This window comes from Rhinoderma darwinii, chromosome 1 (genome assembly GCF_050947455.1).
Source record: "Rhinoderma darwinii isolate aRhiDar2 chromosome 1, aRhiDar2.hap1, whole genome shotgun sequence".
In the NCBI taxonomy this organism is placed as follows: Eukaryota; Metazoa; Chordata; class Amphibia; order Anura; family Rhinodermatidae; genus Rhinoderma; species Rhinoderma darwinii.
In genome coordinates, this window is record NC_134687.1 from 181,675,438 (window position 1) to 181,746,298 (window position 70,861).

The 70,861-nt window shown below is 42.5% G+C and overlaps 1 protein-coding gene across 2 annotated transcripts; it reads right to left on the bottom strand.

Moving 5' to 3' along the window:
* Positions 1 to 34,487: 34,487 nt before the first annotated feature.
* On the bottom strand, positions 34,488 to 59,174 carry TRMT10A (tRNA methyltransferase 10A). 2 transcript variants are annotated; one of them, XM_075860636.1, is made up of 8 exons: positions 59,075 to 59,174; positions 58,016 to 58,299; positions 56,592 to 56,754; positions 56,442 to 56,513; positions 54,236 to 54,310; positions 46,278 to 46,427; positions 45,677 to 45,782; positions 34,488 to 35,773 (listed from the first exon to the last, which is right to left on the bottom strand). In XM_075860636.1, exons 2-8 carry the CDS (start codon positions 58,252 to 58,254, stop codon positions 35,547 to 35,549), a joined length of 1,032 nt encoding a protein of 343 aa, XP_075716751.1. In that variant the 5' UTR covers positions 58,255 to 58,299; positions 59,075 to 59,174; the 3' UTR covers positions 34,488 to 35,546. The 2 variants fall into 2 exon arrangements, with proteins under 2 accessions (XP_075716751.1, XP_075716752.1); XM_075860637.1 differs by lacking the exon at positions 59,075 to 59,174 and having other exon boundaries at positions 56,592 to 56,771; positions 58,016 to 58,126.
* Positions 59,175 to 70,861: the final 11,687 nt, after the last annotated feature.

A 70,861-nucleotide genomic window follows, 5' to 3' on the forward strand; every position in this document is an offset into this window, starting at 1 on the left:
TCGCACTGATAAACGGTTTTCTTTCTTATCCCCCTTTTGTAACGCTCTGCACCTTTTGGGGACTTTTTCTCCTTCCTAGTTTGGGAAATATTGCTGGGAAAGTTTTGCGCTGGTATAATACGGGCGCCCTCGCTTCCAGCGGATGTGCGATGTCCCTTCCCTTTCCTAGTTCCTAAATACTAGGGCCCTGAAACTGCAGGAATGTTCCCCTCCGGCCTGCGCATTGAGATGTTTTTCATCACCGCATTACTAGTGCCGTAACTTTTTTGTTTTTCAGTTGATTGAGCGGTGTGTGGGCTTGTTTTTTGCGAGACGGGCTGTAGATTTTATTGGTACCATTTTGGAACACATACGACTTTTTGATCACTTTTTATTTAATTTTTTGGTAAAGGAAATTACCAAAAACAAGCAATTCTGGAATCGTTTTTTATTGTTTTTTTTATCGGCATCCACAGTGCGCCCTAAATTACATGTTAGCTTTATTCTGCGGGTCGATACGATTACGGCGATACCAAATTTATATAGTTTTTTTATGTATTGCGGCTTTTGCACAACAAAATCACTTTTTTTATAAAATCATTTGTTTTCTGTGTCGCCATATTCTAAGACACATAACGTTATTATTTTTGCGTGCACAAAGCGGTGTCAGGGATTATTTTTTGCGGGACGGATTGCCGTTTTTATTGGTACTATTTGAGTAAATGTGACTTTTTGATCACTTTTTATAGCATTTTTTGGAAGGAGATGTGACCTAAAAACAAAGATTCTGGCGTTGTTTTTCATGTGTTTTTTTTACGGCGTTCACCGTGCGGGATAAATTACATAATTGTTTTGTAGTTTGGGTCGTTACGGACGCGGCGATACCAGTTATGTATAGTTTTTTTAATTTTTACGGTTTTTCCCATAATAAAAGACTTACTATGGGAAAAAAGTCAGTTTAGCTTTATTTTTATTTGAAATGTGTGTGTTTTTATTGTTTTACCACATTTTTATTAACTTTTTTTTACTTTTCTGACTTGTCCCACTAGGGGACATGAGGGCCTGATGCCCCGATCGCTACTCTAAGGGCGGGTTCACACATGGCGGAATTCCACTTAAATTCCGCTGCGGACACTCCGCAGCGTTAATCCGCAGCGGAGCCGTTTCTCCATTGACTTTCACTTTAATTTAGCAGTGTTCGTTTACACGATGCGTACAATTCCGCTGCGGAGCATAGGCTGCGGAGCGGAATTTGGTGTCCGCAGCATGCTCTGTCTGTTGCGGAGCAGTGGCGGACTCATGGCGGAATTTCTCCATTGACTTCAATGGAGATTCTAAGTTCCGCAATGAAGTCCGCAGCTGTCATGCACATGTCATGTGTGCTGCGGATGCGTCTTGCTTTTTTAACTTGACATTTCTTCATTCTGGCTGGACCTAGGTATTTCTAGGTCTACAGCCAGACTGAGGAAGTCAATGGGGCTCCCGTAATGACGGGAGCGTTGCTAGGAGACGTCTGTAAATAGTCACTGTCCAGGGTGCTGAAAGAGTTAAGCGATCGGCAGTAACTGTTTCTGCACCCGGGACAGTGACTACCGATCCCAATATACATGTATCTGTAAAAAAACATATAAGTTCATACTTACCGAGAACTCCCTTCGTCTGTCTCCAGTCCGGCCTCCCAGGATGACGTTTCAGTGTAAGTGACGGCTGCAGCCAATCACAGGCCAAGCACAGGCTGCAGCGGTCACATGGACTGGCGCGTCATCCAGGGAGGTCGGGCTGGATGCCGAAAGAGGGACGCGTCACCAAGACAACGGCCGGTAAGTATGAAAATCGTTTACTTTCACTAGGGAAAGTGCTGTCCCTTCTCTCTATCCTGCACTGATAGGGAGAAGGGAAGCACTTTTCCCGCAGTCTGCAGCAGCTAGTCCGCATCAATGTACTGCACATTTTGTGCAGATCCGCTGCAGAATCTGCAACGCAGATTCTGTGCGGCATCGATGCGGACAGTTGCGGAGGAATTCCGCCATGTGTGGTCATGCCCTAATACACTGCACTACATACGAAGTGCAGTGTATTAGCGCTGTCAGTTATTCACTGACAGCAAGCCTATGAGGACACGCCGAAGGCAGACTCGTACAAGGCAGACTCGGACGCCATTTTCTGGCGTCCGATTGCCACAGCAACCCAGCGATTGCATCACTGGGTTGCCGATCGGGTGAAAACCTATCAGATGCTGCGCTCTATTGAGCGCAGCATCTGAGGGGTTAATCTGCCGGATCGGAGAATAGCTCCGGTCCTGGCAGTTACAGGAGGGTGCCAGCTGTATAATACAGCTGTCACCCCGCGGTGCCGGCTCTGCTTCTGAGCCCGCACAATCACTGCGCCGTACATGTACGGCGCTTTGCGGGAAGCTCCTCCCGACAGCGCCGTACATGTACGGCGCATGTCGGGAAGGGGTTAATGACGGTGATTTTTTCTGTTTGTCGATTGTTGCATTTCAAAAGCCAAAACTTTTTTTTTTTTTCTGTAAACATAGACATGTGAAGGCTTGTTTTTGCGGGACAAGTTGTATATTTTATTGGTACCATTTTGGGGTAATTTCTTGATTAACTTTTATTAACTTTTTTGGGAGGTGATGAAAAAACAAAAGAAATTCCACCATTCGTTTTTGCGTCTTAAATTTACACCATTTACTGTTTAAGGTACATACAATTTTTTGATTGCATTTTTTGGATGGCAGATGAAATTGATTTTTATTTTCATTTTTATGGCGTTCACCATGCAGGACATAAAACGTAATAGCTTTATCGTTCGGGTCGTCCCGGACGTGGCAATACAAATTATGCTTAGCTGTTTTTAATTTTTTCTCAAATAGCATTTTGCAAAGGAAAATAGTGTTTTTTTAAATTATTTTTACTATTATTTTTTATTTATTTATTAGTAACTTTATCATACTATCTTTAACTTTTTGTTTTAGTCCCACAATTGGACTTTACTATGCTATCATTTGATTGCTTTTATAATACACTGCAATACTTCAGTGTCTAAGGGCTGATTCAGACGAACGTGTTTTGCGTCCGTGCCGGCCACATGGTTTTCACGCGGCTCGCGCGGACCTAGAGAAGTCTATGGGGCAGTGCAGACAGTCCGTGAGTTTTGCGCAGCGTTAGTCTGCTGCCCCACTTCCGTGGGACAAGCGTTATTCGCGCAATAACAGTAAAAGAATGAATGTAAACAGAAAAGCACCACGTGCTTTTCTGTTTACAAACATCCAAACGGAGTGTCATAAAGATGGCGGCTGCGCGAAAAGTACGCAGCCGCGCATCCATATGAACAGGGCACATGGAGCTGTCAAGTGCCATTTACGCACGCAAAACGCAGCGGTTTTTGCGTGCGCAAAAACGGCACGTTCGTCTGAATCAGCCCTAACAGGCATACACTGAAGGCAGACATGTGGACCTTTGTTAGGACCCCAACTGCCATGGAAATCCTCTGCACCCTGTGATCGCGTCTAAGTGTATAAAAGGCCGAGATCGGAGGTAACTCCCATCCCAGCCGTTAAAGAAAGAGCACGGTTGTGTTCAGACAGTCTGATGCGTACTCTAGCCAGCACCGAACACCCTTGCCGGGCTTATGACACGGCAACGTGCCATAAGTATCCTTAATGACTGCTGTAAAAAGGCATATGGGTGGTCATTATATACCTATACTTATTGTTTAAATAATGATAGTAATCACTTTTATGCATACATCAATCAGCCATAACTTAGGTTGGGTTAACACGTTTTGCTGTGAATCGCAGTTCTGCAGCTAGCACAAGTGAAGCTTACTAAAACCTGCGCCTCAACAGCACCTAAGCTGCAACGTCTGTACACATCATAAGGGGGGATTCACACGAGCGTGATTTGGCAGCGTGTAGGGCGCGTGGTTTTCGCGCGGCACGCAATGCCCTATAGAAGTCTATGGGGCAGTACACACAGTCCGTGTATTTTGCGCAGCGTTTGTTCGCTGCGCAAAATACGCGACAGGTTCAATAACTATGCGTATTTCACGCATCACGCACCCATTGAAGTCAATGGGTGCGTGAAAACCACGCATGTCGCACGGAAGCACTTCCGTGCGAACTGCGTGTTTGCGCAACAGCTGTCAAAAGGATGAATGGAAACAGAAAAGCACCACGTGCTTTTCTGTTTCCAAGCATCCAAACGGAGTGTCTTTGCGAGGAGCGAACCCCGACAACCGAAGCTAACTTCACCGGGTTCGGCCAAACTCGTTTTGGCCGAACCCGGCCAAAAAATTTCCGGTCCGCGACGTCGGGAGACATTCACTGTGCATGGTGCTGAAAGAGTTAAACTGTTTCAGCACCATGGACAGTGACTTGTGATCCCAAAATACATGAACCTGTAAAAAAAAACGAAGTTCTAACTTACCTACTCCTGTCTCCTTCCTGCAGTCCGACCTCCCGGGATGACACTTCAGTTCAAGTGACAGCTCCAGCCAATCACAGGCCAAGCACAGGCTGCAGCCAATCACAGGCTGCAGCGGTCACTTGGACTGCCGCGTCATCCAGGGAGGTGGGGCCCGATGTCAAGAGAGGCGCGTCACCATGGACGCGTCACCAAGGACGCGTCACCAAGGCAACGGCCGGGAAGTTCTCGGTAAGTAGGAACTTTATCTTTTTTTTTACATGTTTTTCGCTGTTGTGTTCGGCATTCACTGTCGAGGGTGCTGAAAGATTTAGCTCTTTCAGCACCTTGGACAGTGACGGGCATCGACAAGCCTCATCTCTATGATGCCGGCTGCGCGAAAATCACGCAGCCGCGCATCAGACACGCATGACACACGCAGCTGTCAAATGGTTTTTGCGCTCGCAAAACGCCGCGTTGTTTGCGTGCGCAAAAACGCAACGTTCGTGTGAATCTGCCCTAAGGCTAGGATCATACATGCAGATTTGATTCATTGATGCAGTTTAAGGGCATGTTCACACAGGGCGGATACGCTGCTTAATAGCACTGGGCGTATCTGCCCTGGACGCCACAGGGAATTCCGGATGAAAAACCTAACCAAATTGTGGTGCCGTTTTTTGTCTGGAATGGAAAACTGCACGTAAAAAAAAAAGGGTCATACTTACCCGTAGCCATGGTGACGCATCCCTCTGACGTACTGCAGCCCGTCCTCCTAGGATGACCTTTCTGCTGCTGCAAAAAAACAACATTTGCGATTTGTTGTGGTTTTTCCTTTCCCATTGATTTCAATGGGGAAAACCCACAAGAGAAAAGCACCAATTCCGCAACACAAATTGACATGCTGCAAATTAAAAAAACGCATCACAGATCAAGTTTTTAACTTTTTTTGGCTGATTTTTTATGCAGCGTGTGGATGAGATTTGTTCAAATGTCATCCACTCTGCTGCTACTGTATTATGTTGCGGATATTCCACAATGAAATACGTTGAAGAAAATCTGAAATATTTACGCTGCGTGTGAACCCGGCCTTGTGGTACAGTTTTTTTTAGTCAAACACAGAAATGGACATAAAAGCAAGTAGATGCATCAGTCTTTTCTTCATACCCTTTTTACCTTCATTTTGGATACACTTCTGGCTTTGGAGTAGAAAAACTGCACCAAAAAACGGCATCAAAGCTCTGTGTGTGATCCTGGCCTAGGGCTGGGTTCACATGATTCGGTTGGTTTGTGACTTTTTTTTGCTTTTTTTGTGGTTTGGAAGGGCAGAAAAAAAAATGTTTGAAAAACCGCACTCATTTCACCGGGGAGCGAAGGCTAGTGTGCCTTGTACAAACCCACAAAAGTGAATGCTGGCTGTGACAGAAAGGTGTCAAGTGGCTAACTAAGCGCAGAGCCGTAGCTAGTGTTTTCTTTACCCAGGATAAAGATCCAGTGTGGCGCTCTCTTCCCCCTTACATAAACACCTAGAACTTAATTCAGTTTACCCCTCCCATAACTTAACTTTTTATTTTAAGAAATACATTTTAGTACATAAATACATTAAAATAAACTGGTAAGTTTTATGTGGCAGGAATGCAATTACAATTGGCATAGTAATACTGCTGTACCATACACAAAAATAGTGCTGCTATACTGAACACATACATAAAGCTGCAGCCTGGTAGTACGGCTATACTGTACATATATGCACACATACACTATATGGACAAAAGTATTGGAACACACCTCTTGAACATTGAATTCAAGTGTTTCATTCAGTCCCATTTATAAAATCAATCACCTAGCCCTGCAGTCTGCCTTTACAGAATGGGTCGTTCTACTGAGCTCACTGAATTGAGCGTGATACTGTAATAGGATGCCACCGTTGTAACAAGTCAGTTTGTGAAATTTCTTCCCTCCTAGATATTCCACGATCAACTGTCAGTGCTATTATTGCAAAGTCAAAGCGTTTGGGAACCACAGCCACTTAGCCACGAAGTGGTAGACCACATAAAGTTACAGAGCGTTGTCACCGAGTTCTGAGGCGCATAGTGCATAAAAGTTGCCAACGCTCTGCTGACTCGTAACTGCAGAGTTCAAAACCTCCTCTCGCATTAACATCTGCACAAAAACTGTGAACCAGGAGCTTCATGACATGGGTTTCCATGGTGGAGCAGCTGCATGCAAGCCTTACATCACCAAGCGCAATACCATGCATCGGATAGAGTAGTGTAAAGCATGCCGCCACTGGACTCTGCAGAAGTAGAAACGTGTTCCATGGAGCGACAAACCATGTTTCTCAATCTGGCAGTCTGATTGACGACTATGGGTTTGGAGAATGCCAGGAGAACGTTACCTGTCTGACGGCATTGTGCCAACTGTAAAGTTTGGTAGAGGAGGGATAATGCTGTTATTTTTCAGGGGTTGGCTTAGGCCCCTTAGTTCCAGTGAGGAGAAATCTTAATGCTTCAGCATGCCAAGACACTTTGGAGAATTGTAGCTTCCAACTTTGTGGGAACAGTTCTGGGAAGGCCCTTTTCTGTTCCAGCATGACTGTGCCCCAGTGCACAAAGCAAGGTCCAGAAAGGTATGGTTGGGTGAGTTTGGTGTGGAAGAACTTGACTTGGCCCTGACTCTGACCTCAGCTCCATCAAACACCTTTGGGATGAATTAGAACAGAGATTGTGAGCCAGGCCCTCTCATCCAACATCAGTGTCTGACCTCACAAATGTTATTCTGGATGAGTGGGCAAACATTCCTACATACGCACTCCAAGATCTTGTAAAAAGCCTTCTCATAAGAGTAGAAGCTGTTTTAGCTGCAAAGGAGAGACCTACTCGATATTAATGCCTGTGGATTTAGATTGGGATGTCATAAAAGTACTGTAGGTGTAATGTGTAAGTGTCCCAATACTTTTGTCCATATAGTTGTATATGTGTATATATATATATATCAGGAACAGAGAACAAGTAATAGCACCAGGACTTCAAAATTGGGGAGATGTTGGTTTATTCACCAGAAAGTGAAAAGAATGAGCAACGTTTCGGTTCATACCTGAACCTTTCTCAAGCTTGAGAAAGGCTCAGGTGTGAACCAAAACATTGCTCATTCTTTTCACTTTGTGGTGAATAAACCAACATCTCCCCAATTTTGAAGTCCTGGTGCTCTTACTTGTTCTCTGTTCCTGCTATTTCTTCTATACCAAGGAGTTGATTCATCCTTTCACTGGTAACGTGCACATGGCCTGATGTTCAGCTTGCTTTGAGTGAAGGTTCTCTCTATTTGTTTTGAACTATATATATATATATATATATATATATATATATATATATATATATATAACCGAGAGAACATAACACAAATTTCTTAACATGAAAAGATACACTATCCATCCAAGTTTTACCTATACACTACATGTGGTAGTAGAAAAAACTGGCAATATTGCTAAGGCTCTGTTCACACAGCAGAAATTTAGCGGTGCAAAATTCTGACTCCCATTAATTTCAATGATTTTTTTCAGCTAGCGGGAAAAAGAAGGGTCCTGCTCGATCTTCGGGCGGATTCTGCCCGAACCTCCCGTTGTGGTCAATGGGAAGAGGAATCTTCCTACCGATGGCAGGAAAAATTCTGCGGCGGGTTCTACGGCGGGACCCGCCACGCAAAATCCAATGCCATGTGAACAGGGCCTATAAGGGACATTGGATCTCAAAATCTGCACATTACTTCAAACCACTGTAATTTTTTTGTACTAATTTTTGTTGTATATTGTTTTATTGCCCTTGTTTCATTTTAGGGTTTTGTTTTTTCTCTGTGACTATCCACATAAAAAAAATCTTGAAATATTACAGTTTTCACACTGGCCACTAGAGCAGTAGCTCTAGTAACTCACTTGTCAGCTTTGATGTATACACAGGTACAGAATGAGGAGAATCATCTCATCATTATTAGAGAGTGGGCAAGTTAATGACAGCTCTTTTGTATTACTGGAAGCCTAGATAAGGTAGGATAGCAACACTATACACTATACACACACAGATAAGGCTCTTTATGCATCTCCCCAGGTCTCTTGACTCCTATTAATTTCAGATGCCATAAAGCGCTCACACCCTGCTGTAGTGACTACACAGGAAGTAAAGGAAGGAAGTGTGTGTCTCCAATATGGCATTCCCAGATAGTGTTTTACATATAAAAAATAAATAAGAAAAAAATAAATAAATAAAAAAAGACCAAAAACATTATTTATCATCGTTAAACCTACATCTAATTAATTTAACTAAAAATAAATACGTGACACATTCCTGATAAAAATGTTTTTGTCCTTCCTCGGGAACTCCTGGGGATTGCAAGTATAAAATGTTGAACCTAATGGATTTAGTTATTTTTTCCACACACTAATTATATAATGATGTAACCATATTTTTTTACTAATTTTTATTAAATGATTTATTTTACGTACTCATTTTATAATAATTACATGTACAGATCTACTTTGGAAACAAAGAAAATACTAGAATGAGCCTGAGACGAAACCTTCAGTCTACTGTTCTCTTACCAAAATTTAGCCAGAAAGTAAATAAATCTTTAATAACAGACTTGCCACCTGTTTCATCCAAAGAATATCATCATGAGTCTCGAAATATTCCACATACTAAAAGAGTTATTCATATAAAAGGTAAGATATATTGTCTCTTATGGTATGTACAAGTGGTTTAATTTATGAGTCAGTGCTCTGCAGTTATTGGTTGAATCTGCACCACCTAGACTTCCTGCTCTGCACACAATACTGTTAACGCTTAGAGCTCTCTGTTCCATTTAAAGAGGCTCTGTCAACAGATTATAAGTGCTCTAACTCCTACATAATCTGATCGGCGCTGGAATGTAGATAACAGCAGTGGTTTTTATTTTGAAAAACGATCATTTTTGAGCAAGTTATGAGCAATTTTAGATTTAGTTTCTTAATGCCCAACTGGGCGTGTTTTTACTTTTGACCAAGTGGGTGTTGTAAAGAAGTGTATGAGGCTGACCAATCAGTGACCAATCAGTGTCCTACACTTCTCATTGTTCCAGCCCAGCTTATTTCACTGCAAAAATCTCACTGTGCTGTGGATCATGCTGGGCAGGAACAATGAGAAGTGTAGGACACTGATTAGTCACTGATTGGTCAGCCTCATACACTTCTTTACAACACCCACTTGGTCAAAAGTAAAAACGCGCCCAGTTGGGCATTAAGAAACTCAATCTAAAATTGCTCATAACTTGCTCAAAAATGATCGTTTTTCAAAATAAAACCAACTGCTGTTATCTACATTCCAGCGCCGATCAGATTATGTAGGAGATAGTCAAGTTATAATCTGGTGACAGAGCCTCTTTAAGCTAATTCTGCTTGCCCAATCATTTGTTCTGCTGAGAGATGAGCTACTGTCAGAAGTGTCCTGCAAAGGCATATCTCCCTCTCCCTATTAAATAAACATGCACACTTGACCGAGTAATGCATGTTTATGAAGAGGTTGGAGAAGATATCTAGCAGTCGACAGCTTTGTAATGTGTGTACCTTTTTTTTTTGTATATGTATGGGGTTTCTTTTGTGTACAGTCCCCAAAATTTTTTATTCAAAAATATTTTTCAAAAACGTACAGAGAATAGTGTGTAGAGTGAAAATGGAGGCGGAAATTCTGAAAAGGGGGTCAGGGGCCTTGGGAAAATCTTTAAGGCTTAAACAGGGAAATCAGTAGTAAGTCAGTCAATCAGGGAAGTTTAGCAGTTGCAGGGAGCTCTAGAATAAAAGGCTAACACCATTGAGTCCACAACATGTAGCAGCGGCAGTTTTTGCTCTCAAGGTTTCTCTTGTTCCAAGTCACAGTTCCCTGAATCTCAAGGGTTCCGCTCTCTGCTTCAATTCCCTGAATCTCAAGGGTTCAAATTACTCAGATTCAATAGGCATTCTCACTACAGGACATCCAGACAACTACCCAGGTCTACTCCTATGCCCTCAGTCACCACGGGAAAAAGGCAGCCTTCTGTCAAGATCTGGAAGCAGCCTTCTTTCAAGAACTGGAAGCAGATTCGGAGGGATAATAGCAATAGTAGTCAAGCAACTGTCCAAGTTCAGTACACAGATAAGTGGCAATAGTTAACAGGGTAAGGCAGAGATGTGGTCAGGAAACAACCCAAGTTCAGTACACAGATCAGAAGCAACAGTTCGTAGCGTTAAGCAGAGATGTGGTCAGGAAACATTCCAAGTTTAACACACAGAGAAGCGGCAACAGTTTGTATAATAAGGCAGAGATGTGGTCAAAATACAATCCAATCTTGGTACACAGATGTGGGGCAACAGTTTGTAAAGAGAGGCAGAGATGTTGTCAGGAAACAATCAAAAGTTGATACCAAAATAAGCAGCAATCTTTTGTAGAGGAAGGCAGCAATGAACTAGACTAATGGCAGAAAGCTCAATAGTCTGGCGTGGAAGAAGTGAAAGGGCCAGGCTTATATAGGAAACTATAAGGGTGAGACTAATCTCGTTATCAAGGCAAGGAATCTCAAGAGGCAATTTAAGAGAACCTGTCCAGTTTCATCAGTAGGTTAATGAGAAGAGCTACTGCCTGGGACACAAGAGTTTCTGGGTTTGAATCCTGCACCTTCTGACGCAAAGCATCTCCCTTTTATCTGTTCCTGACTGTTCCTCCTTCCAGCGTGGCAGGGCAGCACTTCGGAATCATCATGCACTGTCCTATCCAGCACAAAGCTCTTTCTGGCCCTAGCCAGTCTATTATTCATGTTGTCAAGCTACAGTTTCTACCACCTAGCGGCACCGCAGAGAATAGCCACCACCCAGGGCTAGACAGGAACTTTAAATCAGCCCTGGGATTTTTTTAGCACACAGGTCAACTACAGGCCATATGTAGCCACCAGTGTGGGGCTGGGGTACATAAGGCCCACCTTTCAGCTATACAAAAATATTGGGGGAGATTTAACAAAACTAGTGTAAATGAAAAGTGGAGTAGTTGTTGATAACAAACAATCAGGCCACTGCTTTCATTTTTCAAAGGGAAACTGAAAAATACATAGAGGAATCTGATTGCTTGCTATGGGCAAGTGCTCCGCTTTTCCTTTGCACTAGTTTTAATCTCCCACAATGTACATTGTTTCTGATGCTCCCTGAAGTGTTGCCTTCCTTATATGCTGCTGAGATATTTAAAAAAATCAGTAAATCCCAAACAATTGCTAAGTGACAGCAGCATGTGATAGGCTGAATGTATATACTGGTCAATTCTCTTATACACAGCGTCTGATTATCCACTATAAAATGTTTGTGCAGCGCACAAAAGTAAGAATGCTTTCAAATATAGGTAAAAGCCAAACTCTACTACAAAGGTGAGGTTGTGGAAGACAGCCTCATGTCACAGATCCACCATGGCAAGACTGAGCACAGCAACAAGACGCAAGGTATTTAATACTGTATCAGAAAGATCTCTCCCAGGCAAAGATTTCGAAGCAGACTGTGGTTTCAAGATGTGCTGTTCAAGCTCTTTTGAAGTACAAAAACACGAGCAATGTTAAGAACCGTAGATGCAGTGGTCAGCCAAGGAAACAGTGCAGCAGATCAAAGACACATCATGCTTACTTCCCTTTGAACTCAGAAGATGTTCAGCAATGCCATCATCTCAGAACTAGCAGAAACTAGTGGGACCGGGGCACACTTATCTACTGTTCAGAGAAGTCTGGCCAGAAGTGGTCTTTAACCCCTTCCCTCCTCAGCCCTTTTTTGGATTTTCACTTTTGTTTTTTCCTCCCCACATTCCAAAAGCTATAATTTTTTTTATCTTTCTGTCTATATAGCCATACGAGGGCTTGTTTTTTGCAGGACAAGTTGTAGTTTTTCGTGGCACCATTTATTCTACCGCATAATGTAGTAGGAATCTGTAAAAAAATTATTTGTGCGGTGAAATAGGCAAAAAACAGCGATTTTTTGGGGGGGTTTTGTTTTTACGGCATCCATCAGGCGGTAAAAACTATATTCACCTTATTCTACAGATTGATACGATTACGGTGATACCAAATTTATATGTTTTGTTTTATGTTTTACCACTTTTTAAAAAATGATTTGCTAAATTAAAAAAATCTTTTGTATCGCCATATTCTGAGAGCCATAACTTTTTTATTTTTCCATCAATTTAGCGATGTGAGGGCTTAAATTTTGCAGGGCGAGCTGTAGTTTTCACTGATACTATTTTGGGTTATATGAGACTTTTTAATCACTTTTTATTTCTTTTTTTTGGAGCGCTAAGGTGACCAAAAACCAGCAATTTGCGGGTTATATATATATATTTTTTTTACGCCATTCACCGAGCGGGTTAAACAACGCCATATTGTGATAGTTCAGACTTTTACGGATGCGGCCGAAGGCAGAGCTTCAAAGGAGTACAAAGATGGCAGACCTGGGGGCCTTTGCAGGACAACGATCCCAAACATACAGCCAATGTCATTAAGAAGAACACGGAGCTCTGGAAGTGATGAAATGGCCCCCACAGAGCCCTGATCTCAACATCATCGAATCTGTCTGGGATTACATGAAGAGACAGAAGGATTTGAGGAAGCGACATCCACAGATCTGTGGTTAGTTCTCCAAGATGTTTGGAACAACCTCCCTGTCGAGTTCCTTCAAAAACTGTGTGTAAGTGTACCTAGAAGAATTTATGCTATTTTGAAGGCAAAGGGTAGTCACACAAAATATTGATTTGATTTAGATTTCTCTTCTGTTCATTCACTTTGCATCTTGTTAATTGATAAAAAAAACTATTAACACTTCTATTATTGCATTTTTGCACAACCGCCTAAAACTTTTGCACAGTACTGTATATGTGCAATAAATACAATTTATCATACAGCATCAGGATGTGTGTCTAAGTTACTTGTGAATTTTGGGAAGTAAGGGTAAATGAGAGTAGTTTAATTCTTAGGTGGATGAAATAATTATTTTAGTAAACCTTACTGCCCAAATTCATCATGTTCCGCTATATACAGTACAGTCTGATAATGTCCTCATATACACAGTATACAAGAATAAAGCTGCTATATACTATACAGAATAACAATGCTGTTATATATACTATCCACAGATAATGCAACCATATTGTATATACTGTCCACATGTATAATGCTACCATATATACTTTACACATAAATAATACCGCTATACACTGTACACACGAATAATGCCATCATATACTATTCACCTAAACAATACCATCATGTATACTGTACACAGATAATGCCACCATTTTATATATTTTGTATACATGAATAATACTGCCAAATATAGTGAACACATGAATAATAGTGCGAAATAGACAACACACTAACTATGCAGTCATATATATTGTACATATAAATAATATCACAATATAATGTAAACATAACAAAATACCTCTTTATACTGCACATATGAATAATCTTACCATAAACTGTATACATACATAATACCTCTACATACTGTACATATAAATATCTCCATATACTCTACATATAAATGCCACCATATACTGTACATAAAAATACTAACTCCATATATACAAGAAATGCCATTATTTAGTAAAACCCACATATACAGTGAAGGAAATAAGTATTTGATCCCTTGCTGATTTTGTAAGTTTGCCCACTGTCAAAGACATGAACAGTCTAGAATTTTTAGACTAGGTTAATTTTACCAGTGAGAGATAGATTATATTTAAAAAAAAACAGAAAATCACATAGTCAAAATTATATATATTTATTTGCATTGTGCACAGAGAAATAAGTATTTTATCCCTTTGGCAAACAAGACTTAATACTTGGTGGCAAAACCCTTGTTGGCAAGCACAGCAGTCAGACGTTTTTTGTAGTTGATGATGAGGTTTGCACACATGTCAGATGGAATTTTGGCCCACTCCTCTTTGCAGATCATCTGTAAATCATTAAGATTTCCAGGCTGTCGCTTGGCAAGTCGGATCTTCAGCTCCCTCCATAAGTTTTCGATGGGATTAAGGTCTGGAGACTGGCTAGGCCACTCCATGACCTTAATGTACTTCTTTTTGAGCCACTCCTTTGTTGCCTTGGCTGTATGTTTCGGGTCATTGTCGTGCTGGAAGACCCAGCCACGAGCCATTTTTAATGTCCTGGTGGAGGGAAGGAGGTTGTCACTCAGGGTTTGACGGTAAATGGCTCCATCCATTCTCCCATTGATGCGGTAAAGTAGTCCTGTACCCTTAGCAGAGAAACACCCACAAAACATAATGTTTCCACCTCCATGCTTGACAGTGGGGACGGTGTTCTTTGGGTCATAGGCAGCATTTCTCTTCCTCCAAACACGGCGAGTTGAGTTAATGCCAAAGAGCTCAATTTTAGTCTCATCTGACCACAGCACCTTCTCCCAATCACTCTCAGAATCATCCAGATGTTCATTTGCAAACTTCAGACGGGCCTGTACATGTGCCTTCTTGAGCAGGGGGACCTTGCGGGCACTGCAGAATTTTAATCCATTACGGCGTAATGTGTTACCAATGGTTTTCTTGGTGACTGTGGTCCCAGCTGCCTTGGTATCATTAACAAGTTCCCCCCGTGCAGTTTTCGGCTGAGCTCTCACCTTCCTCAGGATCAAGGATACTCCACGAGGTGAGATTTTGCATGGAGCCCCAGATCGATGTCGATTGACAGTCATTTTGTATGTCTCCCATTTTCTTACTATTGCACCAACAGTTGTCTCCTTCTCACCCAGCATCTTACTTATGGTTTTGTAGCCCATTCCAGCCTTGTGCAGGTCTATGATCTTGTCCCTGACATCCTTAGAAAGCTCTTTGGTCTTGCCCATGTTGTAGAGGTTAGAGTCAGACTGATTAATTGAGTCTGTGGACAGGAGTCTTTTATACAGGTGACCATGTAAGACAGCTGTCTTTAATGCAGGCACCAAGTTGATTTGGAGCGTGTAACTGGTCTGGAGGAGGCTGAACTCTTAATGGTTGGTAGGGGATCAAATACTTATTTCTCTGTGCACAATGCAAATAAATATATATAATTTTGACTATGTGATTTTCTTTTTTTTTTTTTATATAATCTATCTCTCACTGGTAAAATTAACCTAGCCTAAAAATTCTAGACTGTTCATGTCTTTGACAGTGGGCAAACTTACAAAATCAGCAAGGGATCAAATACTTATTTCCTTCACTGTATAGATTTCAAATCACACCGATACAAAATGCTGTAACTAAATAATAGTATGATTCCAAAATCATACTCAACCATATATGTACACCCATTCACATGCTGGATGCATGCTACGCAGATGCAACCCACAAGCTTGACTCATGTCGCAAACACGAAGCTCACATTGAGGACCCATGCAGCACACCTACCACTCTCCACTTCTATGCCTCTCACACCTAGGACACATGCCACACACACCACTCACACTTAGGACATATGCTGTGAGCGCGTATACTGCTCAAAAGCCACTCTGATATTACGGTATGTACTGGTGAAGGCTTGTGATGGAGCGTGGTGAGGCTCCAAATCAGGATCAGATTTTAAGTTTGGAATTAAGGAGGAACGTAAATTAAGTTGACTCTGGACTTGATATAACACGGTAGAAGTTTCCATAGTCCGTGATGGTTTGGGGGTCATGTCATCTGCTGGTGTTGGTCCACTGTGTTATATCAAGTCCAGAGTCAACGCAGCCGTCCACCAGGAAATTTTAGAGCACTTCATGCTTCCCTCTGCTGGCAAGCTTTATGGAGATGATGATTTCATTTTCCAGCAGGATTTGGCACCTGCCCACACTGCCAAAAGTACCAATACCTGGTTTAATAACCACAGTATGACTGTGCTTGATTGGCCACCAAACTCGGCTAAACTAAACACCATAGAGAATCTATGGGGTATTATCAAGAGGAAGATGAGACACCAGACCCAACAACGCAGGCGAGCTGAAGGCCGCTATCAAAGCAACCTGGGCTTCCATAACACCTCAGCAGTGCCACAGGCTGATCGCCTCCATGCCACGCTGCATTGATATAGTAATTCCTGCAAAAGGAGCCCCGACCAAGTATTGAGTGCATATACTGGATATACTTTTCAGTAGGCCTACGTTTCGGTATTAAAAATAATTTTTTAAATTGGGCTTATATAATATTCTAAATTTTCTGAGGGACTAAATTTTGGGTTTTCATTAACTGTTAGCCATAAACATAATCATCAACATTAAAAGAAAAAATGCTGGAAATAGATCACTCTGTGTGTAATGAATCTATATAATATATTTGTCACTGTTTGAATTGAATTACTGAAATAAATTAACTTTTTGATGATATTCTAATTCATGAGAAGGGCTAGTATATATTTAATATTTTTCCTATAATTTAATAAAATGATCAACTTCATAACACATTATCACTGTTCACAGGTTTAAATGACATGCCGATTTGCTTTGTCAGAGGAGCGGAGAAACTTTCAGAAAATTTGACTAACCCCTTTAGAAAGCTTGAAACAAAAGCCACCAATAATGTTTCTACTAAAAGAACCCCAGGTATTTATATCTGCCTAGCAATAAATTTCTTGCCTCTGCTTCTTACGTATGCTGTTTGTTTGCGGTGGGCGTTACACTACTTTTACAAATCACTGCCAGGCTATTTTAAAGCAAATGTCTGACATTTAAAAAAAACAAAAAAACGGGTATTCGTCCTTAGGGAGATTCTGTTTCTATAGGTGGTCCAATGTAAAAACATACTCGACTTCCGGTTCCGGCGCTGGGATGTGAGGACGGCGTGAGGTGAGCTCCTGAGACCCGATCCCCCGAACCTCCGCCGCCACACACACCCGCAAACTAAACCTACCTCGGCAGTTAGCTGGAGGCACGGTGAGAGGGCACAGATAGTGCATGGAGCGGTACCTCCTCAGGAGCGGCAGCCGCGAGAACACCCATCCGTCCGGACACACGAGGCTGGGAGAGGAGATATCCAAGATGGCGACGTTGCAGCATGCCTCCCCGCCGGGCAGCAGGCCACAGAGTCCAGAGCCTCCTGTAGAGAGAATATCACAGCCGGAGGTGGCAGAATTGCCACTGGATTATAGGAGACTGGCGACAGAAGTTGCCACACATCTAGCCCCCGACATCAAAGATTCGCTGGTGGCCACGGTAACAACGACATTGCAGAAACTGCAAAATGAGGTTACGTCACATGGTACACGGCTAGACGAATTGGAGCAACGAGTCGGCCTTATGGAAGATGAATCAGCGGGGGCACACACACACATTCAAGGCTTATTGCAAGACAACTCCAGGCTCAGAGATCGCCTGGAGGACTTGGAGAATCGCTTCAGGAGGAACAACCTCAGAATTGTCGGCCTACCTGAGCACATTAAACCCCAACACCTACAGGGGATATGCGAAACGGAGCTTCCAGAAGCCCTGGGCCTGAACAGGTCTTGCAGAGTGGAGAGGGCGCATCGGGTCGGCCCACCGGGCGCAGTAAAGGCCACCGCAGGAGAACCGCACACCAGGCCACGTCAAGTGATTATGCGATACCTGGACTACAATGACAAAGAGGAACTCTTGCGCACCTTCAGGAATCGAAATACACCATTACAGCTTCGAGGAGCTAAAATAATTTTATTTGCCGACTATTCCGCAGATGTCACGCGGAGACGAAGATCATTTGGAGGAGTATGCACTACATTATACAAGAGCAAAGTTAAATTCCAGCTGCAATACCCGGCAACGTTGAGGATTACAACACCAGATGGTTCTGTCAAGGTTTTTCACACTCCGGAGGAGGCGACGCTCTTCGTGGACAAGGTGGTGAGACATGAGAACTCCGACGCAACAATAGCGAACACCCGGCAGAGTTCAACGACAAAGAAAAAGACCTCGCCGGACCCAGCATTAGCACGGGACAGTTCTTGGTCTTCAATTGCCCGGGTTCCATCACCCAAGCAACAACGCACAGAGTCCTCCAAAACCTTGCAAAGATCCCGCATGGATAGGATGATGGAGGCGTTACCGGACTGATGAGTATAACTTGCAATATGGAGTGTGTATGCATATCCCATGTCACATACAAATGTGGTTTTACTGTGGGGCGCGAAGGCTAGGCATACTAGAGACGCTATATAATTATATCTAAATGGCAGGATATTGTACATTAACGACACCCTGGCAAAGGGAATGGTCCAGAAACACCCGAGGGTCATTAAAATCACAAAAATAAGGAGGGGGGGGAGGGGGAAGGGCCTTCACCCAGAAAAAAGTGAAGTCAGGCATACCAATATGACGCGAGACACACAAGAGAGAGTGTGGATATCGCTGGTCGGGTATTATGTTGATACTGGTTATACTACTGTTTTTTTACTGTTTGCACATGAGAATGTTATAGGTTTAGGAGCAACATGGAGCGGAGACCTCCGAGCAGCCACCATAGGACCGGGGCGCACATGCCCGGAAATAGATATTCAAAACAACTCAAATTTGATCCTTATAGAAAAATTTAGAATATGCAAGTGACCTCATGGAATGTTAAGGGGCTCCGTTCCCCCAATAAACGGATGATGGTTCTTCGTCACCTAAAAAAATTACACACTGACATTGCTCTCCTACAGGAGACCCATTTGGAGGAGAGCGACTTCCACCGCATGAAAAAAATGTGGGTGGGTGCAGTTTACGGCTCTTCAGCTTGTGGTCGTAAAGCAGGTGTACTCATTTTGATCAATAGAAATATGGTACACGAGGTACTACACACAGATTCCGACTCGGCAGGCCGTTTGCTCCATGTTGTTCTTGACACTCCGTGTGGGGTCCTAAGCATATACAACATTTACGGACCTAATGATGATAACGTTAAATTTTATAATGATTTGGAAAGGGCGTTACTAACAGATGATATCCCACACAAATTGGTAGGGGGTGATTTCAATTCTGTCCTAGACCACAGAGAGGATAGGAGGTCACACAAAATTCAAGAGTTGGGATCCATCTCTGCAGGGACCCCCAGAAAACACGATAGGGTCTTGGGACCTTTATTAGAGAGCACTCATCTAATAGACGCATGGCGGGAGGGCAACCCGGACGCAAGGGAATTCACGCACTATTCGCATTCTCAACAGTCATGGTCAAGGATAGATTACATTTTCGTATCGGCACCCTTGAGGCAACGAATAGGAGTTTCTACTGTAGGGGACTTGGTGATCTCGGATCATGCACCTATAATGATATCCCTTCAAGAGGTTTACCCGAGAGGGACAGATTTTATTTGGCGCTTTCCGGCTCATCTAGCGCTAGATGATACATTCAAAAGGCAGTTGCAGGGGTGGTGGTTGGAATACGCATCCGAGAACGACGGGCACAAAGATAATCCCTCCCTCTTCTGGGACACAGCGAAGGCAGTATTGAGGGGTAGGATTCTCGCTTACTCTGTAAGCAAAAAAAGGGAAATAGCAAGACAATTTAAAGCAGCAAGCAGTGCGCTAAGGTCAGCATACACAACATACCTCTCCCAACCAACGGAGGGCAATAGACAAGCCTGGATACAGGCCAAACACAACTTTGATGAGTGGACCTCTCAGAAAGAAATGACCCGCAATCACGAGTTTGAGGCAACAATACACAGATTTGGAAATAAGGCGGGAAGATTGCTAGCAAATGTAGCCAGGGGACAACGCCCGGCACAACACATAGCCAAACTTAGGGACCACACGGGACAAATCACGGGCGATCCTTCACATATAAATTCCATACTGGCCAGATTCTATGAGGAGCTGTACTCCGATGAATCTGTCTCACCGTTAGAGGCTACACTCCTGGACAGCACCACCCTTCCTGCCATCTCGGAAGATCAACTGCAAATACTGAATGCGCAGGTTACTAGGGAGGAGGTAGATAGGGCTATCAGAAACCTGAAAAACTCCAAAGCCCCAGGCCCAGATGGCTTCTCAGGAGAATTTTACAAAGCCATGAGAGAACAGGTGACCAAAACCCTGGTTTCGCTCTTTAATAATGCCCTGGGTAGTGAAGGTTTGCCACCATCGGCAAACACGTCCTATATCAAACTTCTGTTGAAACCAGGAAAAGATCCCCTGCTACCAGGGTCTTACCGACCTATATCCCTAATAAATGTCGATGCGAAACTTCTCTCTAAAATCATAGCAAATAGACTGGCGGATATAATGCCATACCTCATAGCTCCCGAGCAGGTGGGGTTCATTAAGGGGAGATCGGCGGTCACCAATATTAGAACGGTATTGGCGGTGCTAGACAGGGTGCAGCACAGTCCAGGACATGGGGAAAGCCCAGCACTGCTTTTGCTAGATGTTGAAAAAGCATTCGACAACGTTAGATGGAAGTGGCTGGATGCGGTTTTGGACAGAGTAGGGATTACCGGGGCTTTTCTAAACCTACTGCGACACATTTATAAGTCCCCTAATGCTAGGATCTGCACCACAGGGTTTTTATCTCAGCCGTTCCGCTTATATAAAGGCACAAGACAAGGCTGCCCGCTGTCTCCATTGCTGTTTAATCTGGCATTGGAGCCTTTGGCAAGACATCTGAAATCTTCAGAGGTGTTCAGAGGCATCTCGGTGGGGGAGATGGAGGTCAAGGAAACACTGTTCGCAGATGACATACTCTTATTCCTAGCAAACCCCTCACGGGACGTTCCACGGGTATTTCAGACGCTACGTGACTTTGGGGAATATTCAGGATATAAAATTAACTATTCGAAGTGCCAACTGCTAGATCTGGGACCGAAGGAGGGTAGACATGGACGACTATTGGATGCTCTAGATGTGGAGATAGTGCGGTCACAGATCACGTATCTGGGCATCAAGGTGGGGCGGGCACCTAGCTCCCTATATGATCTAAACTATCCCCCTTTGATACGGGACATACAGGCGGATCTTCTGAGGTGGCACGGACTGCCCCTTTCACTCCTGGGAAGGTGTGCCTTGGTCAAAATGTCGGGATTTGCAAAACTACTATACCCCTTACAAACCATTCCATTACGTATCAAACATGGGGATATCAACACACTAAATTCGTCCTTCACTAAATTCATATGGGGGGGAAGAAAACCGAGAATAGCACTGGCAAAACTTATGCTACGAAAAGAAGAGGGGGGCATTAACTTCCCTAACATACGGGGATACAACCTGGCATGCTTGAGCAGGCACTTGCTGGACTGGCAACAGGGTACCGGATGCCACTCCAACATTAACCTAGAAAGGCAGCTAGCAAAACCATGGGATCTTATGGCTCTAGCGCATACAGCCTTTGCGTCCCTTCCCACTAACATTAAGAGATCGGCCCTACTACGGGACACCATTATCACATGGAAAGTATTGCGTAAGCATTATGGTCTTCCATATCGCATTTCAAAACACATGCCTATATGGAAGCATCCAGATTTGTTGGCGGGAAGGCATAGTCAGCTACTCCAGAGATGGAGAGAGAGAGGGATAGCGACACTGGGAGACATGTTCCAGGAACAGGAAGGGAGATGGCTGACCCTACAGGAAATACAGACAAAGTACAATTTCGAACATCCCCAACATCTACAATATTATCAAATATTATCTTCATGCAAAGCGAAACTGGCGGACATATCCGACGAGATCCACCCCAACCTGTTTGACTCATGGTTCCTAGGCACACACCACAGGTCCATATCGCAACTGTATAACACCCTAAAGCCAGTACTATTAAAGGTGACACCAGCTCAGGCATTTATGAAATGGGAAAAGCTATTTGGCTTGCCTAATATTGCCAAACATGTGGAAATGGGGTTGGTAGATCTCAGAAAACATATAACAAACGAGAAATGGAGAGAAACCCACTTAAAAATCCTCCATCATGCCATATATGCGTTCACCCTGCCCCCTTCCATAACCAAACCAGATAGAAAGACTTCATGCCCGAGGTGTGGATCACCTCGCACAGACATGTACCATGGGTTTTGGGCATGCACCAAAATACAGCCATTCTGGAAAGAAATGGCATCTTTAATGCAACAAATAAGCAGATTTAAGGGGCTCCTGGGGCCAATGGAAGTTTTTTTACATGTCCAGCATGATGGAGGGTCAGACGACACAGAAGTAACCCACTTGCCCCCCATTACACATGCGGCATTGATGGTGGCAAAACTATGCATACTCCAGAAAAGGTTGGTAGCAGATATCCCGCAATCAAGTGAGGTTGTACAGGGGATGAAAAACCTATTCTACTTAGATAGAATGGATGTTCTAAAACACAAGGATGCACAAGGGGGGAAATTTTTTGGGAAATGGAAACTATTCATAACAGAGCATTTCTCGGGGGAGGAGTTATGCAAAATGATCGATCCATTCACGGGATCACCTTGGTACCTGATAGAGGATCTCAAGGCACCTTGGGAGTGTTGAGAGCGCGTAGAACATAATATCTGTAACTTTGAAATGATATTTAGGCCAACTCGGTTAGGAATGTAGCTTCATGTGGCTCCAGTTTAGGTTATTTATGTTTATACTTATATTAAAAAAGTTTTTGTATGCATTGTTCCTCAGGGATATTCATTGTTAACGCTGTACACCAAATGTTATGGAAATTGTTGTAATGACCTTCAATAACTATCACATAATGATGTAAACAACTATGAGCTTAGTGTCATTGTGGGAATGTGATTTTCATACCATCAGCAATAGGTGATTATATTCCTGTAACAGTTTATTGCATATTATGTTATGTGAAAAATCTTCAGAAAATCAATAAAAATATGTTTTAAAAAAACAAACAAAAAAAAAAACATACTCTGATCATGAGAATGGTAGTCCTGAATCCCCAGATCCTCTTCACTGCTGGACTGCAGTAAGGAGGAGCTTGAATGGAGAATTGTCAAGCGCTGTGTAATGTCCACAGAAGCGGACCGTCGTTCTAACTTACCCCTCGAGGGCCGTGGCCATAGACGAGTGAGTGCTGGGCGGCATCTATCTCCTGAGAAACGACGACACTCCCTTCCGCATCACTGTGCTGGTTCCCGTAGGATGCGCCCGCTTGCGCACAGCCCTAAAGGGCCAGTACGTGCACATGTGTAAAATCGGTAATTAGCCCATGATCACCCTGGACTATAAAAAGGGCTCTTTCACTCATTGCCTGAGCGTTGTTGTGTTTACCCATGTTAGTCTTAGCAAATGGTTCCTTAGTGTTATCCTGTTCCCGTTGTTTCTGTGCCCTGCTACCTGTATTCTGTATCCCGTGCTATATTTGTTCCCGTTCCTTAGAGTGTTGGAGTCATGTTGTGCCACCTGTCACACCTGCTGTTATACACCATGTCTGGTGTCATTTGCCTGCAAGTTCTTCTGTGCCTAGCCTCTGCTACTGTCTGGAATATCAAAGGTACCCTTGTACTAGGACTGTTGTTTGGCCAGCTGCTACTCTGCTACGGCGGTGCGGCCTAGTGGGTCCACATACCCACGGATCGTGACATTCTGTACTTGGCTGTTTCCGTAATTTCCATAGACATTGAATGAAGTGGCAGCACGCATGCTTGACCGCCGCTCCATTTAATGCCCTCCTCACTTTGATCGAACAGTGAGAAGGATCTGGGGGTTCAGACCCCTGTTCTCACGATCAGTGGGTTTCCAAGGGGTGGAACACCCATCGATCAGAAAATTATCAGCTATCCTGTGGATAGGTGATAATTTATCATTTTTGAATACCTCTAAGTGTTCGCAGATGGGAAAAATTGGGCTGTTTCATGTAAATAAAAAGAAAAATAATCTACACAGTAGGTATTAAGGTTTTACCAAATCTAATGTTTCTAGTTTTGTTGCCTTCTAGTTGAAAAGAAAACTGAATGCAGACACTCAGAGCAAGGGGACAATCAAGAGACCAAGGTATAGAACAAAGTTCTGGAAATATAGCTAATATAACTAGATGACTGAGGAGACGTAGCCTCACATTGTGCATTGCACTCTCCATTCAAGTCTATAGGAGTTACACAAACAGCTGTGCATTCTAAACAGTTGACAAATCTATAGAAAATCATTCATTGCAAAGTTTGATGATTTGATGATCTAATGTTGATTAGGTGTGTGTATGTGTGATTGTACTGTTTTACTGTGTTTTTTCTCTTGCAAAGTATCTAACCAATCTTTAAGTTTTGTTCCATAATTAAAATTTATGACATTTCACACATCAAAATATAGCTGATGCAGCGGCGTAGCTAGGGGGGGGGCAAGCGGGGCATGTGCCCCGGGCGCAGTTCAGAGGGGGGCGCCAGCGCCCCCTCCTCCTGCACTATAATTGTACCTGTGTCGCAAGGACACAGGTACAATTAGAAGCAATGAATGACCGGGCACGTTCCGTGCCCGGCCATTCAGCGCCTTTCCACGAATGAAGCGACTGGTACCTTTTGTACCAGTGACGCTTCCGTCGATGAAAGGCGCTGACTGACTGACAGGGAAAGTCATCCTGCCCAGCCAATCAGCGCCTTTCATAGACGCTGTGTTCAACCCCCTGGAGACCTGCGCAGAAGATAGCAGGTCTCCATGGCTGCCGGACGGCGTGGGAGCGGGAATAAGGTGAGTTTGAAATTATTATTTTTTAATTGTAATAGAAGTGTGTGTCTGTATCTGCGGGGGGGGGGGGGGACTTTGTCTACACGGGGGACTATATCTACAGGGCTGGGCTATATACAGGGGGACTATATCTACAGGGGGCTATATACAGGGGGACTATATCTACAGGGCTGGGCTATATACAGGGGGACTATATCTACAGGGGGACTATATCTACAGGGGGGCTATATACAGGGGGACTGTATCTACAGGGGGCTATATACTGGAGTGGGCTGTCTATAGAGCACCATATACAGGGGTGGGCTATATAGTATATAGCCCCCTGTAGATATAGCCCACCCCTGTATATGGTGCTCTATAGATAGCCCACCCCAGTATATAGCCCCCCCTGTAGATATAGTCGCCCTGTATATAGCCCAGCCCTGTAGATATAGCCCCCTGTAGATATATTCCCCCTGTATATAGCCCACCCCTGTATAGCCCACCTATGTATAGCCCACCTCTGTAGATATAGCCCACCCCTGTAGATATAGCCCCCCTGTGTATATCCCAGCCCTGTGTATATCCCAGCCCTGTGTATAGCCCAGCCCTGTGTATAACCCAGCCCTGTAGATATGGTCCCCCTGTAGATATAGTCCCCCTGTAGATATGGTCCCCCTGTAGAGATGGTCCCCCTGTAGAGATGGTCCCCCTGTAGATATGGTCCCCCTGTAGATATAGCCCACCCCTGTATATAGTCCCCCTGTAGATATAGCCCACCCCTGTATATAGTATCCCACAAATAGCTCCCCCAATAGTGCTCCACAGAAAGCCCACCCCTGTATATAGCCCCATTGTACATATAGTCCACCCCTGTATATAGTGCTCCACAGATAGCCTGCCCTTGTATATAGTATAGTGGAGCACTATATACAGGGGTGGACTATATGTACAAGGGGGGGCTATATACAGGGGTTGGCTATCTGTGAAACACTATATACAGGGGTGGACTATCTGTAGAGCTCTATATACAGGGGTGGGCTATATCTACAGGGGGCTATATACAGGGGTGGGAAATCTGTAGAGCACTATAGGGGGAGTTATTTGTGGGACACTATATACAGGGGTGATCTATATGGGGGCACTATCTACAGGGGGCACAGTGTGTGTGTGGGACACGGTGTATGGTGCTATTATAATTAGAGGTGCAGTGTATGGCGCTATTATATTTAGGGGCGTAGTGTGTGGTATAATGATAACTTTATATTTATTTATAGGTGCAGAAATGTTGGAAAAGTGAGAAGCTGAAGACATGTGAGCGGCAAACTGCAGAAATGGACCGGGAGAAGTCATCATAGAGGTCTGGACCAAATGGAAAAAAAGAACTAGAATCTGAGACGTCACCGGTGAGTCACTTAATGTAAATGTTCACTCTGCCTCTAATCAGCACTGTAGTCACTGTATGATCTGCAGCGAGATGATGGGTGGTATGATTATGATAGGATTTATTTTTTGTGAAACAGAATCTCCCAGCATATCCTTACCATTGTTCGGGCCATGCTGGGAGCTGTAGTTTAACGCCGTACAAACCTATACGGCAGGGGTTGCACTAAATTGAGCTGTATTTGTTCTGGTGCTGTATATATGTACCGAGCTTGGTTCTGGTGTTGTGTATAGAACCATATTGCTTGTGAAATGTACAAATAATTTTATGCTCGCGTTACATAAAAAGAAATGACACGTCGATTGGTAGAGAAAACAAACACAGCGAGGGGGAAGGAGATGTCGGGAAAGAGGTTGGGGGGGCGCCAAACTGAATCTTTGCCCCGGAGAACCTAGCTACGCCTCTGGCTGATGAGTAAATTCTTTTTGGCAACTTGAACCACAATGGGGAAATTTATTAAATGTTCTACACCAGTTTTCTTTCATAGTCTAAATTTGCAATTTGAAAAAAAAAAATAGCCTTTTGCCACATATACGACGTTCGTGCCACTTTTCCAAAAAGACTGTGGAGCCTAGCAGAAGGTGACTGGGACCAACAAATTTACAATAATTTATGCCAGAATCTGACGTGGATTATAGTGCAAATCTATATATTTGACTTTCTGGCGCATGGACAGCTAGAAATGCGCCAAATGTATTAAGATGGGTGCTCCGCTAATAAATTGGCCATCTTACTCCAGCGTGTATTAGATTACGACTGGTGAATGAAACACCAGTCTTCATAAATTCCCCCCAATGTTTTTATAGGATAAGTAAACGTTCAACAAACTTTTGACATGTCAGAAGTTTTGATTGGTGGGGTCGGAGCACTGAGACCCCCACCAATCGCTAAAACAAAGTGGTGTTTGCTCGTATGAGCGATGTGCTGCTTCATTTCTGTTTGGCTTTTTCTGGAAAGCCGATGTATCAGAGTATGGGCTCATAGACTTTCATGTCAAAAGTTTGTTGAATGTTTAGTTACCCTTTAAGAACAAGCAGGTTGAAGTCCTACATGTGCAGTTATCTTTCCACAGAAATAAAGTGAGTTATAGAAAACTATTGATATTGTTGATGCTCATGAAGATTATCTGGAACAGAATTTATTAAGCTTTAAAAGGTCTTTCCGCCATAGATATACTAGTCCTTCTTAATGAATTAGAATATCATCAAAAAGTTAATTTATTTCAGTAATTCAATTCAAAAAGTGAAACTCCTATATTATATAGATTCATTACACACAGAGTGATCTATTTACAGCATTTTGTTATTTTAATGTTGAAGATTATGGCTAACAGTTAATGAAAACCCAAAATTTAGTGTCTCAGAAAATTAGAACATTATATAAGCCCAATTTCAAAAATTATTTTTAATACTGAAATGTTGGCCTACTGAAAAGTCTGTACAGTATATGCACTCAACACTTGGCCGGGGCTCCTTTTGCAGGAATTACTGCATCAATGCGGCGTGGCAAGGAGGCGATCAGCCTGTGGCCCTGCTGAGGTGTTATGGAAGCCCGGGTTGCTTAGTTAGCGGCCTTCAGCTCGTCTGCATTGTTGGGTCTGGTGTCTCTCATCTTCCTCTTGACAATACCCCATAGATTCTCTATGGGGTTTAGATCAGGTGAGTTTGCTGGCCAATCAAGCACAGTGATACTGCGGTTATTAAACCAGGTATTGGTACTTTTGGCAGTGTGGGCAGGTGCCAAGTCCTGCTGGAAAATGAAATCATCATCTCCATAAAGCTTGTCAGCAGAGGGAAGCATGAGGTGCTCTAAAATTTCCTGGTAGACGGCTGCGTTGACTCTGGACTTGATATAACACAGTGGACCAACACCAGCAGATGACATGGCTCCCCAAACCATCACTGACTGTGGAAACTTCACACTGGACCGAAAGCAACTTGGATTGATGCCTCTCCACTCTTACTCCGGACTCCGGGACTGAGATTTCCCAATGAAATGCAAAATTTACTTTCATCTGAAAACAGGACTTTGGACCTCGGAGCAGCAGACCAGTCCTTGTAAAGGCTTATATAATACAAGAAAAAACACACGGCGCCACATAGCGTAAGTAAGCCCAAAATAAGAGTCAAGCAATGACAGGTGTAGGCTTACCACAAGAAGTAAGATCAGTCACGTAGGAAGATAATTGATGCAGCCGAAATCCCAGACGGTCACACCAATGGGTCTCCGTATAGAAATGATTGCAGAGGAAAAAACGGGATAATAAACGGCGCTGCTACTCAAGAATGATGCTTGGATTGGTTATGATGATATGATCTTTATGATCAGGCCTGAGGAAGATGCCGGTGCGGCATTGAAACGCGTAGCCTATTGAATAAAGATCATATCATCATAACCAATCCAAGCATCATTCTTGAGTAGCAGCGCCGTTTATTATCCCGTTTTTTCCTCTGCAATCATTGTAAAGGCTTAGGAAACCTTTGCAGGTGTTTTGTGTTGATTCGCTGATTAGAGTGTCACACCATGTATCTCCAATTTTCAACTCTTACCCAATATTCACATTTTACGAGGGACTAGTTAGTCATAATCATCAACATTAAAAAAAGAAAATGCTGGAAATAGATCACTGTGTGTAATGAATCTTTATAATATGAGTTTCACTTTTTGAATTGAATTACTGAAATAAATTCACTATTTGATGATACTCTAATTCATTGAGAAGGACTAATATATATATATATATATATATATATATATATATACATATATATATATATATATATATATATATATATGGGATATTCAAGGAATATGGCATAAATGTCTGATGGGTGAGGGTCGCCTAGCTATCATGACAATAGGTGTCTCCTGAACCTCGTTCAACCAGCTGAAGTGGGCACTGGCAGAGTTTGAATGGAGACGTAGCCTCACATATGCATTGCACTCTCCATTCAAGTCTATGGGAGTTACACAAACAGCTGTGCACCCCAATTCTCCCTATAAAAAGCACCCACCTGTCAGACTTTTATGGCATATCTTGTGAGGGCATATGTTCACACGTTCTGGTTAATTTGCATTTTGAAAAGTGTAGTTCATTTGTTGCAGTTATCATGCACGTGGCCTTAGAGTTTTTAAAACTGAAGCAGATCTATGCTCTATCTATGGTGGTAATAACAAAATTAAGCAATTTTTCTCCCATAGAATTTTACGGGAAAAAAACAAAACCACATTAATACCGATTTTACAAAAACCTTATATAAGAGAGGTCCTTTGAGCCCAAATTATGCATCTATTTAAAATAATAGAGGGAGTACATCTGATTTGTGGAGAAAAAAAGTGGACAAAAATGCACAGAAACCGCATGTCATTTTAGTGTGGTTTTAGAAAACCCCATTAAAACATGAAAAATGCGTGCGTTTTTAATGCATTTCTAATATGAGTTGTCCTGGCTGATCCTTTAAGTCACACAAGGTGCATCTGCCTTGTATTTCCACAACGTAAAAATACACTCCACAAAACTTTACAATGTAATAGGAAAAATATTTTGCAACTCAGATTTTTCAATTTTTTGCTTTGCGGAATATTTTTCACATTGGATTTCATTGTTGGTTTCCGCAGCGTAAATACAAAGCAGATATGCCACGTGTCACTGCACCCTAAAGAAAAAAGCTTGAACATGTGAATTGACCCTATATATGCCATAGATCGAATGACATTACTGCAACTGCATCATTTGCTCCCCTTCCCTCCCTAAAATGCAACCAAAAAATCATAAACAGATCATAAAGGTTATGAACGGTTTTGTAGGAAATGATACAATGTGTAAATGCGAATAGTTCCACGTAAAACCACTTAGGCCATGCAACTCAGTAAAGTGTAAATTGTAAATTCACGTTTCTAATCTAGTGTTCTATGCTATTTATTATCTTTATTCACTTGCAGGCTTCATATTCCATTCAAAGTGTAAAGAAAATAGGTGGGGTTTAGTTGAAGGGGACGGGACCTCCACCGAAAAGCCAGATTTATCATGATTGATGCCAGAAACTGGCGCAATTTATGGTGCAAATCAGGCGTAGATTTGTATTTCTGTCGCATAGACAGCCAAAGATGAGCCAAATATGTTAAGAGGTGCGCACCTCTTAATATATTTGGCACATTTTTGTGAATTATTTTATCACGCCAGTCTTCATATATTTTCCCCTATATCTATTCATATCTATTTATTTTAGGATCTCATAAAGTTCTGTGAATTTCTACACAAGGACTCCAAAACAGATGTGAATATTTGGATATTAAAAGCAAGTGCAAAAGGTATGTACCGCCTTTTAAACCTAATTTATTTGCTGTTTACCAGTAGAATGAAGTCTAAGGCCTTATTAACACGAACGTGTCCGTTTTGCGTGCGTAAAAAACACAGCATTTTTCTTGCGTTGCAGTTCCGTGTGACATCCATGTACGGTGCGTGTCTGCGTTTTTTACGCACGTACGTCATCCGTATGTCCAGTTTTTTACATCAGCAAAATTAACTGAAGGAGGCGTTTTTTTTTCCCCTCAACATTTATTTAGCAACTGTTGCGTGAATCACACACGGCACACATGACGTCCGTGTGCTGTCCGTTGTTTTCACGCGCCTATTGACTTCAATGGGTGCGTGATGCGCAAAAAAACGCACAAGAAAAGGACATGCAGTGAGTTTCATGCTGCGGACACACGCTGCGTGAAAAACACTGAATGTCTGAATGGCCCCATTGAATTGCAAAGGGTCCGTATGACGTCCGTTGTTTTAACGATCGTAACACGAACGTGAAATACGCTCGTGTGAATCAGGCCTTAAGATAAGGCTTTTTGTATTAAAATACTTACCTGGATGGATACATACATACATACATACAACACTATGCAAAAGTCAGAGACTATCTTTTAATACATTTTTAGTAAAAAAAAATGCATTAAAAAAAAAGGGTGTGTTCATACGCTTAACAAAAAATAGCTGGAAATACGGTGCCGTTTTCAAGAGAAAACAGCTCTTGATTTTCAGCCGTTTTTTAATCAAACTAGCATTTTTGGCTGCATATTTTACGGCCATTTTTCGAGCTGTTTTTCTATTGAGTCAATGAAAAACAGCTCCAAAACCGTCTCAAGAATTGACGTGAACTTCTTTTTACGAGTCATGCTGTTTACACTCCGTTTTTAAAAACAGAACACCGTATTTCCCATTGAAATGGGCGGATCTTTTATAGGCGTTCCGCTTCCGAGTTTTCAGCCATTATTCGAGACGTTTACGGTCTGAAAATCGGCTGAAAATAGCCCGTGTGAAGATACCCTAAAAGTTCTGCTGTTTTCTTAAAAAAAAAAACTTCACTCTTGTCCGTTTATGTCAATGGGACGGAGTTGTAATATTAGAAACAGCCCATGGACAGGAAATGCAGAGTTTCTGGGAAATAAAGAAACAGGGAACATATATTTCTGAGAAAAGTCTGAGGGTATGTTCACACGGGCTATTTTCAGATGTTTTTCGTGCTGTTTAACAAAATACGGCTGAAAATACGGAACTGTTTTCAAGGGAAAACAGCCCCTGATTTTCAGCTGTTTTTTACGTGTTTTTCGCGGGCTGTTTTTGGAACTGTTTTTCGATTGAGGCAATGAAAAACGGCTCAAGAAGTGACATGCACTTGTTTTTACGGGGCGCCTTTTTACACGCCGTTATTTGAAAATGAGGCGTAAAAAAAAGCCCTGTCGGAACAGAACGCCGTATCTCACATTGAAATCAATGGGCAGATGTTTGTAGGCGTTTTGCTTCCGATTTTTCAGCCGTTTATCGGGATGTTTAAGGCCCAAAAAACGGCTGAAACTAGCCCGTGTGAACATAACTGTGTGAACATACCCTTAGGGTAACAAAATACGTCTGAAAATACGGAGCTGTTTTCAAGGGAAAACAGCTCCTGATTTTCAGCCGTTTTTTAAATTAAACTAGCGTTTTTCACGGCCGTTTTTGGAGCGGTTTTTCTATTGAGTCAATGAAAAACGGATCAAAAAACGGCTCAAGAAGTGACATGCACTTGTTTTTACGCACCGTTTTTTGAAAATGAGGCGTAAGAAAACGCCCCGCCAGAACAGAATGTCGTATTTCCCCTTTAAATCAATGGGCAGATGTTTGTTGGCGTTCTGCTGCTGATTTTTCAACCATTTTTCGGGATGTTTACAGCCCAAAAAAACGGCTGAAAATAGCCTGTGTGAACACACCCTAAGTATAATTACAAATCTATCAGTATTTAATTTCTCCATTCCACTTATGTTCACCCTCCTGCAATTTTAACTCTCCCATCCTTACATTTTCAAATTACAGCTATACACTCCCAACAAAAGGTGTTTCCACAGGCCTAAATGATAATAAATAGAATATAAAATGTGATGCAACCAAATTTACAGTGACTACCAGTTATTTTCCATTTCTTAAAGTGTAACAATAGGATGTCCAGTAATATAACATAAGATTTAAAGGGGTTTTCCGATCTTGGACATTTATGGCATATCCACAGGATATCCCAAGCTATGGTACACGCACTTATATTGAGAACGGGGGACACATGACCCCAGTCTTGTTAGTTGTGGCAGCCGCTGGCCACAGAATCCAGGCAGAGACTAGTGGAGTACCACACAAGGCGCAAAGGGGCTCTTGTGGCACCCGTTCTCAATATAGGGGTGGGCCCCGAAGCGAAGACCTGCATCTATCAGAAATGGATGATATATAGTGGGGATATTCACCAGTCTTCTAACTGCAGAGGCTTTGAAGCGGTTTTAAGTCACATGGTTTAACCGGATTTGTAGGAGACATACTTTAATAAGTATTTTTTTGTTTCAGCCCTGATGCATCACAAGCTTATGAAGTCCCTAATACCAGCTTCTCGAGGCAGAAGTGCAAGACCTCCCAGCACACCTAGATCTGCTGAGCAGATCGCCACCCTATTCTGTATATTAATGGCAATGGTTACATAACGGAGTGAATTCCAAATCCATGCCACAAGCAGAAATACATATTTATTGCTAGCATAGGATTTATTTTAACCAGCGTAAAAAATAAAAAACGTTATGATACCTGCTCTCAAGCTCCAACCACAGGTTAAGGACATACTGTAGAGAGAACACCTGTGGTAATCCATATACCTGCTGCAGAAACAACTATATTCAGATGAATGGAACGGATATTCAGTTGTAGAAAATCTCTGCAACAAAATCTGCCATGTGTGACTGCACCCTTAACCAAACCTATGCCAAGAGTGCCCTTTTACAATATGCTTGGCCATTATACCATTGCTTGAACTGTATTGAAAAGCAGGTGGACTTTTAATTTTTTTTTTAAACAAGTGTAGTCTACACTATACTGTTAATACTGTTAGGCTCCATTCACATGACCGTAGATTTCGTCCTTAATTGCGGACCGTAATTACAGAGCCGTTAATTTCTATTGACCACGGACACCTTACTGTAGATTTGCGGAAAGGTGTCCGAGCCGCAGAAAGCCTCCGCGAAAGATAGGACATGTCCTATCTTTTGCTTTTTACCAACCTATACTTTCTATAGCAGCTTGGCCCGCAAATGCATGTGGCTGCCCGCGACCGCCAGCCATGCTCATAATCGCGGACCATGATTACAGGCACGGCCATGTGCATGAGGCCTTAATTTTAATTACTATAGCCTAAGCTAAATTAGATTATGGCCAATGATTATTTATTTTCTAATCAATTTGAGAAATTCTGGAATCCATAGTTTTGTTTTTTTTAGCAGTAAAAATTGATTTAGCGGTTAGGGTTTGGTTTGGCCAGGGAGCCACAATGCCTACCTTGAGCCGTAATGGTCGCTGATTTTAGTTGTAGAATTCTGCACCGAAAATCTGCAACAATGTACAGTACAATGCAAGTGTATGGGATTTTTTTTTTTTTTGAGATACGCGTGAACCTCAAACCTGATACCAGAACAGTCATACTCTTGAATATACACAACAAAATGTAAAATGGACACTTATTTTAATTATGGTTCATGACTTTAATAAATAAAATTCAAGAAGCCCACATCACCACAAAAGGCACTTTACTTTTGACTTCAAAACCAAAACGTTTTACAGTTTTAACATAAAAAAAATAACTATGCAAAGCAATTGCATAAGGCTATTAAGTCACATACACAAAGCAATACAAAGAGTCTAAAAGTAAAGTATTTAAATAAATGGTTATTGAACTATGTCCCCTAAAGATGACATTTCTGAGCGGTTTATAGCCTGTTTATCAACACAAACTAGTGGTCTTATGTACTTTTCAGATGCTGACAGAGGGATGAACACAAAAGAAGTCTTTTGTTCTACCATTTATGAAGGATTCTTAAAACAGATCTTCCAGAATTTCACGGAAAGCCCGTACAGTACCAATTTTTACCACTGTTGGTAGTATAACAGTCCTTAGGCGACAATGCACCAGTGTCCAGCACGCCAATAAGGCTGAAGTGTCAGATTTAGCAATTATATTTGAAATGAATAGGGGTTGTCCAGGATTTAAAAAAAAAAAAAAAACAGGACTTCTTGCTTTCAAAAACAGTGTCACACCGGTCCATGGATTGTGTCTGGTATTGCAGCTCAGTTTCATTAAAGTGAATAGGGCTAATCTGCAATACCACACATAACCTGTGAACTGGTGTGGTACAGTAACCCTGTTTCTTTAATCTTGTACAACCCCTATAAATAAATTTAGATAATACAAGTCTAACCATTATACATATGCATAAGAAATGTGTGGAGAGTATTGAAGCAATATATACAATATACCGGTAGTTACAAAAAAAAAAAAAAAAACACAACTTACTTTTTCAGTTGGTTTAGAATGAAGGTGACAAGTAATAAGTCTAATAATAGGACAGATTATTTTTTTTATTAAATATCCAAGTCTCAAAAATAAAGCAACATTTCAGCATGCTCTCCAGTAGATAGAAATGGTCTGAAAACATTAAAGATGCTTTCTTACTTAAAAAGATATGATTTTAGACAGTTTTTGGTTGATTGAACTAAATTAAAAAAAATTGTACAGTATAAATAAAAAAAATACAACAATCAATGTATAAAAATACAAATTCATAAGATGTCAACTGTCATTGTTATCCTTCTGGTCTTTGGACTCCATCTGTAATGTGTCCTCTTCAAACTCAGAATCACTGTCCAACTCTTCCCCATCATCCAGAGAAGATGAAACATCTGCAGGCGTTTCAGATGCCTTGTCTATCGGTACTGCGCCTTTACGCGGAGGTAAAACAGAGAAAAAGGCTTCCTTCCAGTCATTCTTCTCCAGGAAAGCCAGTATTATCTCAAAGACTGAAAGAAAATGTTGGATACTTTAGGAAGTTTGTAAATATTCTCACACTTAGGGCAGATTCAGACGAACGTTGAGTTTTTGCGCGCGCAAACAACGCGGCGTTTTGCGCGAGCAAAAACCACTTGACAGCTGCGTGTGTCATCCGTGTATGATGCGCGGCTGCGTGATTTTCACGCAGCCGCCATCATAGAGATGAGGCTAGTCGACGCCCGTCACTGTCCAAGGTGCTGAAAGAGCTAACTGATCGGCAGTAACTCTTTCAGCACCCTCGACAGTGAATGCCGAACACAATAGCGAGAAACCTGTTAAAAAAAAAGAAAAAAGTTCGTACTTACCGAGAACTTCCCTCCCGGCCGTTGCCTTGGTGACGCGTCCTTGGTGACGCGCCTCTCTTGACATCGGGCCCCACCTCCCTGGATGACGCGGCAGCCCATGTGACCGCTGCAGCCTGTGATTGGCTGGAGCTGTCACTTGGACTGAATTGTCATCCCGGGAGGTCAGACTGGAGGAAGAAGCCGGGAGTTATCGGTAAGTCAGAACTTCGTTTTTATTTTACAGGTTCATGTATATTGGGATCGGAAGTCACTGTCCATGGTGCTGAAACAGTTTAACTCTTTCAGCACCCTGGACAGTGACCATCTCCTGACGTCGCGTACCGGAAATTTTTTTGCCGAGTTCGGCCGAACCTGGTGAAGTTCAGTTCGCTTGTCCGGGTTCGCTCATCTCAAAGACACTCCGTTTGGATGTTTGGAAACAGAAGAGCACGTTGTGCTTTTCTGTTTACATTCATCCTTTTGACAGCTGGTGCGCTGTTTCAGTCGGTTCGCACGGAAGTGCTTCCGTGCGACCTGCGTGGTTTTCACGCACCCATGGACTTCAATGGGTTCGTGATGCGCGAAATACGCGGAGATATTGAGCATGTCGCGCTTTTTGCGCAGCTGACAAACGCTGCGCAAAAAGCACGGACTGTCTGTACTGCCCCATAGACTTGTATAGGTCTGTGCGTGGCGCGTGAAAACCGCACGGACCCAATACACGCTCGTGTGAATCCCCCCTTAGGGTATGTTCACACGAACACTCAAAAAAGTCAAAATACGGAGGGATTTTTCATGGGAAAACAGCTCCTGATTTTCAGACATTTTTAAGCCACTCGCGATTTTCGCTGCGTTTTTTACGGCCGTTTTTGGAGCTTTTTTCGATAGTCAATGAAAAACGGCTCCAAAAACGTCCCAAGAAGTGACCTGCACTTCTTTTTCGCGGCTATTTTTTTACGCGTAAAAAAACACTGCGAATAACGCTCCGTCGCTTTCGATTTTTCAAACGATTTTCGAGCGTTTACGGCCCCGAAAATAGGCCGTGTGAACATACCCTAAAACAGGGGTCTCCAACTCCAACCAGGTAAGTGGGCCGCATATAGAAAAAATGTGAAGTGGTCGGGCCGCATTACTTTCAAATTTGATACAATACAAAATTATTGTTAATAAATTAGTTATTTGAACTACTATAACACTATAACTATACTACATTACTATAATAATACTACATTACTATAATAATAGCGCTAGGTTTAAAATTTGAGATATTTCTCCACGTGCTTATTTCAACAATCCAGTTTTCCAGTTTAAGTGTCGCTAAATGCAGTCCGGCGGCTCAGTTAGCAGGCTTTGGCAGACACACGTCAAGATTGGGCGGTCCCTTTTTGGATGCTGCCGCAGCGCCCTCTGTGGATGCTGCCGCAGCGCCCTCTGTGGATGCTGCCGCAGCGCCCTCTGTGGATGCTGCCGCAGCGCCCTCTGTGGATGCTGCCGCAGCGCCCTCTGTGGATGCTGCCGCAGCGCCCTCTGTGGATGCTGCCGCAGCGCCCTCTGTGGATGCTGCCGCAGCGCCCTCTGTGGATGCTGCCGCAGCGCCCTCTGTGGCTGCAACACACCCCTAGATAATGCCACAGTGCCCTCTGTAGATAATGCAACACACCCCTAGATAATGCCACCGTGCCCTCTGCAGATGATGCCACCGTGCCCTCCGCAGATGCTGCCACCGTGCCCTCCGCAGATGCTGCCACCGTGATGTCACTGGCTTGCCCAGAGCTGGAGTCCCGGAGCAGAGCCGCTTCTAGCACTCTGCCTGGGATTCCAGCTCTGCTCCTGACATCACTATCCATATATGGACAGAGATGTCAGGGGCAACCCCAGAGCTGGAGTCCCAGGCAGAGCGCTAGTAGGCCCTTCCTGGGACTCCAGCTGTGCTCCTGACATCACTGGGACTCCTGCTCTGGGGAAGTCCCTGACATCATTGTCGATGTATGGACAGCGATGTCAGAGGCTTCCCCAGAGCCCAAGAGCAGAGCCTATACTAGCGCTCTGCCCAGGACTCCGGCTCTGGGGAAGCCCCAGACATCGTGTGTCCAAACATGGACACCGATGTCAGGGAATTCCCCAGAGTCCCGGAGCAGAGCCTATACTAGGGGTCTGCCCGGGACTCCGCTCTGGGGAAGACCGACACACTGTCCACATATGGACAGCGATGTCAGGGAATTCCACAGAGTCCCGGAGCAGAGTCTATGCTAGCGCTCCAAATATGGCAAGATTTGCACAGTGTCCAAAATCGGATAAGATCGGGCACCATTTAGCAGTGCGACACCGGCCACACATCTATGATTTATTATTTATTTACCGCATTATTATACCCTCTTATGCCCTGATTTACCCCGCACAGATTACATATACCCTGATGTTCTCCGCACAGATTACATATACCCTGATGTACTCCGCACAGACTACATACGCCCCCACATTATAAACTGAAATACCAGCAATACCCCAAACAGAACTATTACCAAGCAAAATCTGCGCTCCAAAAGCAAAATGGCGTCCCTCTCTTCTGAGCCCTGCAGCGTGCCCAAACAGCAGTTTGCGCCCACATATATGGCATCGCCATACCCAGGAGATCCCGATTAACGCTTTATGAGGTATTTGTCTTCAGGGGCACAAACTGGGCACGACATATGCACTAAAATGGCATATCAGTGGAAAATTGCAATATTCACACCATCCGCTGTGCATTAACCCCTTTGCGCACTATGACTTAATAGCACGTCATGGTGCGGGGGTTGATGTATGGAGCGGGCTCATGTGCTGAGCCCGCTCCATACGCTGCGGGTGTCGGCAGTGTATTACAGCTGACACCCAGGACTAACGGACAGGAACAGCGATCGTGCGGTTACAGAAGCCTGTATAAATAACAATATACTGCAATACATTAGTATTGCAGTATATTGTGCCAGTGATCCAATGATCGCTGGTACAAGTCCCCTAAGGGAACTAATAAAATGTGTAGAAGAATTAAAGTTATTAGTAGGGAGAAAGAAAAAAAGCTTTTCACATTTTTCTTCTAAAGTAATGTAAAAAAAAAAAAAAAAAAATTGGTATCGCTACGTCCGTAAAAGGCCGAACTATTACAATATACCATTAACTCACACGGTGAACACTGTAAAAAACTTAAATAATTTAAACCGCCAAAATCGCTGATTTTTTTGGTCACCTTAGCTCTCAAAAAAAATGTAATACAACTTTTTGATCACTTTTCATGTACCAAAAAAATTGTACCAATAAAAACTACAGCTCATCCCGAAAAAAATAAGACCTCCCACCGCTCAATCAACCGAAAAATAAAAAAAGTTACGAGTACACAAGAAAACAATTTCAGAAGCGCTTGGATAGGTAAAAGCATTCCGATGTTATTACCACATAAAGTTATACGTCAGATTTTTTAAAAAATAGTCTGTGACCTGAAGGCCAAAACAGGCTGTGTCCTGAAGGGGTTAATTAAACAACAGTTTATCCATATGCAGGAAGGTTTCCCAATGCAAACTGGTAATGCAGATACTTCATAAAATACAGTATGTACATTCCTAGCCTCTTTCAGTTTTGTGTAAGGGAAACATGATGAAGTATATATAAAAAGACGAAAATCAGTTTGCAAAGATTAGTATACGATGTTAATGTTAAACCCCTTCAGGACAGCCATTTTTTGCCTTTTCATTTTTCACTCTCCGCCTTCCAAGAGCCAGAACAACGTCTTTCTTTTTCCGTCAATAGAGCGGTGTGAGGGCTTATTTTTTGCGGGAGGAGTTGTAGTTTCTATTGACACCATTTAAAGTACCATATAATGTACAGGGAAAAAAAATATTTACAGCTTTCACCATGCGGTAAAAACAACAGTGTAGGGGCAATAAAATATATTTTATGCAAAATAAGGACTTCTATTTTTGTTACTTTTTTAAGGGATAACTTTATTTTTTACTCATAATGTATTAGCATTGTAGGACCCCAGGGCTGACTGCAGAGGGATTCCCTGGTGTTTGATCACGTCACCGGTTTTCACCGGTTTTCCAATGACAAGATCAAAGCAGGGAGTTCCCTTTGATCTTGCCGCGGTCACAGACCATGGCGATCGAAGGGTTAAACAGCTGGGGTCTGAATGTTTTCAGACTCCAACTGTGTTCAGCAGGTGCTCTAAGATCAGGAGCTGTTAGTTACAGCTCCTGCTTAGAGGATGAGCGCTCACAGGCGTGCTCATCAGCCTCTTCTACAGCGACACCAAAAGACGTCGCCGAAGACTAAGCACCTGCACCGTCTGCCGTCAAAAGACGGTGGGCGGTCGTTAACCCCTTCCCGCTCCTTGACGTACTATTACGTCATGGCAGCTGTATCGTTCGCGCTCCATGACGTAATAGTACGTCACGGGAGTAACGGCCGTTTCGGCCGTCCTCCCGACACATACAGGAGCTGTGACGCTGCTGTCTTGTTCAGCAGCTGTCACAGCTCCTACAGCGGGGACCGATCGCTGTGTCCCCGCTGATTAACCCCTTAAAAGCCGCGTTCTATAGAGATCGCGGCTTTTTAGGGGTTAAGCTGCCATCGCCGGCCTGCTACGCGATAGCGGCCGGCGATGGTGACTATGGCAACCGGACACCAAACAATGGCGTCCGGCGATGCCATAGACGGAAGCCTAGTGGGTCCTGACAACGTCAGGACCCACTATGCTTGCTGTCAGTGAGTAGCTGACAGTTCTAATACACTGCACTACGCATGTAGTGCAGTGTATTAGAATAGCGATCAGGGCCTCCTGCCCTCATGTCCCCTAGTGGGACAAAGTAATAAAGTTAAAAAAAAGTTAAAAAAAGTTGTGTAAAAATAAGAAAATAAAAGATTATTAAAAGTAAAAATCCCCCTTTTTCCCTTATCAGTCCTTTATTATTAATAAAAATATATAAACAAACAAATAAACTATACATAATTGGTATCGCCGCGTCCGTAACGGCCTGAACTACAAAATTATTTCATTATTTATCCCGCACGGTGAACGCCGTAAAAAAAATAAATAATAAACCGAACCACAATCACAATTCTTTGGTCACTTCACCTCCCAAAAAATGGAATAAAAAGAGATCAAAAAGTCGCATGTACCTAAAAATGGTACTGATCGAAACTACAGTTCGTTACGCAAAAAATAAGTCCTCGCACGGCTTTATTGATTGAAAAATAAAAACGTTATGGCTCTTAGAATAAGGTAACACAAAAAGTGAATGATTGTTTACAAAACTTATTTTATTGTGCAAACGCCATAAGACATAAAAAACTATAAACATCTGGTATCGCCGTAATCGTATCGCCCCGCAGAATAAAGTGAATATGTCATTTATAGCGCACGGTGAACGCTGTAAAAAAAAACGAAAAAAAAAAACAATCGTACAATTGCTGTTTTTTAGTCACCACGCCACCTAAAAATAGAATAAAAACTGATCAAAAAGCCGCATGCACCCCAAGAAAACTACAATGGATTCCTCAAGGGGTCTAGTTTCCAAATTGGGGTCACTTTTGGGGGGTTCCCAATGTTTTGGCACCACAAGACCTCTTCAAACCGGACATGGTGCCTAATAAAAAAGATGCTTCAAAATCCACTAGGTGCACCTTTGCTTCGGAGGCCGATGCTTCAGCCCATTACCGCACGAGGGCCACATGTGGGATATTTCTCAAAACTGCAGAATCTGGGCAATAAGTATTAAGTTGCGTTTCTCTGATAAATCCTTTTGTGTTATAAAAAAAATGGTATAAAGAGGATTTTCTTACCAAAAAAAAAATGTAAATTTCACCTCTACTTTGCTCTAAATTCCTGTGAAACACCTAAAGGGTTCATAAACTTTCTAAATGCTGTTGTGGATACTTTGAGGGGTCTAGTTTCTAAAATGGGGTGTTTGATAGGGGTTTCTAATATATGGGCCCCTCAAAGCAACTTCAGAACTGAACTGGAACCTAAAAAAATAAATAAATGAGGCAATACTTCGCTTCTTACATTATACTGATAATGAGCCGTGCCCACCCCGAGATGACCCCAGTTTTGACCGTTTGTATAAACGGAGACCCCTATTAGACCGTTCCAGTGCCCGGTTTTCCCAAGCATACACCCCTGAGAAGTGTATTTCTATTGATGAGTCCCTGGTACATTTTAAAGGGAGGGTTCAATTCCGCCAGTACCTGCCGGGTAAGAGGGCAAGGTATGGCGTGAAGATGTATAAGCTGTGAGAGTGCATCAGGGTATACCTACAGGTTTAGGATATATGAAAGAAAGGCCACCCCCAAACCAGACTGCATCCTGGACTACAATAGGTACATGGGAGGGATGGACTTGTAAGATCAAGCCCTGAAGCCCTACAGCGCCATGCGGTGTGGTATAAGAAGCTGGCCGGGCACATCATACAGATGGCATTGTACAATGCGTACATGCTACGTCGATGTGCAGGCCAGACGGGAACTTTCCTGGAATTTCAAGAGGTGATTATCAAGAACCTAATCTTTAGGGACCAAGAAGGGGGGGGCACCCAGTACTTCTGGAAGCGAGCACACACGCATCGTACCAGGGCAACACTTTCCAGGAGAAGTTCCCCAAACTGGCAAGAAGGGAAAAAGTCAAAAGAGGTGCAAAGTCTGCTATAAGAGGGGGATAAGGGATGACACAATATATCAATGTGACACGTGTCCCGAATAACCAGAGCTCTGTATGAAAGTGTTTTAAAATTTATCATACATCCCTTGGTTTATAATTTACCCCAATTTTACTTACCCTGATGCACTCCACACAGCTTATCCCCCCTCGTCTTTCCCCTCTGATCCCTGCTGTGTGTCCAGGCAGCTGATAACAGCCACATGTAGGGTATTGCCATACCCGGGAGAACCCACATTACAGTTTATGGGGTGTAGGTCTCCGGTCAAAATGCTCACTACACATGTAGATGAATGCCTTAAGGGTGTAGTTTTTAAAACGGGGTCACTTCTTGGGGGTTTCAACTGTTCTGGTACCTCAGGGGCTTCTGCATACATGACTTCGCACTAGAAAATCCCCTCAGAACAAATTGCGCAACAGAATGGGGTATTTTGTTTCTTGTGAAAATAAGAAATTTTCAGCCAAAACTACATATTATTTGAAAAAAATAAATTTTGTTTTCATTCCCAGCCCAATTCAAATAAGTTCTGTGAAAAAACTATGGGGTCAAAATGGTCACAACACCCATAAATGAAGTCCTTGAGGGGTGTAGTTTCCAAAATGGGGTCATTTGTGGTTGGTTTCTATTGCTTTGATACCTCTGGGGCTCTGCAAATGCGACATGGCACCCGAAAACCAATCCAGCAAAATCTGGACTCCAAAGAACACACAGCGCTCCTTTCCTTCTGAGCCCTCCCATGGGCCCAAACGGCAGTTTATCACCACAAATGGGGTATTGCCGCACTCAGGACAAATTGGGCAACAGAATGGAGTATTTTATTTCTTGTGAAAATAAGAATTTTTGAGCTAAAATGACATATTATTGGAAAAAATATATATTTTTTTAATTCCCAGCCCAATTCAAATTAGTTCTGTGAAGAAACTATGGAGTCTAAATGGTCACATTACCCATAAATGAATTCCTTGAGGGGTGTAGTTTCCAAAATGGGGTCACTTCTGGTGGGTTTCCATTGCTTTGATACCTCTGGGGCTCTGCAAATGCGACATGGCACCCGAAAACCAAACCAGCAAAATCTGTACTCCAAAGAACACACAGCGCTCCTTCCCTTCTGAGGCCTCCCATGGGCCCAAACGGCAGTTTATTGCCACAAATGGGGTATTGATGCACTCAGGAGAAATTGGGCAACAAAATTGAGTATTTTGTTCCCTGTGAAAATAAGAAATTTTGGTAAAAAATTACATCTTATTGGAAAAAATTTCATTTTTTTAATGTCACAGCCCAATTGAAATAGATGCTGTGAAAAAACTGTGTGGTCAAAATGCTAACAACAACTATAAATGAATTCCTTGAGGGGTGTAGTTTCCAAAATGGGGTCACTTTTGGTGGGTTTCCATTGCTTTGATACCTCTGAGGCTCTGCAAATGCGACATGGCACCCGAAAACCAATCCAACAAAATCTGGACTCCAACAAACATATAGCGCTCCTTTCCTTCTGAGCCCTCCCATGGGCCCAAACGGCAGTTTATCACCACAAATGGGGTATTGCCACACTAAGGACAAATTGGGCAACAAAATGGGGTATTTTGTTCCTTGTGAAAATAAGAAATTTTGATCACAAATGACATTTTATTGGAAAAAATGACATTTTTTTCATTTCAGAGCCCAATTCAAATACGTGCTGTGAAAAAACTGTGCGGTCAAAATGGTAACAACAACCCTAAATGAATTCCTTGAGGGGTGTAGTTTCCAAAATGGGGTCACTATTGGGGGATTCCTACTGTTTTGACACCTCAACACCTCTTCAAACCTGGCATGCTGCCTAAAATATATTCTAATAAAAAAGGGGCCTCAAAATGCACTAGGTGCTTCTTTGCTTCTAGGGCTTGTGTTTTAGTCCACGAGCGCAGTAGGGCCACATGTGGGACATTTCTAAAAACTGCAGAATCTGGAGAATACATATTTAGTAGTGTTTCTCTGGTAAAACCTTCTGTGTTACAGAAAAAAAATGAATAAAATTGAAATTCAGCAAGAAAAATGAAATTTGCAAATTTCACCTCCACTTTGCTTTAATTCCTGTGAAATGCCTGAAGGGTTAAAAAACTTTCTAACTGCTGTTTTGAATACTTTGAGGGGTCTAGTTTTTAAAATGGGGTGTTTTATCAGGGTTTCTAATACATAGGCCCCACAAAGCCACTTCAGAACTCAAGAGGTACCTTAAAAAAAAGGCTTTTGAAATTTTCTTAAAAATATGAGAAATTGCTGTTTATGTTCTAAGCCTTGTAACGTCCAAGAAAAATAAAAAAATGTTCAAAAAACGATGCCAATCTAAAGTAGACATATGGGAAATGTGAACTAGTAACTATTTTGGGTGGTATAACCGTCTGTTTTACAAGCAGATGCATTTAAATTCAGAAAAATGCAATTTTTTCAAAATTTTCTCTACATTTTGCAATTTTTCACCAATAAACACTGAATATATCGACCAAATTTTACCACGAACATGAAGCCCAATGTGTCACGAGAAAACAATCTCAGAATCGCTTGGGTAGGTTTAAGCATTCCGACGTTATTACCACATAAAGTGAAATATGTCAGATTTGAAAAATGGGCTCTGAGCCTTAAGGCCAAAACTAGGCTGCGTCCTTAAGGGGTTAAGGAGTAAAAAGTCAATAATTAGGTCTTATATGACTCTTGAGAGGATCCATGTCTTTCTTACTTCTCTCTCAACTTATTATTGTCAATTTTATTTGTAAGAAAAGCTTTAATTTAATTTCACCACGAGACAAGAAACGTCATAGGTGAAAAATATGCCTCTGACTTTTTCCACGTAAATAAAATATAGGCAGAATGTGGTTTATAAGCAGTACATTGTCAGTACCAAATATAAATAGAGACTCACCGTGGTTCACAGCTAGAACTTTGCGAGTATTCATTTTCACAAAACTCCCCAGAGGAAGCTGAGCATGGCTAATTCCAAGTTCCAAAGCCTGTTTATAAGTAATGCCCTGCAAGAGTTCACATTTTTATATAATATTGAAAATATATCATTGCCCTAAACAAGTTTGCAAACTGCAATGATGCAATATAAGATGCTGAAAATGCGTTCTTACAAAATCTTTATAATAAGGAATGAGTTTTCATGGAAACCAGACGGATATTCGTTATAAATGACATAAAAGAAGCGGTCCCACAAAAAAATTACCTATCCACAGGAGAGGTGATAAATGCATGAACGCTGAGGATTTGAATAAAGCGCTGGTCCTGTGTGGTCCATTCATTCTCTGTGGGACTGACAGACAGTCGAGTGCAGTCCTCTGTTATTTACATCAGTCCCATAGAGAATGAATAGAGTGGCAGTGCACATGAGTGACCATCACCCCATTTAAGCGGGGAACACGGGCCCTCTTTCCCAGTAGTAGGCCATTTCCGATCATGCATTTATCACTTATCCTGTGGATAGGTGATAAATGGCTTACATGGGACAACACCTTGAAGTTTACCTTATGATGGTTATGATCTACTAAGCCCCCAATAATGTAGGCCTTGGTTTCATCTAGCTCATGGAGTACTTCAGGAGAATCGGAAGTAAGATACACCAGGTCTTCAGACTTCATAAGATCTTTGTAATGCTCAGATTTAATATGGATATCCTGTGGAAAAATAATAAAACCATTAGAACCAGTGTGTGTCTGAACAGATTTACAATCCAACAATAAAGACAAATGGCTCTTTGGCCTCTAGTAACGGGTTTATGACATCTCAATGACAGTGCTATGGTTGCCTTAGGTTGCGATTACACTTATTTTTAGTTCAAGACATGAAAGAAAGCTGCACACTTTGATAATAGCTGTTAAATTAGGTACAAAAGTCAGGGCTTCGTCTTAAGCACCTACATATGGCAATGTTTCTCAACCAGGATTCCCTGTATGGCAATATCAAGAAAAATGACTATCATAGAATACTGCATGTGACTTTATTAGAACCCTATGGGGAGGAGTCCTCATTGGGATTTGCGATAACTGCAAAAAATCCAAAATTGTTTGAATTATTTTTTTTTGCAATTGTCATATTTCAAGTGACCTCATAAGAATACATTCAACACTATATCGCGCAGTGATCTAGCATCATTGCATTAGTGCGTTAATCGCCCTTGCTTTATCCCATTGGAGACCTAACATTCTGCACAGTACTAATACATCGAACTGAGCGCATCATTCACGCTCAGCCCGCCCAGTAATAGTAAGTAATCTTATATATGGTCCCAAAAACTTTAGAACATGGTTAGAACTCCACATAAATATGTTGAACCGATCATAAACCCAAAAGGAGTCATGTAAACCAAAGTAATAATAAATATTTGAATAGGTTAAAATATACATTTTATTGAATCCATTAAAAATGTACAAACATATACAGTAAGGAATAGATCAATATTACAGGGAACCGGTCACCAGCATTTCACCTATTGAACTTTACTTATCCCTCACTGGCCGATGCTATGAAAAGTTCATGGTCGCTATCCCCTCTCCTGAACTCCTCCTCCGACTGTAAATAACGGTCTGCAAACATTTTGCGCCTTTTATCGTAATAGTCCGGTGACCCTTTGTGCGCACACACCGGAAGAGGACATCAATACACAAGCACAGGATTTTGTGCGCTGGGGAAAGAGGAGGAGCTGTCAATCAAAAATATGGAGGCGGGAAAAACTCGGGAAGACTTGAGGAATGAAGATATGACTCTTTTCAAATGAAGATTTGAGTCTTTTATGCTCATTAGCATACGGTGTGAGAACACTAAAAAACTGAATACTAAAGCTACAGAGCCGGCTAAGAAGACAATTATAGGTTATATAGAAATGATTTTTCACCCACTACCACCAGGTATTGCTGGTGTAATAGGTGAAATGCTGGTGACAGGTTCCCTTTAAGCAAGTGCACACACACGATCAGTGGCGTAACTACCGCGGTAGCAGCTGCTACGGGGGCCTGTGCTGCTAGCCGACACGCCCCCCCCCCCATATGTCCGGTGGCGCCGCTAGCAGCCGTTATGGCTGCTACAGCTTTACATCGCTACTACAGGGCCCGCACCGCCGAGCCTATAACATTTATGGGCCGGGCGACACGGGACCCCTCATGTTCGGGGGCGTCGCTAGCACCGGAGGAAGCCCCGGTGCTAGCGACATCCACCCCCTCTTGCAGTAATTGTACCTGCGTCTATAGCACGCAGGTACAAATCGATGCATTAGCGCTGAATGGCCAGGCATTTTCCGACCATTCAGTGCCTTACAATGACGCTGATTGACGGGGCAAAATTACTTGCACCTCCAATCAGCGCCTTTCAACGACGCTAGTGGCGCAATGACGCCATTGCGCCGCTTCCATGCTTGAAAGGCGCTGATTCACAGGGCAAGTCATGCTGTTCTGCCAATCAGCGCCTTTGAACGACGCGTCGTTCAGCTCCAGCATTGCCACCGGATGGCGCGGGAACGGGATCATGTGAGTATGTAAAGGTTTTGTTTTTTTTTCTAATAAAACTGAGTGGCATTATCTACAGGGGGGGGTCCATACATGGGTATGTGGGGCACTATCTACAGGTGGGGATGTGGGCCACTTCATACAGGAAGGTCTATATGTGGGCCACTATATGCAGGGGGGTCTCTATGTGGGGATGTGGGGAACTATCTACAGGGTGGTCTAGATGTGGAGCACTATATACAGGGGGAGCTATATGTGGGACACTATATACAGGGGTGAGCTATATGTAGAGCACTATCTATAGGGGAGCTATTTGTAGGGCACTATCTATAGGGGTGGGCTATATGTGGGACACTATATAAAGGGGTGGGTTACCTGTGGGGCACCATCTACAGGGGGCTATATGTGGGGCACTGTCTACAGGGATGTGCTATATGTGGAGCACTATCTATAGGGGAATCTATATGTAGGGCAGTACGGTGGCTCAGTGGTTAGCACTATTGCCTTGCAGCAGCTCTGTAGTCCATATGCGGGCACTATCTACAGAGGGATGAATGTGGGGCACTATCTACAGGGGCTTCTATGTAGGGCACCATCTACAGGGGCTTCTATTTAGGGCAGCATCTACAGGGGCTTCTATTTAGGGAACCATCTACAGAGGCTCTATGGGGGGGAACCATCTACAGGGGGCTATGGAGGACCCCTCTACAGGGGGCACAGTGTTTGTGTGGGACACAGTGTATGGCACTATTATAGTTAGTAGTGCAGTGTATGGCGCGATTATAATCAGGCACACAGTGTATGGCGCTATTATAGTTAGAGGTGCAGTGTATGGCACTTTATTATATTTAGAGGTATTGAGAATTTTAACTTCGTTTATAGGTGTAGAAATGTTTTAAATGTGAGAAGTGAAGACATCTGAGCGGAAAAGTGCAGAAATGGGTCGTGGCCGGAAGAAATCCATCATAGAGGTCTGGACCGGAGGGAGAAGGAAAGAACTAGTATCTGAGACGTCACCGGTGAGTCACTTAACGTAAAGGTTTATTCTGCCTCTAATCAGCACTGTAGTCGCTGTATGATCTGCCATGAGATGGGTGGTATGATTTTTTTTTTTTTTGTGAAACAGCATCTCCCAGCATATACTTACTATTGTTCAGGCCATGCTGGGAGCTGTAGTTTTACGCCGTACAAACCTATACGGCAGGGGTTGAACTAAATTGAGCTGTATTTGTTCTGCTGTTGTATATATGTACTAAGCTCGGTTCTGGGGCTGTATATATGTACTGAGCTTGGTTCTGATGCTGTATTTATGTCAGAGCTTGGTTCTGGTGCTGTATTTATGTACGGATCTTTCTTCTGGTATTGTGTATACACACACACACACACACACACACACACACACACACATTATATATATATATATATATATACACATACATACTGAGCTTGGCTCTAGTGCAGTATTTATGTACGGAGCTTGGTTCTGGGGATGTGTATATGTACGGAGATTGGTTCTGGGGCTGTATTTATGTAATGAGCTTGGTTCTGGGGGTGTATATATGTCAGAGCTTGGTTCTAGCGCTGTATTTATGTACGGAGCTCGTATCTGGTGCTGTATATATGTACGGAGCTCGGTTCTGGTGCTGTATAGATGTACTGAGCTTGGTTCTGGAGCTGTATATGTCAGAGCTTTGTTCTGGAGATGTAATTATATAGAATATATTTATTATAACAAAATTGCAGGGCAGATAGAATGGTTCTCAATTCATTGTATATTTCATGGGAACCGGTCAGGTAGTTTTAACCGCCACCATGCGGTAATACATGACCTGACAATATTTCCAAATGTATGTTTTTTCCAGATGCAGCAAAATCTTACTAATCCACTATTAAAACGGCGCAGACTATATGCTAATTATTCATTAAAGGTTCATGGGGCGGTGCCACTATCTCCCTGGCTGATACAACTTTCTCGGATGCGCCATTGCCTTGTGGCACTGCACACAAGGGGGGGCTGTGTGGCACTATACACAAGGGGGAGCTGTGTGGCACTATCTACTAGAGGGAGAGTTGCAGCTCTATCTACAGGGGACTGCGTGTGGCGCAATGTACAGGGGTCTGGGTGTGGCACTATCTACTAAGGAGGGGCAGTGCGGCACTATATACAAGAGAGGGGGCTGTGTGGCACTATATACAGTGGGAGCTGTATAGCGATATCTACAGGGGGGCTGTATGGCACTATCTACAAGAGGGAGGTGCAGGGCGCTATCTACAAGTGGGGTGTGACTGTCTAGGCGGGGCTGTATAACCGTGTCTACAGGGGGGCTGTATGGCACATTCTACAGGGGGCACTATCTATAAGGGGGGCTGCTTGTGGCACCTGGGGGGGGGATAGTCAAGAGTTTGCTATGGGGCCCAGTTTTTCCTAGTTACGTCCCTGCACACTATGTGTAACATATAGCAATGAAAATAGGTAAAGAGCTGAATAAATATAGCGTGGTATATTGTTACAAGTGACTGTATAGCTACCACTTTAAAAGGAGGTATACTTGTGGATGGCTTACTAGGAACAAACTAGATCCCATAGTAAAGGTGAAGGAATGAACGTTTCTGTAATGCATGGAAGGGCAATACACTAGGGGGTACAGGATCGCATTAGTTCAGCCAAAGCAATGATACAGCACTGAAGAATGTTGCAGCGATGTAACCACTGAAATTACCAGTAGCTAGACAGACAAAGGAGTCACTGGATGAAACATAATAGCTCACCTAAACTTGGTATCAAAAGTGTCACCTTAACCCCTTAGATGACACAGTCAATAGTGCAAATTCTGAATGCCAAATAGCTCGTGCCATTCTGAGCCCTGACATGTGTTTTAACGGCGGTACTCGGTAGAAATGGATTTTAAAATGTCGGGGTGCTTTTTCTCTTTTATCCCTTATGAAAAAAAAATTCTACATTTTAGTGGGGAAAGTTTTTTTTATATTTTCATTTTCACAGCTTAATGCCAATACATTTTGAAAAAAAACAAAAAACTGTGGGTCTAAATGCTCACTATATTCCTAGTAAGATTCCTTAAGAGGTGTAGCTTCCCTAATGGAGTCTCCACTGTTTTGGTCCCGAAGGCTTTGCAAATGCGCCATGGCACCAGAAAACCATTCTAGCAAAATTTGATCTCCAAAAGCCAAATGACGCTACTACATTTCTGAGCCCTGCAGTGTGTCTAAGCAGTTTATGACCACATATGGGGTATTCTCATACTCGGGAGAAATTACTTTACAAATGTTAGGGCCCCCTTTATTCCTTGTGAAAATGAAAAAATCTGAACTAAAACTACTTTTTGTGTTTAAAAAAAATGTAGATTTTAATTTTCACAGCCTAATTCCAAGTAATTCAGCAATAAACCTGTGGTGTTAAAATGCCTACTACACCATTAGGGTATGTTCACACGCTAGACTAAAAAAGTCTGAAAATACGGAGCTGTTTTCAAGGGAAAACAGCTCCTGATTTTCAGACGTTTTATAAGCCACTCTTGATTTTCACAGCGTTTTCGTGGCGTTTTTTGAGCTGTTTTCAATAGAGTCAATAAAAAACGGCTCCAAAAACGTCCCAAGAAGTGACCTGCACTTCTTTATCGCGGCCGTTTTGAAAAACAGCCGCGCGAAAAAACGGCTTGTCGGAACATTTTTCGGCCGTTTGCGGCCCGAAAAACGGCTGAAAATAAGCCGTGTGAACAAACCCTTAGATTAATTAATTGGAGAGTGCAGTTTCTAAAATGGTGTTTTGGGGGTGTCATCTATGTTTTGGCACCACAAGAGCTCTTCAAAGCTGACATGGTGCCTAAAATATATTCTAATAAAAAGAAGGCCCCAAAATCCTCTGGGTGCTCCTTTGCTTCTGGGGCTTGTGTTTTAGTCCAGTAGCACACTAGGGCCACATGTGGGATATTTCTAAAAACTGCAGAATCTGGGCAATTAACATCGAGTTGTGTTTCTCTGGTAATGGGGTTTTCCCATCTGGGACATTTATGACATATCCACAGGATATGTCAAATGTCAGAAAGATGCCGGGCCCACCGCTGGGAGCCGGCACCCATCTCTAGAACGGGGCCCCCTAAACCGCATTCTACTGCTCAGTGTTGTGGCTGAAGCGCGTGATTTCCGGCTATGAATTACTCCCATAGTAGTGAATGGCAGTTACGGAAGCAACGTAGCATGCGAGCTACACTGTTCCTGTAATTACCATTCAGTTCTATGAGACTTCTGGAAATAGTGTAGCACAGCGAGCTACGCTAGATACACAATTCATGGTCGGAAATCACATGATTCAGCCACAACACAGAACAGTAGAACGGGGTTTAGGGGGGCCCTGTTCTAGAGATAGGTACGGGTCCCAGCGGTGGGACCCGCATCTGACATTTATGACATTCTGTGGATATGCCACAAATGTCTCTGATGGGAAAAAAACCTTCCTGTGTTACAGATGCAAAATGGATTAAAATTGAATTTCTGCAAATAAAATGAAATTTGTAAACTTTAACTCCACTTTGCTTTAATTCCTGTGAAACGCCTAAAGGGTTAAGAAACTTAAATGATGTTTTAAATACTTTGAGGGGTGCAGTTTTTAAAATGGGCCGATTTATGGTTGGTTTCTAATATAGAAGGCCCTCAAAGCCACTTCAGAACTGAACTGGTCTCTAAAAAAAAAAAAAATTGGTTTTGGAAATTTTATTGAAAATGTGAGAAATTGCTGCTAAACTTATAAGCCTTGTAACATCCTAGAAAATTAACAGCACATTCAAAAAAAACGATGCCAACATAAAGTAGACATATGGGAAATGTTAACTAATAACTATTTTGTGTGATATTACTATCTGTCTTACAAACAGATACATTTTAAAATTTAGAAAAATGCTAATTATTCTAAATCTCCACATTTTGGTGTTTTTCCACAAAGACTGCATGTTAGTGGTAAACTTTGGTCGATACATTAAGTACAATGTGTCACGAGAAAATCTCAGAATCGCTTGGATAAATGGTATCGCTGGTCTTTATATTATCTAGGATAGCGGAGGTCTGGCTATAGCCTACTAATCTCTTACTCATTTTTACTCTCACATTCTAGCATACATAACCTTTGCTTATAGGGTCTCTCTGGGAGTTAAACAATGATTGCCTGTGCTTAGGACCTCCAGTACCATCACCTATCATCACAATGCAATTGCCGTGTCCCCTTCATTATTCACACATCCACAGGCTGAACGGTACGAGCTGCAGTAACAGGCACCTGAATGGGGTCGTTTCTGCCGCAGGAGCATGGATTTCTACTGTAGCTCTTCCCAATGAGCCTTTTCATTATGCGGATTGGCATGGGTCCTGGAGGTTCGGAACCCCAACGATCAAACATTGAATGTCTAAACCGCCACTTCCAATGTTTGACACCTGCAGCGATTCCTCTGTATTTCCTGTATATACTTTTTGTTAAAGGCGGACCGGTCACCTCTCCGGACAGGTCTGTTTTATTAAATACTTGTATTCCGCATGATATAACAATGCTGGAGCATCTTTAATTAGAACTCTGCGTTGTGCCGTTTCTATGTTAATCCTCCTAGAAACGTATGAGTAAATTGACAAATGGGTGTAACCACTTGGAGGTGTGTGTCTACACAGACTGACACTGTCCAATCAGGGATAACAGTCTCTGACTGTGTAGGGGCACACACCGTTGACTAGGGGAATGGTAACACCCAGTAGTCCATTTATTCATACATTTCTAGGAAGAATAATAGAGGAATGACAATGTAGAGTTCTAAGAAAAGATGCTAAATAATTGTTATTTTGTGAGGAATACAAGTATTTACTAAAATAGACATGCCAGAAGAAGTGACAGGTCCTCTTTAACAATAACTTATAAACCAGAAGCCATTTTTTCTTTACTTCCAGATATTTTGAGAACCTTTGTATTTTATTTTTAATACACTAACCTTCCAATTGATCCAGCCTTTGTCATATTCATCCATGTTACTTTTCAGCTGTCCACCATGGCTTGTTAGATGAAGCTTCAAGGAAGCAAAACAATGTCACTGCTACTGGTGAGGCACAGAAATGTATATATATCAGAAACGTATCTTTTATGATGTTTAGGCATATTAACCCTTTAACGATTGACAGACGTGTCCTTACCCCTGCCACTAGGATGCTTAAAATATCACTCCAGCAAATATTTTTTTGAACATATCATGCAAACTCACCCGCAAAATTCTAGTAGTGTCATTTGTTTTACCCCGGCTCAATTGCATCCAGACATTTTGAACCCTTTCATTATGGGCAGCTGTGTCATGTGATCTCAGTCGGAAACACCAAAATAGACCACGTCCTACTGTGTGGAGAACTTCCTATCATACCTCCTGGCAGCTCTGAGACCCCTCCTCACCACATCAAGCTCCGCCCTCCTTATTCCTCTGTATGGCCCCCATACATATAGTGCTGCTGAAGAGATTATTTCTGCGCTAAGGGAGCAGATATGCAGTCACATAATAGGGGAGTCTTTTTAATGATTAGTTGCAGTTATAAAACTCCCCTGACACTATAGTATCTGTGTGTGCCGAGTCTCCAATGTATTTCTATGATATTCTGCTTCACACCACTTTCCCCACCTCCTGCTTGTAAGAGCTGACCGGGAGAACCTGATCACAAACAGGAGGCTGAAGCCTAGGATTACCAAAGTTATTAAACACTCCTGACATTCAGTGCCTTCCATAACAGTGCTGTGTGCAGAGAGTCCAGTGTATTTCTATAAAACGCAGCCTTACACATCACTACCCTGCCTCCTGCTAGTAGGAGCTGACAGGAAGAAACCAAATCACAAGGCTAGAGGCAGAGGAGACAGGCTGAAGCAGCATTTCATAGGAATACACTGCCAAGCTGTAAAGGATCTGCCAGGCACAGCTTCGGGGTTAACGCCCATAGATAATCAGTCTGCACCTGCTTCTATGTCTGTGAGACTGACTCCATCTTCCACCACTCAGGGTGGCAGGCTTAGGAGTGGGAGAACCTATCACAGCCTGGCCAGACGGAGCTAGCTCCCGCCCTCTGTCTATTTATACCTGCCTTTCCTGTTCCTCCTTTGCTTGTGATTCTTCTCGTTTGGTTTCCTGGCCCTGCTGCAGCTTCTTGTACTATTGTCCTTGCTTCATATGGACCCCGGCTTGCTGACTACTCTCCTGCTCTGCATTTGGTACCTCGTACACTCCTGGTTTGACTCGGCTTGTTCACTACTCTTCTGCTCCGCGTTTGGCACCTCGTACTCTCCTGGTTTGACTCGGCTTGTTCACTTCTCTTGTTGCTCACGGTGTTGCCATGGGCAACTGCCCCTTTCTCCCCCTAGCTCTGTGTACCCTTGTCTGTTGTGCACTTAATGAGAGTAGGGACCGTCGCCCAGTAGTACCCAGTCGCCTAGGGCGGGTCGCTGCAAGTAGGCAGGGACTGAGTGGCGGGTAGATTAGGGCTCACTTGTCTGTCTCCCCACCCCCGTCATTACACAAGCCTTCAGTGTGGAACTGCAAGTCATGGAATACAATAGAGACTTTGCAGTGTGAGTTAGAGGAGTTTTATAGGTTACATGTCACGGAGCTCTATCATTTCATGCACTCAGATAGGACACTAGCAGAGCAAGTGCAGTGTGATGAGACTCTGCCCCCTCTGATTCTGAAAAAACAGATGCATAATGGGAAACACAGGAATTCGAAGATTAAACATGAGGCCGTGGTTAGAGAAACCACATCATAGGGGGAAGAAGTAGCCAAGGTGGTGGACGGTCCATATATATGGCACATCAACTAAAATAGGTATACACCAGAGCCCCTAGAGTAGCCTTTATTAAAATACTATGGTGCACTATATAGGCCAAAAAATAGAATTTGCTGGGGTGCTACTTTAATTGTGCATTATCGTAAAACATTGCACTCCATAAAAGCGGCTGCATGGAAAATCAGAGACAGCTGGACACCCAGTAGAGAAGGTCAAATTATATATATATATATATATATACACATACATACATACATACATACACACACACACACACACAAAACACAACTGACTGTTGCCAGTTTTCATGGTTGTTGTTTTTCCCCCTGGGGAAAGTCTCAAAATACGTATGATATTCAGGGATTAATATGCACAAAATACCTGAACAGGATGAGTCGCCCTGCGATTTTCTGCATAGCACCTCCGTATCTGTTTGTTTAACTTTTTTACATCCTACATAAAAGAGAGAAACATTGTAATTTATCATAAAGCAGAAAAAAAAACAAAAAACAAACATATGATGGCGCTTACCTTCAATGCCATTAAATCGTCAAAACTGCAATCTATCACAAGGCGCACTTTACTGGGCTGGGTCTCCCTGCGCATTCTTTTATTGAGATTGCCTTCTACATTCAGTGCTACTTGGGCTTGGCGCACTAGTTTTCTTTTTTGCCTTTTCTCTTTTCGCTTCTGCCTAGAAGTAAGCAACAACTATAAAATATAAAAAAAAAAAAAAACAACTCTCCTCAAGGTGTGTTCCCTTATAAAACCAAAGATTGTGAAAAAAACAAAAAGAAAGCCACGCTAGATAATCCCTTTAAACATATATAAGAGGACCAAAGAATAATATTTTAGGTTCTGTTCACATCTGCGTCGGAGGCTCCATTAGTTAATATATATATATATATATATATATATAAAAACCTGGCTGGATGGGGACAATCTACCTAGCTCATTCTCATCCCGCACAGCATGAATTTCACAAACCTCCGCCCTGCCGGAAAAATATTGTATACCTTTCTATGACCGGTATAAACAGACGCCATAAAAACGGACATTTTTACGGTCTTTTGGTTCAAAACGGCTCCAATGTATTACAATTCGTATTCTTTAGGAGAGAACTGACAGGAATCACGTACAGGTGTGAACTAATGCCCCTTTCACACTCCATTTATAGTCCTGTTTGACGTATATGGTGGTAAAATCTCCTGACATATACGTTATACAGAGGCTGACACGGCTGCTTAACAGTGGAATGTGTCCCTCAGTCTATTATAGGATCCGTTAAACACATACTATCATGATGTACCTGTTAATCGGGTGGCTGTGACAGATGCCATACAGTTGCATCAATCACCCATCGTCTCCCATGTTAAAAAATACATTAAAAAAAAAACATTACAGCGCGGTATCATTTTTTGCAGAACGTCTCTGGATAGAAAATTGTGGTAGACTACGCTATTTTATCCTGCAAAATAAAACGGTATATTAAACTTATATCATCGGTTGGAGGACATTCTCTAGCCTCCATCAGCGTATAAAGTGCCTACGGGTACTTTTCAAAGTATGCGCCGGCAGCTTTCCGGATGCTTTCTTCAAACGTGCGTGGGAAATGCCGTGTGAATGGGGCCTAAGGCTCTGTTTTTCATTAGGGGTCTGGAAAATCATCGCACTATCCGACAAGCCGCGTTACGTCCTAATTTTTTTTTGTTCGAAATATCTGTTTGAGTAGACTCCCCCTATGTTGAAAAAAACAAATATGCACACGCCACATCGGAGTGGCCGCCATCACGCGCTCCCTCTGGTGCTTGAATTGCTACCAAGTTGTAAAATAATTATTTTATTTATAATTATTCCTATAAATAATTAGAATGCGGATCTCTGGTTTACACCAACATGTCCTTTTTAGCCAGCAGTGTGGTGCAGTGACATTTTAGAATACATTAGGCACCTACTTTCGGAGCTCTCGTTGGTCTTCCCATTGCTTTTGTTTGATGAGTTTCTTCTTTTGCCTCTTTGACATGACATCAGATCCTTTCCAGTCACCCACAGGAGATCCGTTCTCGGAATTAGCAGATTCTATATTCGTATTGCTCGCGGATAGACCATCACTATTTTTACTTTCATCGCTAATAGTGGATTGTCGGGTAGATTTACTGCTCTCTGATAGGAGAATCGAAGACTCGGTGTCCATTGTGATCTAGCAGTAAATGTTCCATGCAGGTCTTGTGCGCTAAACCTGTAACAAGCAAGATAAGCCGAGTTGTTAGTGTTACATTAGATATATAGAACAAGCGATGATCAGGAAAAGAATTACAGATATTGGCGGAGATTCATCAACAGTGTCGTAAAATATCGGAGCTGTATTGTAACGAGCCATGCAGCTCTGTAATCATTACACGACCAGGACAAATGGTCATTCCCTGGATATAAACAAATCGAGATTCCCAATAAATGACAGCGAGCAGAGATCTTGAAAACCATGAGGAGTTGATACAGAAAGTAGATTTCAAAATTTTTTTTTTAGAACTTTTCATTCATTATACAAAGAATTATTTATTTCGCTTAATTCAGACTACCCCTTTAACAGAGACTGCCATTCTGGGAGATCACCCTTTTTCCATGAGACTCCCAGACAATCAGGGAGGGTTGGCATGTATTTTTAAAAGTTAGTCCTTCACTAAGAAAGATCCCTTAAAATGTGGTCATATACCTGCCACAATACATGGTCATGGACCCCCAGACGTCACTGTTCTGTTTGCGGAGTGTTGTGGACCCAATGATGCTGATGATCGTTTTTTGGTTTCAGAAAAAATTCCAATAAATAAAACAGATGCAAACTGGTCAGGAAAATCGATCCAGCTGCGATCGTCCACAGTCCCAACTCTGCCATTACTGCTCTCTGCTGGTTCCTGCCAGTTTGACAAGTTGTGCATACACATAATAGGAGCCCGCACCATGCTATGGACCGTGCAGCAGGAGGCAGATATACACATTACCGATATACACATTACCGTTACACACCACCGCCGTCCGTTCACACACATCAGCCGCGCCTCAAAACAGACTGTGCGTTCATTACAAAACGCGCCGGGTGAACTAAGCCGCTCCGGCGCGCTCTGACGTCACCGTCGCACAATCTTCAGAGTTTACAGCCGCCATACTTGAGACTGGCAAGATCAATTCCGCTTATATTATGCGAGGCTGTGTGTGGCGTCTTTTACAAACATTTGCCCGAGCCGGTATCAGATATTATGCGCTGGAATAGGAGGTTACTATACATTCTTGTAAACCAGTATGACCAGTATAACCAAACCAATTTTTTTTTCTGTTTTTAATATCTATTATAGAATATCATAAAGCATTGTATACACAGCACGGTTTTGCTGCAGCTTTTGACATTTTTTCTTTTTAGAATTTAGCCAAAACTTGCATTGTATCCAAAAGAGAAATTAGAGCATAGCTTAAATTTACAGATACTGCAGCAAATATTTAGGGTTTATTCACATGGTGCGTTTTTACCGCGATTGGGTGCGGTTTTTGATGTGGTTTTCCAATGGAGTTCAAACCGAACCTCAACAGCAACGTTTGAAAAGACTCTTAGGCTGTGTTCACACGCTGTGGATGAAATGTGCTTTTTGTGCCACAAATGTATTTTGACCGCACTGTGTGAACCCAGTCTTTGGGCTTATTCAGACGAACGGGATATACGTCCGTGCAACGCGCGTGATTTTCATGTGCGTCGCACGGACCTATATTAGTCTATGGGGCCGTGCAGACATGTGCATGATTTTTACGCAGCGTTAGTCCGCTGCGTAAAAGTCACGACATGTCCGTTCTTTGAGCGTTTTTCGCGCATCACGTACCCATTGAAGTCAATGGGTGCGTGAAAACCACGCATGCCACACGGAAGCACTTCCGTGCGAACAGCGTGATTCGCGCAACAGCTGTGAAAAGGATGAATGAAAACAGAAAAGCACCACGTGCTTTTCTGTTTACAAACATCCAAACGGAGTGTCATAATGATGGCGGCTGCGCGAAAAGCACGCAACCGCACATCATACGCTGATGACACACGGAGCTGTTAAGTGCCTTTTGCGCAGCGTTTTTTGTGCGCGCAAAAAGCGCACGCTCGTATGAATCCAGCCTTAGTGACAGTGTTTATTCTACTAGTTGTTACAGCCGGGCTGGTTCCATTCTAAGGGTGGGTTCACACGCTTACTAAAAAACGTCTGAAAATACGGGGCTGTTTTCAGAGAAAACAGCCTCTGATTTTCAGGCGTATTTTATGCCACTCGGGATTTTCGCACCGTTTTTTACAGCCGTTTTTGGAGCTGTTTTTCTATAGAGTCTATGAAAAACGGCTCCAAAAGCCTTTTCAGCATTTTTGTGATAAAAGACACTATATCAAAAAAAGCATGTAAAAATCGCAATAGAAAACGGTTAAAACGGCTGGCGGTTTTTACTTGAGTTTTAAAACGCCACACAAATATGAAGGAGCCTTTAAAGAGGGTTTTCTGTCTTCTAACTTTAGGTGTAATACTATAAAACGTTGTAATATGCTTCATTACTTTACCGCAATCCTGTCTGGTTACGAGGTGCGCGATGACATCTACAGTGACATCATATCATCACGTTCATGTAGACAGAGGGCCGGGGAGCCGCAGAGTGGGAACAGAGCAGGGGTATATTGTGGTCTTTATTGTCCCCATATAAACCATCGTTATAATATGGAAAAACTATTAAGGCGCCCTGCACACGGGATAGAAAAGCTACGAAATTTCCGCGCAGGGTATTACAGTAGCAGTAAAGTGGATGAAATGTGAACAAATCTCATCCACACGCTGCGGAAAAAAATCCACAGAAAACAAGTACGGAAATTGACCTGCGGTGCGGATTCTCAATCTGCAGCATGTCAATTTATTTTGCGTTAAAGCTGCAGAGTTTTCGGACGGAAATTCCGCAGCATTTCCATCCTGTCTGTAGGGGGCCTAATATTTGTACATTTTTAATCACCATGATGTCATATGTCTAATAATATTTGCAAATTCTAAACGTATTTTGTGGTTTTTTTTGTTAGTTTTTTTTAAACTTGTTTACTTTGTTGTAAGGGATTCTTTTTTTTATTTGACCCTTTATAGCATATGCCGTTTTTTTATGCAAGCGTATTTTAAAAAAACGTGGCGTGTAAAAAGTGTCAGGTCAATTCTTTGACACGAAAAACGCGCCGAAAATGTTCCACGTGTTCCCATAGTCAATGGGAGTCTGAATTGCGCAACAAAAAACATGCAAAAATCGCGCACAAAACGGGTCAAAGTACATGTGGAAAACGCGTCAAAGTCACTTGTATTTTAAAAAGCGCTTCACAAGAAATGCTAGCGTATTTGAGATGTTTACGCATCAGGTTTTTTTTAGCGCTGTGTGAATATGCCCTTATACTTGTCAAATTAAGGTGAAGCTGGAACGCTGCTATTTACAGGAGCTATGTGGCTGCCTCTTATGGGACAGTAGGATTTTTTTCACACGTCCGTATTTTGTGTAGTATTTGTAAGCCAACACCAGCAGTGGATCCAAAACACACAAGAGATACAAAGCTCTGATTTTGGCTCATAAATACTGATGCAAAATACTGTCCTATGCTGGCACTGCAAAGAACAGCAGTGAACCTTTTATGGGGTCGCAACCTCCTCTATAGAGCGCAGAATAAAACTCTGTGCAATTCTAAGCATAACCACTAGATGGAGATATATTTTAAGAAACAGGAGTTCCAGCCATATTGCTTATCTTGGTAAAAGAAAAAGAGTACAATGACCGACATTTATGGCATATCCATAATATTTACGGATATGCCATAAATGTCTGATTGAAATAGGAGTACAATCCCCACCAATCAAGAGGAGCATGGGGTCCTGTTAGTCCCGTCACTCCTCCAACTTTAGCAGCGGACTGGTGATTCTGCTATGCATGCGTACAGGGGTGTCCATTCAAGTGGATGGGGAGTGCCAATGATAGCCAAGAATAAACTTCAGTGGTGCTCTTCTTCCCTTTTACTGCAGGTTTAGAGAAGTAACAAGGGGCACATTAATTCTGTGGATATGACATAATGTTAGTTGCTGGAATACCCCTTTAAGTTTACACCATATTCTTTATTTTCAGCACCGCATGAAGGCATAAATTTACTAGATTTTGTAAATATAGTGACATCATATTTGCCTACTCTCTATGTCTGTGAGAATGATCAAATAAATGGGGACCGGTCTCCTCACAGTCAGGGTTCTGTAACTGGAGCAGTCAGTCATACCGGTTAGGCACTACAGTATCACGTGGGCACAGAGGTCACATCTACTTTCTCTCTGCTGTCCATAGGGGAAAAAACCCTGTATATTAATTTTTTAACATTTTCCTGAGGCTTGCATTTGTGGAAGGCAAAATACCAGTACGACTACGACTACTAATAATAATCTTTACGTAGCGCTAACATATTCCGCAGCACTTTACTATTTAGTGGGTTTATATACAGACAATATTAGACATTACATAGTGACAAAACTAATATACAATTCAAACAAGAGTAGTGAGGACCCTGCTCGTAAGAGCTAACAATCTATGCGGAAATAGGGGAGATACAAAATGTAAAAAATGCTTAAGTACAATGGTCCTGCCATTTTTTATACACATGGGAAAGTACACATAAAGCTGCATGAGCCGGTCACCAGCTAGTGTCAGTGTATGGCGGACATGAAGAGCATTAGAGCATTCACACAGAATATTTTGACGCGGAAACAGCGCCAAAAAATGCCAGAAATCGCCACCCATTGATATCAATATGAGGAGGAGGAGTTTTTTCCCGCGAACGGTAAAAAAATGCCTGCGGGAAAAAGAAGCGACGTGCCCTTTCTTCGGGCGTTTCCGTCTCTGACTTCTCATTGACATTAATGGGAGGCAGAGAGAGAGTTTTTTTTGCCCACGCCCGAAAAATGCTGTAAAAAGAGTGCAAGCAGGTCAAAGTCAGATTATGGAATGTTATAGGCCTGTTAAGAAAAATGTGTTTTCAGGGCACGTTTAAAACTGTGGATGTTGGGAATTAATAGGATTGTCTGTGGTAGCGCATTCCAGGACTGGTGCAGCATGAGAAAAATCTTGGAGACGGGAGTGGGAGGTTCGGATTACGGGGGATTTTAATCTAAGGTCGTTGGCAGAACATAGAGCGTGGGTAGAATGGTAGACAGAGGTGAGGGAGGAGCAGCACTGTGGAGAGCTTTGTGGGTGAGAGTAATAAGTTTAACCCCTTAAGGAGCTGGCCAACTTTGGCCTTGAGGACCGAACTATTTTTTTATATTTCCCTCTTTGCATCCCGGCGCTCATAAATTATACATTTTCTGTCTGACGTAGCTGTATGAGACTTTGCTTATTGCGGGACTAGTTGTACCTCATGTAGGTATCATTATCTGGTACATTTACATTATCGTTTAATTTATATACATTTTTATTTTGGAAAAAATGTAGAAAATACAGCACAGATATCTAAATAACAGAGGGGGGGGGGTAGGAAAAAAATGTAACGTTCCCCCATGGAACTGGTGTTTTAACGCATTTCCACGTAACTGTACGTGAAGGAGATGGAGCTAGCTCAGGAGCTGAGCCCGCACCATCACCGTTGGGTGCCAGCTGTATGTTACAGCTGGCACCCTGATGTAACGGCCAGGACCGGAGCTAGCCTCTGATCCGGCCGATTAACCCCTCACATGCTGCGTTCAATAGAGATTGCAGCATGTGAGGAGTTTTAGCCACCGGCACCCCAGCAACTTGATCGCTGGGTTGCCGGTGGCTGCATAGGCGATCGGAGGCCTAATACTTACCTCCCGGTCTGCCAGCAATGGGAGCCTCATATGCCTAAAAGGCTTCCGGTACCATCGGCAAGATGGCGCCGGCTCAGCTTCCGGCTCAGAAGCTGAGCCGGCGTCATCAGCAGTGGGTGTCCACTGTATGTTACAGTGGACACCCCGATGTATTGGCAGGAACCGGAGCTAGCTCTGATTCCTGCCATTAACCCCTTCGATGCAGCGGTCCAATGCGATCGCTGCATCTTAGTGGTTTCCAGCAAATCGTCAGCCTGCCATGCGATGGCAAGACTGGCGACTGCTACTATGCCAACAGGAGGCCTAACAATGGCCTCCTGTCTGCCATTACGGAAGTCGATTAGGCCCCGCCCAGAGGTGGAGCCTGATCGGCTTGCTATCAGTGAACAACTGACAGTTCCAATACATTGCACTACATAAGTAGTGCAAAGTATTAGAACATCAAACAAACAGTTGGATTTTCAATTCCCCTAGTGGGACTAAAGAAAAGTGTAAAAAAAGTAAAAATAAAAGTTGTAAAAAATACAATAAAAGTTTCAAGTAATAAAATAAAACACAATCGCCCCCTTTTTACCTTATCAAGTCATTTATTATTGATAAAAATAATATATCATACATATTTGGTATCGCTGCGACCGTAAAGACCTGAACTATAAAACTATTATGTTATTTATCCCGCGCAGTGAACACCGTAAAAAAAAACCTCAAAAACACTGCCAGAAATGCTGTTTCTTTGGTCACTTTGTCTTCCAAAAATTTAACTAAAAAGTGATCAAAAAGTCGCATGTATCCAAAAATGGTACCTATAAAAACTATAACTCATCTCGCAAAAAACAAGCCCTCATACAGCTCCGTCCACAAAAAATTAAAAGTTATGGCTCTCACAACATGGCGACAGAAAAAATACATTCTCTTTACAAAAGTTATTTTATTGTGCAAAAAGTTGTAAAACATAAAAAAGTGCCATAAATTAGGTATCGCCGGAATCGTACTGACCCGCAGAATGAGGGTAACATGTAATTTATTATGAACACTATATAAAAAGAACTAAAAAAAGATTCCAGAATTGCTGTTTTTTTTGTCACCTTGCCTCCAAAAAAAAAGGATAAAAAGTGATCAAAAAGTCACATGTATCCCAAAATGGTACCAATAATAACTACAGCTCGTCCCGCAAAAAAACAGCCCTCATACCACTACGTCTATGAAAAAATAAAATTAGTTAAGGCTCTAATAAGTCAGGAAAGAAAAATATCCAGTTGTGCAGCCCGAGGGGAACATTTCTTCTGTTTCAAGAGGCGAATTATCAAGGTCCTAAAATTAGGGAACCAGGAAGGGTAGGGCCCAAACATATCTGCTGGAAGCGAGGGTGCCCATATTATACCAGGACAACACTTCCCAGCAAAATTCCACAAACTGCAAATGTGCGGAGTTTGGACCAAAAGGGGGATAAGGAAGGACATTTGTTAGTGCGACAACGGCCTGTGCAGAAAGGATGGATCACAGCGTAACACACATCTATGGATTATTTAATTACATTTATTACCTTATTATATCACCTGACTATGCCCTGATGTACTCTGCCCAGCCCACATCTACCCCCACATTATAAACGGAAACACCAGCAATTATCCAAACAAAACTACTACCAAGCAAAATCCACGCTCAAAAAACAAAAGGCGCAACCTCCCTTCTGAACCCTACAGCGAGCCCAAACAGCTGTTTACTTCCACATATATGGCATTGCCATATCCGGGAGGAACCTTTTAACAATATTTGGTGTGTGTGTCCCTAGTGGCACAAGCTGGGCACGACATATTTGCCACTGAAATGGCATATCTGGGGAAAAATGTTAATTTTTACTTTGCACCATCCGCAGCGCAATCATTTATGGAAAAGACCTGTGGGGTGAAAATGCTCACTATACCCCTTAATAAATGCCTTGAGTGGTGCAGTTTCCAAAATGGGGTCAATTGTCAGGGGTTTCTTTTAATATTTCCCATAGATACTCTGCAATTGTGAACCAATACTTTGTAAGTCGCCAAATTAGTCCTCAACTTTTCATGGTACTATCACTCCTGAGCCCTGTCAAATGTCCAGGCAAAAGATTAGGGCCACATGTAGGGTGTTTCTAAATCCGGGAAACACAGCATATCCATTAGAGAGCTGTCTTGTTATGGTGGCACAAGCCAGGCTCCACATATTGGCATATATATGGAAAAAATCCCATTTTCACTCTGCAACATCGAGTGCACACCAATTTCTGCCAAACACCTGCGGGGTTAATATGCTCACTACACTCCTAGGTGAATACCTTGAGGGGTGTTGTTTCCAAAATGGGGTCATTTCTGGGGGGTTCCACTGTTTTGATCCCACAGGGACATTGCAAATACGACATAGTGCCCAGAAACCAATCCAGCAAAATCTGTACTCCAAAAGCAAATGGCGCTCCTTCCCTTCTGAGCCCTACTCTGTGCCCAAACAGCAGTTGATGACCACATATGGGGATTCCCGTACTTGGGGGAAATTGCTTTACAAGTGTTGGGGGTTCTTTTTTTCCTTTATTTGTTGAGAAAATGAAACATTTTGAGCTAAACGACGTCTTATTGAAGAAAAAGGAATTTTTTTTTAATTTTCATTGCCCAATTCTAATAAAATCTATGAAACACCTGTGGGGTTAAAATGCTCACTACACCCCTAGATGGATTCTTCAAGGGGTGTAGTTTCCTAAATGTAGTCACTTTTTTGGCGTTTTCACTGTTTTGGTCCCTCGGGGGCTTTACAAATGCGACATGGCCTCCGCAAACCATTCCTGCTAAATTTGAGCTCCAAAAGCCAAATGGCGCTCTTTCCCATCTAAGCCCTGCTGTGTGTCCAAACCGCTGTTTATGACCACACGTGGAGTATTGTTTTACTCGGGGAAAAACTGCTTTACAAATTTTGCGGTGCTTTTTCTCCTTTAGTCCTTGTGGAAATTTAAAAAAATGAGCTAAACCTACATTTTCTTTGAAAGAATGTAGATTTTCATTTTCACGGCCTAATTTCTGCAATAAACCTGCGGGGTCAAAATGCTCACTATACCCCTAGATAATTTCCTCAAGGGGTGTAGTTTCTAAAATGGGTAACTTTTGGGGGATTTCCACTGTTTTGGCAAGAGCCCTTCAAACCTGCCTAAAATATTTTCTAATAAAAAGGAGGCCCCAAAATGCACTAGGTGCTCCTTTGCTTCTGAGGCCGGTGTTTCAGTCCAGTGGCACACTAGGGTCACATGTGGGATATTTCTAAAAACTGCAGACTCTGGGCAATAAATATTGAGTTTATTTATTTCAGTTACAAATATAATGGTGGTTTCTCTTGGCTCAAATACCCACAAAATCTCTCTCAGACCGGAGCAGGCAAAACTAAATTGGGTATGATCCAACAAATACCCTAAATAACATATATAAAGTACAGTGAAGTTTACCGCTCAGACGGCACTGGTAACAGTCCAATATCATTCAGTATGGACTCTCTCCCAGAAAAATGCAGTGGACAGTCCGCAATCCAATGAGGGTGTGGATGGTAATTCTTATCCTTGTAGTTCCACCAAGCTCCTTATCGTCTCTCTCCACATTCAAAGAACTCCTGGTAGGAAAAGGATCTTATGTCTCTAATAGATGGAAAAAGGAAGACACATAGTGCAACACCCTCTGAAAAAAGATTGCTCCATGCCAAGTTTAATCCATACTCACAGAAGTAACAAGAAATAAAAGCATCAAGGTAAGTAAAAATCTTTAAAATTTCTAAGCGGCGAGAGTGTTTGGCGTGCCGCTTAGAAATTTTAAAGATTTTTACTTACCTTGATGCTTTTATTTCTTGTTACTTCTGTGAGTATGGATTAAACTTGGCGTGGAGCAATCTTTTTTCAGAGGGTGTTGCACTATGTGTCTTCCTTTTTCCATCTATTAGAGACATAAGATCCTTTTCCTACCAGGAGTTCTTTGAATGTGGAGAGAGAGACGATAAGGAGCTTGGTGGAACTACAAGGATAAGAATTACCATCCACACCCTCATTGGATTGCGGACTGTCCACTGCATTTTTCTGGGAGAGAGTCCATACTGAATGATATTGGACTGTTACCAGTGCCGTCTGAGCGGTAAACTTCACTGTACTTTATATTTATTTCAGTTACTTATATAGCATAAACATATTACACAGCTCTGTACATAGGTATTCTTTTTTACTGTCCCCATTGGGGGTCACAATCTAAATTCCCTATTGGTATGTTTTTGGGGTGTGGGAGGAAACCCATGCAAACACAGGAAGAACATACAAACTCAATGCAGATGTTGTCTTTGGTTGATAAAACCTTCTGTGTTACAAAAAAAAAATGGATTAAAAATGAATTTCTTCACAAAAATATGAAATTTGAAAATTTCACCTCTACTTTGCTTTAATTCCTGCGAAACGTCTAAAGGGTTAAGAAACTTTTCTAAATGCTGTTTTGAATACTTTGAGGGGTGAAGTTCTTAAAATGGGGTGACTTATTGGGGGTTTCTAATATATAAGGCTCTCAAAGCCGCTTCACAACTGATCTGGCCCCTGTAAAAATACTCTTTTGAAATTTTCCTGAAAATGTTAGAAATTGCTGCTAAAGTTCTAAGCCTTGTAACGTCCTAGAAAAATAAAAGGATGTTCAAAAAACGATGCCAATCTAAAGTAGACATATGGGGATGTTAATTAGCAACAATTTTGTGTGTTATAACTGCCTGTCTTACAAGCAGATACATTTCAATTTAGAAAGATGCAAATTTTTGCAATTTTTCGCTAAATTTTGGTGTTTTTCACAATTAAATACTGAATGTATCGAGCAAATTTTGCCAGTAACATAAAGTCCAATGTGTCACGAGAAAACAATCTCAGAATCGCTTGGATAGGTGAAAGCTTTCTCAAGTTATTACCACATAAAGTGAAACATGTCAGATTTGAAAAATGAGGCTCTGTCAGGAAGGTCAAAAGTGGCCAAAGCGGGAAGGGGTTAAAGCAGAACTACTAATACACCGTGTTATGCTTAGTGAGAATCTACTTAGATTTAAAAGCAGAAACCAATAGGTACACGTTAAGGCTGGGTTCACATGACCTATTTTTAGGCGTAGACGAGGCGTATTATGCCTCGATTTACACCTGAAAATAGGGCTACAATATGTCGGCAAACATCTGCCCATTCATTTGAATGGGTTTGCCGACGTACTGTGCAGACGACCTGTAATTTACGAGTCATCGTTTGACAGCTGTCAAACGACGACGCGTAAATTGACTGCCTCGGCAAAGAAGTGCAGGACACTTCTTTGCAACGTAATTTGAGCCGTTCTTAATTGAAGTCAATGAAGAGCAGCTCAAGATTTACGAGCGTCAAAGACGCCTCGCATAATGTGAGGAGGAGCTTTTACATCTGAAACGAGGCAGCTGTTTTCTCCTGAAAACAGTCTGTCTTTTCAGACGTAAAAGCCTCTCATCGTGTGCACATACCCTTGAGGTTTGTCCAGATTAGTATCCTAGTAATGACCAAGACTGTATTCAATGTGTACAAATCGGTCGTTTCTTACAGTTGTGCAATCTTGTGTATGGATCAACATAGTATACAATGCAGTCATGTAGGATCAGTAAACATTTTTTGCCTTACAGTACAGAAGACCTATACTTATTCAGTGAGCAAAAAAAAAAAGGAGGATGAGGTGCTTATAAGATCTGTGTAAAGCTCCCAGCACTGGTGGACTGTTGAGTTGCCCAAGTAATAGTACAGCAGCACAACGGTATAAACATGGCAGCTCTAAGACAGGAAACAGAGTAAGCTTCTGGCAGTGAGAACCCAAAGGCAATCAGCTGCTGGATAACAGATCCGTAAAATGGCAAAGTCATGTCCAAGGCCGGTAAGCAACATCATTAAAGAGCTTCTCTGCCTATACAAGACATTATCCTATACCCTACTAGAGCATGTTGACATAATACAGGGTTTATCCAATCTGTTTAGCATCCATCTCTGTAGGATCACAGACACCCATTGATTTCAGTGATTGTCCTGTAATTTTTCCGCTCCTATAGGTAAGCCCCTACATGATAAGCTGCTCTGTGGAGAATCTACCATATGGCTGGAGCCACATCGGACAACCACATAATCTCTGTGTTATCATCAGGAGAAGTTCAGCAACTTAATGAGTTGAAATTATCACATTAAGGCCTTATTCACATGAAACAAAGGCTGCCACACGGACCTATATAATTCAATGTTGTTTCAACGGACAGTGTGAAGGGTCCGTGAGAAAATAGGACCTGTCCTATTTTTTCACGCTTTACACATCCCTCCATAGACTCTAGTGTATGGAGGATGCGTGATATCGCGTCCTGCAGCGCAGAACACGGATGCATCTCGGACGTGAAAAACTAACATTTTTCACATCTGAGATGCGCAAAGCCCGTGTGAATCTAGCCTAAGTCCAAGCAGCTTGGTCTAACCACTCAGGCAATAACCACTCATATTTTCAATGTTATATACAGTATATACACCGATCAGCCAAAACATTAAAATGGCTGACAGGTAAAATGAAGAAGATTGATTATTTCTGTAATGACAGGGATAGGGAAACAGACAAGTGAGCCCTAATCTACCCGCCACTCAGTCCCTGTCTACTTGCAACGACCCGCCCTAGGCGACGGGGTACAACTGGGCGACGGTCCCTACACTCAGTAAGTGCACAACAGACAACCAGACAAGGAAACACAGAACAAAGGGAAACGGGGCAGTTGCCCACGGCAACACCGTGAGCAAAAAGAGTAGTAAACGAGCCGAGTCAAACCAGGAGAGTACGAGGTGCCAAACGCAGAGCAGGAGAGTAGTGAACAAGCCGAGTCAAACCAGGAGTGTACGAGGTACCAAACGCAGAGCAGAAGAGTAGTCAGTAAGCCAG

Bases quoted from the DNA above. Each gene is read 5' to 3' on its own strand.
- TRMT10A (XM_075860636.1), bottom strand. From the start codon at position 58,254: ATGGACACCGAGTCTTCGATTCTCCTATCAGAGAGCAGTAAATCTACC. The intron at 56,514-56,591 runs GTAAGCGCCATC...TCTTTTATGTAG, and splicing joins ACGATTTAATGGCATTGAAG to GATGTAAAAAAGTTAAACAA. The intron at 45,783-46,277 runs GTAAACTTCAAG...GAACTCTTGCAG, and splicing joins TAGATCATAACCATCATAAG to GGCATTACTTATAAACAGGC.